Source organism: Cupressus sempervirens, chromosome 9 (assembly GCF_028749045.1).
Source record: "Cupressus sempervirens isolate cs-2001-9-10 chromosome 9, ASM2874904v1, whole genome shotgun sequence".
Taxonomy (NCBI): Eukaryota; Viridiplantae; Streptophyta; class Pinopsida; order Cupressales; family Cupressaceae; genus Cupressus; species Cupressus sempervirens.
Window position 1 is genome coordinate 483,350,668 of NC_143126.1, and position 72,089 is coordinate 483,422,756.

General features: G+C 34.2%; 1 protein-coding gene across 3 annotated transcripts; it reads right to left on the reverse strand.

Moving 5' to 3' along the window:
* Positions 1–17,860: 17,860 nt before the first annotated feature.
* NDHN (NADH dehydrogenase-like complex N) lies at positions 17,861–50,554 on the reverse strand. 3 transcript variants are annotated; one of them, XM_089800672.1, is made up of 4 exons: positions 49,598–50,480; positions 38,078–38,194; positions 18,378–18,463; positions 17,861–18,258 (listed from the first exon to the last, which is right to left on the reverse strand). In XM_089800672.1, the coding sequence occupies exons 1-4, from the start codon at positions 50,174–50,176 to the stop codon at positions 18,180–18,182; spliced, it is 861 nt and encodes a 286-aa protein (XP_089656798.1). In that variant the 5' UTR covers positions 50,177–50,480; the 3' UTR covers positions 17,861–18,179. The 3 variants fall into 3 exon arrangements, with proteins under 3 accessions (XP_089656798.1, XP_089656799.1, XP_089656800.1); XM_089800673.1 differs by lacking the exons at positions 17,861–18,258; positions 18,378–18,463 and adding an exon at positions 35,940–36,359 and having other exon boundaries at positions 49,598–50,554; XM_089800674.1 differs by lacking the exons at positions 17,861–18,258; positions 18,378–18,463 and adding an exon at positions 35,940–36,383 and having other exon boundaries at positions 49,598–50,374.
* Between the last annotated feature and the right edge of the window lie 21,535 nt (positions 50,555–72,089).

Consider the following 72,089-nt stretch of genomic DNA (forward strand, 5'->3'; position numbering starts at 1 on the left):
CCCTGAATATTTATACATCTAGCCTTCTTTATTGTTGCATGAGTGGTCCCTTTCTCACAATGAGAAAGTCACTTTCAATGTATGGATCCAACTCAACCACTTTACCCTTCTTATTTCTTTCTTCCACTGCTACTCATTATGTCAAGGTAACCTTTTTATTAGACTTCTTGGCATCTATCTCAGGAAACTTGTAGAAAGGATCTCCTTCTTCCCAATAGTTATAACATTTTCCTATGAAGGAACTTTCTACCCTACCTACACCAAATATTCCACCACATGTTTTTCCATACCTTTCCTTATACATAGGCTTCTTTCCCTTTTTAGTGTTGCTTTAACCTTGGCTTTCATTATTTTTTACCTCTACCTCTATTTGTCTAGCCTCTTTCATTTCCTTGTCTTTCTTGCCTTCTTTTCAGCTTATCCTCAACTCTAATGGTCAATTTATAACACTCTTCCATGGTACTATGTTCATCAAGACTAATTTCATACTAGATATTGGATCTTAGTCCGCCCATGTATCTTGACACTTTCTCCTCACCCTCTTCATCATGTACAACTATGATATCTAACTCGTGAAAATCCTCTATGTACCTTTGGACATCCATGTCTTTTTTCCTCAAACTCTACAACTTCTTATTCAATTGAACATTGTAATTTAGGAGGGAATTCCTCCCTCATATTGTTCATCATTCTTGGCCATGAATTTATTCTAGGAATATTCTTCTTCCATCTATCTTCTTGAAATAAATCCCACCACATCAATGCATGCCCTTTCAATCTTGACTTTTTAACCTTGACTTTTTGACACTCTTCCACATCTTCACAATCAAATAAATTTTTAACTACACTAAAATAGTAAATTAAACCTTCCTCATTCATTTTTCCATCATACATAGGCATGTCAAACTTGCCCTTGTAAGCATTTTATTTAATGTCCTTAACCAACTTTACCATTCTTGCATCATCAGGATCCAACTCTTCCCTTGGTGCTCTTTCTTCTTCTTCTTCCTTAGCCTCTTCTCCCTCCTAGTCTAATTGATTATTGTTTCCTTTCTTCTTATTCATCTTTCTACTTATCTTTTCTAACTCTACTTTCATCTTCTTATTGTCTTCTTCCTGTTGTGTAACAATCTTGGCAAGTTCAACATTTTCCATCCTTAGAGGTATCTCTTTAGCCTCTTCTGCAAATGTCGCAAACTCTTCTTCCTCAAACACATACTATATCCTTCTCTCAAAGGATGCTACTATGATTTGATGCCACTATGATGCAAATAAATAAGGGGATTTAAGATTCTCAAACCAAACTTGACCAAATGCTTCAATAACGTGAGTTATTTGACAATGTTCCAAATGCATTAATGGCTCTAATCAGCCAAATCATGAACTCAAAATTATCAATGACCCCCAAGGGTGCTAAGTAATTCTAATAGTCCAAAGTCATCAAAGGGATCCACTTTGAAAATTTTCAAATTCATATCCTCTAAGAAAACACAAAATGTTGTCCTATTAGGCTTAGTGGCCAATTAGGCCTAGTAGCCAATTAGGCCTTGTCAACATAAAATTTTGCACCCTTGCTTGAGGTATGACCCTCAAGAGACCTCATGTAACATGGAAATGACCTCCAAGTGTGGGACATGCGCTCTAAGGTCAAATCTCCAGAGAAGGCCAGCTTCCTTACAATCAGGATGCACCTAACTACACTTCAAAGGAAAAGGGAAAAGGAGATGCAAGAAATCAAACTACCTAGTCTAATTTAAAGGGTTTGATGCACCTAGATTGAATGGTCACAACTTTGTCTACAGCTACACAACACATCAATGAAAAGCCCAAATACACTAGTCTTGACTCTATTCTACTTTCTAAGAAACCATAAGTAGGTTTAGAACTAGTTAAAGTGTTGAAAGGAAAGGTGTTTCACTATACAAAAACCACTATCAAACTTGATAGAACACATAGATCTAAGAAGATGAAAAGAAACATTCAAAACAAGGCAATAAGATGCACAGATTAATGAATGCCAAGAAGAAGTAAGAAAAGAAGATTTCATTAATGAAAAGAAAAGTTGTAGAGCATAATGTTGCTGCAACATATGAGCAGGGAAGAACCTCTATAACATATTTACAACTACCTTTTATAGAGTTTAGGAGTACCTCTGCTATTACATTGAGTTCAAACTCTAACCAGGTAGAGTTGAAATTGCAGAGTAGCAATAACTGTTGATTAGAAGAGATCGTGATCAAAGGCACATCCCCATACAAGAAATCTAACCTTTTACATGCAAATCTGGCTTTGAGCAGACAAAAATGGTAGCTATTATCATTTGATTGAGTAGAGGGACAAGCATAGTGGTGATTGGAAGAAACTTGCATTAAACAGGCATGGAGAACACTCAAAAGTGGTCACAGATGATCAAATGGATCTGATTGCCATTAAAGAACTATATCTACTAGTGTTTTCGATGCCAAATTAGCTATGTAAAATGGTCAAATGAAATCAATCCATCTACCCTTGCCATATTGCCCAATGTCTTCTAAGTATTCTACTACCCTACCCAGCGTTCTATCCTTCATTTTTAGCCACTAACCGTGCGACTGAGCACCCACGGGATTTGACCTCTTATATGACTTCAATCGCGTGATCGCCACATCTTCCCAACATTTGAACTTAACATTTACAACTGCGTGAATTCCCTTTATTCATGAAGTCATGGCTTCACACACCTTTATGCCTTTTAGGCCTTTTCCTTTGTGCATGTGACCATTTCTTTGCTTATAATCTATTCAAGACTTCGCAGGGTCACGACTTGTCTTAAATGATAACAAATTTGCTTTGCAACCACGCGAGTGAAGGGTCCCTCATATTTTTTTAACTTGTTCATTGGTTCACAACTTATCCTTACTAACTTTCCTTTAATATTGTAACTGAGCGATCACCATATTCTCCTTTCATTCTCACTACATCACATGGTTGCGGTCCGATTACATCTTATAATTATTAACTATACAACCATGTGATCAAGTATCTTTTAATTGCTCTCACCAAGCCGCAATGTTGTTTGATTTTCTTCTTCTTAACATCGCGACTGAGTGATCATCATATTCTTCATTTATGCTAACTATTTCATTGGGTCATTGACCTCATAGCTCTCATCCTTTTTGACATTGCGACTGGGAAAACAAAAATTTATACACTTTATGGCAATGATCACTGGGTTGCAACTTATTCCTCTTACTACTTAGCTAACATTATGACTACGCGATTTAACACTTTCTTAACCTTTTCATCTAGTCGCAGTCTGAGAACTAGATACTTAACTTAACCACATGACCAAGTGAGAAAAGAACTTTTAGCTTCATAAATTCTTTTGTGAGGTCGCACTTCATTCTTCATAAAATGATTGAACTAGCTTGACCATGTGACTGAAGACTCTTTATGGGCTTCTAAACATTTTCACGCAGTCACGATTAACCTTCAAGCTTTATCTTCTGAGGCCCCAACCATGCGACATGACCATTCGCCCAATTGTTGTCAAAACTTAACATATCTTCTTATTGAGGTGATCACGCGACTAAGGCCTTCAATGGTTGCTTTGCTCAGTTGTGGTATAAGAAGAGCTTAAGTGCATAACCCTTACGACTCAGCAACTAAATAAAAAATACCATTTGGTATCACTGTCATAGCTTGAATCTTTTGAATCTTGAAGTTGCCTACGAACACATGATTGACTATGGAAATGACCACGTTGCACCTTCTTGTCTTCCTTTGACAGTTAGGCCATAATTGTAGCTACCATGCAAAAAAAGGCAGTCGCATGGTCGCAACTTTAGATAGCATAAGATCATACCATGCAATATGAAGAAAATGGTTAAGACCTAGGGATATAAGAAAAGGTCAAAGTTTTATGTATCCCATTAGACTTGGATGGCAATAAATGAATAAGATAATGGACCTGAGCATGGCTAGCACCCTGATTTTCATGAAATTGGTCAATGTTTGTATAACAAGGGAGGGCAAAAATGGTCAAGAGGCCTCCAATGACTGAATTTAATAGTTTTCTTCAAATTTCCTAAAAGACTATTTTTTTTTTCATATTCTAATACCTAATTTTCCTCTTAAAAATATATCAAAGGCTCATTATGAGTTGTTTTGGACCAATTTGTCAAATTGACCAACAATAATTATTTTCAAGGTTAATTTACCCCACTTTTACAAAGGAATCATACCCAATACCTATCCCCTAACCATGGTTTCTCTGAAAGAGTTATGATTTGACTTCAATTAGAGGAAAATGCAATCAATTGTACTATATGGTTACTCCAACCATAAAATCCCCAAATTTCCCTTTAAAACCCTCAAAAACCCCAAGGTTTGATCAATGTCACCCTTCCAAATTCAATCCTAACAAAATAAGAGTTGATTCACTTTTAACATGATATTTAACAACTATTTCAAGAATAAAACCGCACCCATCCTTGGGGAGATCTCCTGCTGCAATACCGTTGCATCAATTTTAGTGTTCCTTTAATCAACTACTCATGGTGATCACCAAATTTCATCAACACTACTATACAAATATGGGTTAACATCATATCTTATAGGCCACCTAATCATCATTTTAATGAGAAAAAAGACCCTACATCATGCAATAATCATTAGCCTTTGAAAAGATTGAAAACAAGTTAATGAGAATGTGAATTCCTCATATCCTATCAACAACAACTTCAAAGAAAATGATATCAAAGTGATCTTCGATAATGCACATGGTTCGCAAAGTGCCTAATATTTTTATCCTAAGAATCTTTAAGTGCCAAATCCAATCAAGGAGATCTCTCATCCATGTAAATACACAAAGGAATTGTAAAAATTGTTGTTTATTCAATAACAGTTAGTACAATGTTGTGGCAATTCTACATCCTAAGATCCCCACGCCTTGACCGAGAAATATAAGGTTCCTTTCCAATATCCTAACCAATCCAAATCAGTTTCACATGATTACAAATTCATTAAGACTATTAAACAAGTTTTCCCTCCAAAATGGAACTAGTTGTTGGAGTTTAAAAATTCCAATTTAAAATCCTTATCTAATTGTTTCCCTATGTAAATTAACATACCAAACCTTGGATTATGATTGATCTTGAGTTCCTCTATTATATTAAATTCTTTATTAGCCTACCCTAACCCCTTGGGCACTATTGGCCCCAATATCATCAGTTATGCCTTAAGGTTCTTATTAGGACCTTTAGCAATTTTAGTTACATTGAATTGATCATCATAAATGGTCATTATTGGCTTCAAGATGACCCAATTTACTTCTTTTGGTGTCTTGAGGTCCTTCTTGATCTCTTGAATTGAAATGTGCTCTCCTTGGTGCCCCTACACCACTAGAATATTGAGTTACCCTCTTATCTCAAGTTTCTTCAATCCTAACATATTTGATGCATCACCCATTTAGATATTTGTTTCAATTATAACATATATTTATATCTATTTTCTAGGCAAATGATAGTTTTAGGTGATCATAAGGTGGGGGGAAGCCCATAATATGAAGATTGATTTTCATGATAGGCATAACCATATACATGGAAATCATTCATGTTTCAAGAGATTACAGAGTTTCATACGTAGCTTTTCAAGTGCAATTCTTCATGACAACAAATATCATACTATTTTATATATTTATGGATGGAAACATAATAGAAGATAAATTAAAATGTCTAAGATTAGATGGTCAATCAATCAAATAGGTAAACTCAATACAATATCTAAAATAGCCCAAAGTTTGATAATCAATGAAGATTAAAGTGAGTTGGATTGATGTAAGTCACACATCTAGTGAAATGGATCTAAAGATCAAGGAGTTATTAATATTTGGATTAAAATTTGAATCTATCAAGGAATATATTTATCACTCATCAAAATCAATGGGATAATGAATATGATAGATACAGGTTTAAGGACCCAAATAAATATGTTATTTGTAAACTTTGGAGTATGAATGGAAAGGAATAATATAGTTGTAGTAGATATAATATATTCATATAATCTGATTCAAAGATAAGATGCTATATTTCCAATTCAAAAAAAATAGTTAATATTGAAGTTAAGGACATAAAAATTCATTATGGAATAATGCTAGATTGACCAAAATTAGAAATGGACAGAGATAAGTAGTGATTTAAATAAAGTTGAATATATAAATGGTAAATAAAATCACATTCGTAGATACATTCATATATAAATTAAAACAATATACTGAATGATACGACATATTTGAGGAGATTGATGTCCAGGCAAGATCTTGAAAGTTTAAGATTTGATTTGGATCGGGACTAGATGTCAAGTTAGTAGTCATAAAGGTCTTCACAATGTTTTTGATTATGGATTGAAATGTTAAATTTATCCACATTTCAATAAAGATGGGGTAGTCCAAAATCAAAGCTAGAGATTATCTTATCAAAGTGAAGGACAATTAGATGGTAATGTTTTGTCTCCTCCAAATAGAGAACCATTTTTTTAAGGAACGTGAATCATTATTTAAGTTGGATAGTAGTGCATGAAGCATAAATAATCATCATGGCTAGATAGTCAACAAGTTTTTGGATTGCAACTTAACTTATCAAGGTAGTTAGCAGCGATGATTGGAAATACAACTAAGTTTAGCTAAGTCAACTTATTAAGATCAATTTGATCTTTCAAAGTTTAAACTTTAGGAGAAGAAATGGAGAGAAAAAGTTTTTTTTTTGGTCAAGGAAAGTGATTGCTAGAGGATATGAAAGATGTGCCAATTACTTCGCTTTTTCCTAGAGTGGAGAATGTTTTTAATTTCCATCTACATATTTTCTCTCCATCCTCTCATTTCATCTTGCTCAAGGGAAGAGCTCTATATGGAAAAAAAATTGTATCATTTGTGAAAGTAAGAACTAAAACATGGAGATTAATTAAGTTTTCTTCTTACTGTTTTTTTTTCGTTCATCTTTTTACTTCGTATTGTCTAAGGCACAAAATAACAATGATGTGTTGAGAAAATTTTTGGTTGTCAATTGAAGCTTGGTTCATAAATAATGGAATATCCCATTTTACTCAAGGTGAAGGTGGCATTTCCTAGGAGACATCATAGAGAAATGAATGCAAGAAATCTTGGAAAATTCACACATAAAGCTAGATTACACAGTTCTAAGGATTTTAGGAATATATTTCATAATAGATGATCACAAATACATAGCCAATGTCAAGATTGTGGTGGTCTTTCTAGCCATTTATTTTCATGTTGGATGATTAAAAAAGCTGTAGAGAATCTTTGTAGGAAGTTATTCAAGGAGTTTCTTGTAGACATGATTGTGATCATGAGGAATATTGATGATAATTTATTAATTTCAAGGCAAAAAAATTACAATATGGACAACCCACCATGGGATATTCTATACTCCATATTGAAAATGAATTTTTTTAGGAGTAGGAGATTTGGAATTAGGACAAGGATTATTTTTCTCATGAAATTATACAAATTGTGGTAGAACGAAGGTCTATCATGGATTCAAGAACTTCTTAGAGAAGAAATTTCTTCATGTGGGGATGAAGGGGAGGATAGGTTTCTCAATATGGAAAACAGACTGAAAATCTTTGAAAGGTAGAGCCCCCTCGATCTCACAGTGAGGAATGGGACCTATTTTGGGTTGCTAAAGAAGTTGTCTTACATAGGCTGCACAAATAGAGGAGACTCTCTAGACAAAGTATTCAAACTATAGGCCAAGCTCCCCAAGTTGTGTGTGGAAGTATACGAGTTGAACCTCAGATAAGGTGTATCTTACTAGTGATGGGGACACAACCCAAGCACAGAATGGACACAACAAGAAAGGGAAATTTTATTAACTTTGTAAATAAGCTATTACATTCAGTACAGAGAAAATAGACTTCAAAACATGCCCTATGGGCTTACAATAGCATAAATCTGGAGATAATTTCTCCTTTCGGTACCTCCTCTCAAACTCCACTCCGAACTACCTTTTACAATGCCAGAAATGTCCTTAAATAGACCCCGGAGGGTTAAGGATTAGGAATACATTCTGGAAAGTGCTAGTAGGCATCCACCGACCAAGTAGAAGGCTCCATAAGCCGCGTTAGAAGTTGGTGCAAATCTAGAAGAATCCAAAAATAGTAACCGAACTTCTGGGAGGTATAACTTTTGAACCGTAGCTCCGATTGACAAACTGTTTACATTTTCGAAAAGCCCTCAAAGCGCTCTATAGCTCTATGGACCAACTTCACTTGTCCCCCATTTTTCAGCCCTGTTTGAGGTCATTTAATGCCCCTAACCTAACTTTGAAGCAGTCTTAGGAGGTCTCCAAAAATCGAAAAACTGCAATAACTTTCAAACCGTGGGGCCTTTTGACTTGATTCTTTTTGTGGAATGCTCTAAATTTCAATTACATTCATCTGACCAATTTACACCTTCTAGTTCACCAAAATGATGGCTCAATTACATACTCCTGTTTTTTTTTGCATTTACACATATCCCAAGGTGTTCAAATACTCTATCCTAGAACATTGATAGTGGAACTGTGAGAGTTGGAACCTTTATTTGACCCAAATGGGTATCTAGAAATGAAAACACATGAAACAGAAACTAAGTCTAAGTACTTTTTTTTTTTGTTGACACAGGATTGCCCTTACACCTATGGATGCTCCTGCATCAACTAGACTCACATGATCCCCTCCTTAGTTTTTAGTTATTGAAGTTTGATTTCAATGAATTTTATGAGATGGATAAGCAAAATGATGTGTTAAAATCTTTATCTTGTTTGATAGAAATTGGTTTATACTTCGGTGGTTGTATTATTACAATCTCAGTGTAGTATTGGGTAGTGCTTGGTCATACTAGCTAGATGTTTGAGATGGTTAACAAATTTGTTTATGTTTTGGTGATTTTGTGGTTTTGATGTTCCTTTTGAGTCGCATATAATAGTGGACTATTATTATTAAAATCTTGTATATTTTTATCTTTATGAATATTAATATAAATGATATCAACCTCAACTTTATCGATAATAAATAAATAAATGATATTGCATGTCATAATTAATGAATGACTAACTAGTTATGTTTAAATTGTTTAGTTCAGTAAAGTGATTTTGTATACCAAAGCTCTTAGATTTCCACATCCATATCAATATGATATGTAATTTTCTTGGTTTCGATTGTGTAAATGCTCTTAACACCAACGTTTCTCCTTATTCTCTTGCATCATGATGGACCAAATGTTGGTATTGCATAGACAATTAATAAGTGAATTGAATTTGATATTTTAATTGATGATCCAAATGTAAATTATCAATTTTTTTAGAGGGTCAATTAGGCTAGTTTTGAATTTAAAGGGACTACTTAAGCTACTTGGATTTAGAAGGATCAACTAGTAATATCTAAATCATTTCAATTTGAATTAAATGGTACTTATTGAAAGTATTCATTATAATTAATATATGATATTAATCAATGATTAAAAAATATAATTTGAAATAAAATAAAATATTATAATAATATTGAGTCAATGCACAAGGATTAATGTGGATATAATGATGATAAGGCAATGCATATAACTTAATATGAAAGATATCATTATATATATATATAATTATAATTATAATTTAAAAACATTTAGAGAATACTCTATTGAAACACATATATAACTTAGATATAATATTTTTTACACTTTTATAGTTTTAAATCTTTTTTCAGCAAATACTCAAAATAACAATTACCATGCATTTTCAAAAGTCATTTTTGTTTAACAATCTATTATTTTTGAAGTACATAACATTTTTTAAGTTAATTATCAGTAATATATAATTCTTGTGTGCCTAAAAGATAATAAATATGAGTTCATTTCAAACAAATCTCCCAGATTCATTATTAATGCTCATGTCTTAAAATATAATGCTTTTACTAGTGTTGTTAAAATTGAGGAAAAAAATAGATTTATATTGCTTTAGTCTTATATCCAGACTTAAAAGCCAATAATTGCTTTGAATTTAGAAAAAACTTGTATTGTAAATGGTTTTGTAGAAGTGTGTGTAACTTGATTCAACATGATACTATATAGATGATTATCCACATTTAAATATGTTCTGGAAGGTAATTTAGCCAAATGGTTTCTTTAGCTACTTTGGTGGCTCTTTATATTTTGCTTCTATAGATAATAATAATAGTCATATGCAGTTGCTCCTGAATTGAATTCAAACTTGTCTTGAAAATGGATCATTACTCTAGAATTCCCTACCAAGTCTACATCAAAATATCCTATATGTGCATTTTTAGTACATGGATAGTAAATACCAAACTTCATATTATCTTAAACTATGTTTGCCATCTTTCAATGTTGAACATAAGGCTCCTGTGCACTTGGGTCTAACAATACATAGGAAATGTTAGTGGGAGATATAGTGACATAGATTCAACTTCAAATTTATTAACACAAAAAAAATTAAAATTAAAAAATCAGTTTTTGAGCATATTATATCGAGTCTTAAAATTATTTTTTAGACATATTTTTCTCGAGTTATAGTAAAATTTTGGCCATCTTGAAATTTTGACATTCTTAAGAAATGTCTAGATAGCCTTATTCAATTATTTGAGATGTAAGATTAAGTTTATGCTTTTATTGACATGCTTGATAATGAGAGTAATATGATTATTTTCAGATTTAGGTTTTGGAAAAAAAGTCATGTAATGTGGGATATAATTTTTTTTTTCTGTTTGTTAAAAATCTTGAAATTGATTAATATGTCTCTTTTTTAATAAATCGGTAACTATATATTGTAAACATCTATTTGGTAAAGTCTCCATTTACTTCGGACAAATAAAGTAATGAGTGAATGTATAACTTTTTCATTTTTTCTACATGCAAATGGTTCATCAAAGGTTATGCGATGTTGTTGAGAAAAGCATTTAACTACTTATTTGGCTTTATATATTTCCATTTCAAAATTTCAATGGTTTCATATTCAATTTCATACAATTATTGAGGTAACTTTTATTATATTTTCTTGTCATTTTGCAAAGATAGGTAGGTTTTGTTAGCAGTGGTCAAGCATTCTTTGTTAGATTCACGACATGATTTAACAACCTCTTGTGTCTTCCATAAGTCTAGTTGTTGTATTATATCTTGAAACATCGATCGTCTGGTGCAAAGACAACCCTAATTGTTAACAAGTGGTATCAAAGCTTGGTCACAATTTTTAATCCTTGCAAGTCGTAACAAGTAACATTGAGAGGGATATTGTTGGTAGTGGGTCAATGTCCCTCACTAGATTCACGACATGGGTGAATGACCTACAACCTTAGCAATAGATATTTTGAAATTAGAATTATGAATAATTGTAAAGTACAACTAATTATCATTTTGTTTAGAAGTAGAAGATTTAGTGATGTTAATAAGATAATAAATGGATGCGAGAGATTCTAGGGTGTGAATATTTCAACTTAAAATTTAATCTCTTTTGAAGGGATCATAAGATCAAGATTTTATTGAAATATGGGGAATCAAGTGTTTTATTTTTGGTTTGGGGTGGAAATAAGTGTAAGACTCCAAGATTCTAAGATGAAACATATTAAGTATTTAGATCTAACCTACTTTTGGAGGGAGTTGAAAGATGTAAACATTTGAATATGAAATATATGTTGGATTTTTTCTTTTGATTACACTATTTTGTTGATGAAATAAAGATTAGTTAATTCTTTTAGTATTCCACAAAATATCCAATAATTGTCCAATTTTTTATTCATGTACTAGTTCTATTATCAATTTTGAATTTTTATCTTATTTTATAATTGAACCAATATTTAATCAAGATTTTGAGTTCTTTACATTTAAAATACATCAATTTTAAACCTCAGATAATACTCTCAAATCATTCTCAAACAATCATTACCAATTGTAGGAGCATAGAGAAACGTTTTAAGGGTTCGTTTAGTAGTGGGAATATGAGTGGAATAGGCATATGTAGATTCTTAAACTTTCAAATTCTTTGTTTGGGTGCACCAAATTGAAATTATGAACAAGAATACGTATTCCAATTTTGGCCCAAAAATGAGCATTTACAATTCTACCTAAATAGGTGGAATTGGAATACATATTCCTATTCTAGAGTTATTTATTTTAGAAAACATAAATTTTTGGGTCCGTCAATTCCCCATCAAATTCTAACTGAACCAAACAAGAATAGGAATACATATTATGATGTGTGTTGAATGATAATCAAGCAACTTGAACAAGGGTGCTTACCCTTACAATAACAAGATTGAAAGGCCATCAACAACACATAGTTAACACAATCAATTCTAAATAGAAAAACTAACTAAAAGCCCAAAGGCTAGAGCCCATTGAAAGAAAGGTCAAACTCACACCACAATAGAAGATGTGCAAGCATTTGAAGACTAGTTCTTCCTACACTATCTAACCGATCTCTAGGAAATTCTATCCTTAGGCTCCCCAACAAAAGAAACTTAGCTAAGGAAGCTTCCAACACAACGATTAGAGTGCTAATGAGATAAGCAATGTCAACAAAAATATGGTGCAGAGAATAGACATAAGCAATAGGAGCAGAGTGGTCAAAGGGGTTTGCTCCTAAAACAAAGGCAACATCCAAAGTTGTAGTAAAAGTAGAACTCTAAATAGTAAGAGAAGCTTGACCCAAATAGAAGTAGGGGCATCATCCATGTTTTAGTAGGAGTTTCAACTACATCATCAACTTGAGAATCTTTAGAGGAAGAATCAAAGTTAGAGAAACAAACCATCAAATAGTCCTCCCTAGTATTTTTCCACCAAGTAGCAACATGCTTGCAATGCAAAAGAGCACAGTTATAATCCAAATGACCAATGGAGAAGCAAAATCAATAGCGAAAGGGAAGGCCTTTATAATCTAATGCTTGGGTCCATGGTCATACCTTGACCATGAGCACCACATTCCCCAGAAGTGGTGTAGAGACATCCATATTAAGTAGAATACAGGTGAAAGTAGAATGGTCCAAATTGGTAGCATCATCCATCTTTAGAAAACAACCAAGAGAAATGATCTCAAAGAAAGACATACCAAAAATGGAGTGGGAGATTAGGAAGGTGGATCCACATTGAACCCACATCAAGTCATTTAATAAGCATATTGAAGGAAATTGTCCAAGGTCTAGCAAAAAATGAGTGATTCCTCCAAACCCACATTTTCTCAAAATCAAATCACGACCTTCAAAAGATAAAAATGAAGCAATAAGAAAACCCCTTCCATAATGGTAGAGTTCAACATTATAGGAAACTAGTAGCCACCAATAATTAGTTACCCAATAATGCAAATCTAGAAGAGATGACCAGAGACTACACTAGTAAAAATCCACTTTGCCCACCACATTTGAGTCACAAACCACCAAATGGAAGGTTTTTGCATAGGTAATAGGTCATGCTTCCCCCCAAGGAGGGATAGTAGCAATAGATTTGATAGCAGAAATATAGTTTATTCCACTAGAAGTAATAGGTTTTGGAGGGGAGCCCCAACCTTGATAGCTCTAGGGCCCAAACCACTAGTGCCAAGAGTAGAGATTATATCCAACACAAGTTGTTGTCTGGCAACAAGTGAAATGGGGGTTCCACAGGTACTCAAGGAAGATACCCCAAGAATGACGAACCCACATATTGCAAACCAAAAGATCCCAAGGAAGAGACTCCTAGACACAATAGATCACCAGGGAGAGGTGTTAAAGTAAGAGTCAACTAGGAATGTGCCCCATCTACTTAGGAAAAGTGTGGCAGAGAGGGTGGGAGTAGAGACAATGCCTAAAGGAGAGATCTGTTGACACCAGGCAACGCACCAAGACCCCCTAATGCCACACTAGAAGAAGAAATATCATCACTCAACACCGAGGAAAATACAAAAACACCATCACCATTGTTTGAAATGGTCAAGCAAAAGAGTCATTGGGACCCATCACTCCCAAATAGATTAACCTTGGGAGATTGTTATTTGGTCTAAAGTAATAATAAAGTATGTTATTTACCTAAGACACATCATATATATATATATATATATAATCAAATTGTTTTCATGTCACAATTTTGTTCTAATCTTTATTAGTACATGTAAACAATATTTTCATTAATACAAATTTTAAAACTTCAAGACTCTTGAGTAATTAAAAAAAGCATACATATTGATCATATGTTTAGGTGTTCCTATTCAAATCCAATTATTATCTAATGATGAAAAGTGAGGTTTATTTACATTCAATTTAGAGCTTTTGTTTTCATATAAGTTTTCCCCATTTAAAAAACTTGTAGTTTTAACTTTGTTTTCATATAAGTTTTTCCTATTCCTATTTATTTGTGTTCAATTCTCTCTCTCCCTCCCTCCTTTCTTGGAACTTCTACTCTCTTTGAAACTGACATTATCCATTTTTCCTTACTTAAGAACAATGCACATTGTATAAATTAGGAGTTCATCTTCATTCTATTATATAAAGTTGACAAATTCTTGAACTATTAATGGATGTTCAGTTGAAATTGATATTTTTATGCTACTAAGATAACATTGACATCCAAGTACGATTAAATATGTTTGTAAATCATTTATAATTCCATATGTGTTGCAAAAAGTCCCATACCATTTGAAATTCAAAATTTAAAGTTTTAGTCATTCTCTTTCAGATCGTTGACATTGGATAGTTGAAATTGATGTGAATATACAAACATTTCCCTACATGTGTTTTAATGTATTGATTGAGTGTGTTATTAATTCTCAAAAACCTTAAACATGATCATGACTCTTAGCTAATGACAAAACCATGTTTAAACTTTGAAAGAACAATAGAATAATCAAAGAAAGTGGATAGAACCCGTGCAAGTAAAAAGACATTGGAATGTGATACTGAGGGGAGTGATTCTGAAGAGGCCCCATGAAGAGGAAACTAAGGAGGAGGAAGTTGCGCCGGTGGAGAAGAAGAGAAAGAATCTAACCCCTATGGGCTTGTCATCTAAGAGAAGGAGAAGCAATGAGGTGGAGTATTACGAGACAGACACTGGCACCGAGGAAGGAGACTATAGAGGAAAAAGGGAAGAAGAGTAAAGGAAAAAATATTATCATGGGAACAATTGGTAGAAGAATGAAAACCAAAAATAAAACGAAGAAAACTAAGAGATGTATGAACATCCTCTTGAATGATGATCCCCTGAAGGAGAAGGATTTGAGAGGTAAGAAGAATATGCCTCAAGGGGAGGCTAAGGAAAAAGATAATTATGATGTTGATGCTGAGAAAGGCAATCTGGACATGGATGAGGATAATCTAAATTAGAGTTTTGTCTCGAAAGATCATGGGTTTATGAACAATGTTTTCAAAACCCTAGTGCACTAAGGAGGGACATTAACAGTATAAAGGAGCAAATGCAGGATCTCAGAAGGGAGTTCAAGTAACTAAGAAAAACTAATAGGGGTGGGAAGACTTTAGGTCAGCATCTGAATGGGCTTTCGGATGTGATTGGGAATGCTGAAGAAGTCACTAATATGATGAAGAGAGTCCCACCTCTTGAAGTTAAAACTAGAGTTGTTGATCAATTAAGGAAGGATATGTAAAAGAAGAATGATATTTTGGATAGCAGAGTTGAGGGCATTGAGAATGTTTTGAAAAAGATTGTTGATCAAAGTTGTTCCATTTTGAAAGCTATTGCTGATAATATTGAGATTTTGCTAGATAAGCTGGAGCAGGAGAGAAAGAACCAGGGTACAAAGAAGATGAAGGATGATAATGGCCCCAGTAAACGCACAAGGGAAAATTCAAAGAAGATAGAGATCAAGGATGATAAAGAGATCGATAAGCTCAAGGTTTCTGTTGCGAACATGAACATTTTGGCTGATCAGGTTGCTGACATGCTAAAGACCTTATAGTTGTCCCGTTGTTGTCTTTTTGTTGTCTTTTCATTTGCCTATTATTTTAGGGCTTTCTATACTGGCTTGTTTATCTTTTTTGGTGTTGTTGCATAGTTCCTCTTGGACTTTTATTGATACTATGCTTTGCTGTGTAAACGGTTCCGAGTCCTTTCAAAACATGTTTTTACTTAATCAAAACAATACAACAATCAAATATCAAAATGTAATTAATCTTCTAATTAGATATATTCAAATCCAAAGAAATAACTATTTCTTGTTGAAGGTAAAAGATGCCACACAATTGTTGAATATAAATTGTTTGGTGTGAATCATTGATGAGGAAATCTTCAGAGACGAATGGAAAATAAAAATAAAAATTGTGGTTGACTTACAACATCAAATTAAAAAAACCCAAACAAAAAAGTCCTACTATAAAAAAACACAACCAATCTATATATTAACTTGTAACAACAAATGAATTTCATGTTAGGATTAATGAGACAGAAATAACAATTACATGCAAATATAACCAATATCAAAAAAATAATAAACCAAATAACAGAGAACACAAAACACAAAGATTTAACGTGATTCACCCAATCCTTGGACTACGTCCACCAACAACTAGTCCAATATTTTTATTATTTAGTGATTACACCCTGATTACAATCTATAATCCCTTATAGTTCAATACCGCAACAAGAAGCTACTATCTCATCATGCATTATGAGATCCCTAACCCTAAGCCATTTTATACAAGTTTTTTGCCTCTTGCAAAATTAGGGCTAGAATACGTCATTCAATAGAAACATAGCAACAAATACCTTTTACAATGCAAAAGTTAGTTGAGCTTTCGGGGGCGCTGCTCGTGAAAACCCTTGCGCGGGCGTTGCTACTCGATCCCACCTTGTACTATGAAAGGGAGTGCATCTAAGGCTCTGCCCCTTGACAATGTCTTGGGGGCACTGCCCCCAAACCCCTATAAAATATTCTGAGGGGAAACCATGTCGAATAAAGAAGGGATAAATTAACCTCCGAGTCTGATTAGGCTCAACATAACAACATTTCAACTAATTTCTAAGTTCTATTCTTAAGGAATGCTTGTAAAATTAAGTTAGTTGTTATATTTCATTCACACTAATCTTTTCAACTTGACATTCAAACTTCAAGATGTGTTACCTTTTGGACTCATCGTCAACATTCTCCTTTGGGATTTGTGACATGACTTAACCATCTCGTGTTCTAGAAGTCTAGTGATTGTATTGGGCATTGACAGGTCAATCTTTTGGTGCGACGACAACCTTAGCTTGTAACAAGTGGTATCAGAGCTTGGTCATAGGTTTGACTCTCCACGGATAATGCCAAGGTGGGGATTGTTGGACTAAATGCCATCATTCCCCTTTGAGATTTGTGACATGGCTTAACCATCTCCTGTATTCTATAAGTCTAGCGGTTGTATCGAGCATTGACATGTTGATATTTTGGTGCAATGGCAACCCTAGCTTGTAGCATTACCATGCTACATATCAGGCTGTAGAAAGATTTGTGTCTACTCCCATACCTCAAATTGTGTTTCTTCTAAGTGTCAAACACATGCTTCTGTACCTAGCCTTTTCGATAACGTAGTTGTCTTATTTGTTGAATTCAATTTTAAAGTTGTATTACTATCTGGAAGGGCAAAGCTTAGAAGCATGCTTTATCATATTTAAAAATACAAAAATATTAGGTAATTAAGAACATGTATAAATCTATTTACGTCTCGAAATGTAGCATAGTTACACATCTTGAATGATAAATTTGTGTGAGGAAGAAATGGTGCAGCTTGATCATGGATGAATGTTTTGTTGTACAGAACCCTGTAATCAGACTAGCCAACAAAAAAAAATTGAAATATATCAACGAAACAATATAACTATGGTGGACCATAATTATCATTCGTGAACTGAATTAAAGACGAAATATTATGAATGCAACTTGATGTTTTGAAGATGATGATAGAGCAATGAAAAATATCAATCACATGCTTGCCCGCAAATAATAAGTACATTTAACTTATACACGGGTACTTGGTATATGAACCAAATTACAATATTCCTTAAATGGTCATAAATGACTGTTTTATCATATGAAATACTATAATTAGAACAGCCAGCACAAACAGACACATCAAGGAGGCAATGCAAGTGCAGTGGACAATGATTACCCATAAACCTGCATCACTTCCCTATCAGGGAAGAATATTTGTTGATTGTGGGCAAAAATGAGTCTTTAGTCACACTTCTAGCTATCAACTTTAAGCAACTTTTCCTCAGAAGGAAGGTCTATGATCTCTTGTAATGGTTTCCACTTAAATTTACGCCTGCTCAGTCATAATAGGTTAACATCGCATCAAATTGAACAATCACACTCTTTCAAGCACAAGCTACCTATCTTTCAATAACAAAGAGCAAAGGAAATTTATAATAAATTCAACCATACCAGTTTCCACATTGTGCAATCACTTTAACATTGGGCCGTAAAGTTGGTAGCAATGCCAGAAATTGTAGTTCTGTTTTTGAGAGGACCTGTGGTTGTTTGAGTAATCAGATAAAATTTCATTCTAGATATATTATTTAGAGATTTCTTATAAGGAATTATGTTTTCAAACCACCAATTTAGTTCGATATGCATGCTTTGCCAAAGGAATGCTGAAATTGTATTTTAGTCCTTATTTTTCACAACTGTTTGAATGACATAGACCCCACATCATTCAACTGACACCATGCAATAGGTATCTTAAAGTTGATGGCAAGGCAGGAATACCTCTTGATAAACTTTACTAAACAACCTGCAATTACATGAGAATTTATGCATAGCATGTAACATCCTAGATGAGAATCATGATATATCCATGACATTGGCTCATCATTATCCTGCCAATGTCAAGGCAAGTGAAAATATTGCACAGTTCAGATTCCAATAATTTTATATAATGAAAATTCTTGCTGCGACCAAGAATAACATCTGACTGAAAACTATTCAAAACATACACAATGTAAATTAACAATTTGCAGTCTTAGTATTGACTCTAGCAAAGTGACTTATTACCAGCCTTACCTCTTTACCTTTAAACTGCATGTTGGAGACATTTAGAGACATTTTACAAGATATTATTTTGAATTGTTTTCCATTTTATGTATAAATACTTGTTGATGTCTTGATCAAAATGGCTGTAACATTTTTCTTTTGAATGTATAAAATTTCTGTTCATATTTTGAAATACAGGAGGCAAATGCTCAAGCAATGCTGAATGCAGAGATACCTTTTCCTCATTATAACTATGTCTTAAACCCAGGATTGTAAGAGGATTTTAGTCTAAATCTTTATGAAACTTACCTTTTCATTATAAACTAAATATAATAAATAAGTATAAAGTACACCTAAATGGTTTGTAAACCTGTACTTGAGATCATCACTAATTGTTATGGATGAAGATGTGAAGTAGGCCATTTTAAAACTAAAAAAATCATTGTCATGAGCATATTCAGAAATTCAATGAAATTTCCATTTCCTTTGCCAATGCCACTGTTATTGAAGATTGGAAAACAGATGGTTGCCATTTGAATGAAGGAAATATTCTGACTGTTATTGACCTATACATGTTACTTCCCATGAGGGTCAAATTTGATTTACATTTATTTGATGTGTTAAGAAGAAAACATTGTTTCGGGAAGTTTCAGAATGGCAGGAAAGGGGGCCCAAAGCCCTTGATTTGGGTATGATGGGGTGATGATGGCTAGTGTTTGATGGCGTTGACAGTCAGAGACCCCAGTGAAATCAATGGATAGTGCCCCTTGCAGTGTTTAAGGGCAATGCCATTTTTCCTGATTCTATCACTATTTTTACTCACATTAAGTACTAAATATTTTTCACCAGATCTTCAATCTTTAGCGGATGAATAGTGAAATCAGAGAATTTGTTTAGCCTAAATGATGAGGGCTACACATGTGAAGACATAAATATTACCGTTTTCGAATATTTTTACTTATTTCCTGCTCTATTTTCTTAGTTCTAGTAAACTATTTAAAACAGACAGAAAAACTCATGAACACTTATGCAAATTTGATAACAATGAACATCTACCACCACCCAACCACCCTCATTGCTTCCTCTACTCTCTACTAAGCTCAATGTGTCATCAACATATGAATTAATATATCAAATATTTGAACACTGACTTCCAAAGTTAAGAAAGTGTACATCTGAGTAAACAAAAGTATTAATCAATTATTTTTAACAGTCTATTTTGCTTCTAATATCATTTAGGAATTCCATTCTCCCAAGGTTAACCATTTCTACATGATATTATGTTGTCTGTCTATTCAAAGTTTGACAAAAAGAAAAGAAAATATCATGAAGTTTTTAGATGTTTTACATGTGGGAGATGACCAATGTTTTTGCAGATGTTCGGGGGACTTAAGGAAACTCCCATTAATGGATGTATCATGTAAGTATTTCCTTCATCCAGGGTCAACCATTCTTACATGCCAGTGTGTTGTTTGTTTGTTTATTTTAAGCTTTGACGCAAAGTGATCATCATGATGATTAGCTTTGACATTTTAGATGTGGGAGATGAGTAATACTTTTAGGTATGTATGAGGGACCTAAGGAACTTCCTACTAGGAGGGACATCTTGAAAATGTCCCATCTTTGAGCGAAATGTGTCAATATCATGACTGATAGACTTTAGGAGGGATTGCATCCCCATGGAACACTAGAAAAAAATTGTGGGATGCAAATTAATAGGTACAAGGCTACATACCAACACAATGACGTATTTGTAAATGTTTCAAGGATCTCTGATAGAGATTTGTAAATAGATCTTCTATTTACTTTTGTTGTTTCAATCTAATTGATTAAGTCTGAATATCTTTCAGACTGAATGTCTGATACAATTGCTAATGTATATATTCAGACTCAATACAATCTAATAATATTAGATATTAACTACAGTATAATACTGTTTCCTTGACTAGCATATTGTTCAGAGTATTGATCTGCTGAAGAGAAAATAGGACATTGCCAATGTGATTGATATCCTTTTCTCTCAGCAGAAAGCACTATAAATATGGAGAAAAGTGCATGCCCCCGTAGGGGCATGACTCTAAGTGGCCAATGGCCACGTAGGGTCATGTCCCTGCATGGGCACGTATCGGCAGTTTGAAACAAGACCTGAGTAGTATTATTATACTAATTGATTTGCCAAACACATATTAGCAAGAGTATCGGGTAATGGATAATGAACATCTGATTATATTATATTACATTACACATTATCTATGTGTGTGTGTAGACAACTTTGATTTGCCAAAAGCTTGATACAACTTTGATTATCACTGTGAATGATAGTTGGCTTCAAAGGTTTCTTGAACAATCCAACTAGCAACTTTTGCAACCATATTGCTTCTCTAGCTCCCATGGACGAGGCTATATATTCTACTTCAGTGGAACTTAAGACAACTGAAGATTGTTTTCTGCTGAACCAAGAAATTATTGCTGACCCAAGACTGAAACAACATCCTGTGGTACTCTTACAATCAGTAGAGTTGCCTATCCAATTAGAATAGGAAAAACCATGAAGATTGATTTCAACTTGATCATATTCGAGTCCCATACCAACTGAACCTTTTAAGTATTGTAAGATGTGCTTAGCTTCCATAAGGTGTATCTTCTTTGGTTCACACAAGAATTGGCTTAATGAATTATTTACATAACAGATATCAAGATGAGTGTTAACCAAGTACATCAGTGACCCGATGATCTTCCCGTAATAAGTAGGATTAGTAGATTCAGATTCAAATCCGTCATTCTTTAGTTTATGTAAATTAGCTTCCATAGGAGAACTTACTAGTTTACAATCCATCATTCCAAACTTAGTTAAAATAGTCCTAGGTTTTTCATGTTAAATTCTGCCATTAGTTCCTATTTGCTTTTAGCTATAAGATTTTCTTCACCTATTATTAGTAAGTCATCAACATACAATACAAGAATAATCATATCATCTCCATTTATTTAGAAGTATATGTTAGGATCAACTTCATTCTTGGAATACCCTAATTTTGTGAGATAGTTGTCTATTCTTTCATACCATGCCCTGGGTGTTTGTTTAAGGCCATACAATGTTCTCTTTATTTTACATGTGAGAATTTTTTTCATGAGTGATGAATCCTTATGGTTGCTCAATATATACTTCTTTAATTTCACTGTTTAAGAATGTTGTTTTGACATCCATTTGATGAATTGCCCACCCTTTGGACATTGCAATTGCTATGATAGTCCTAACAGATGTGTATCGAACGGAGATGTCAAAAACTCCTTTGTCCTTCCTTGGGCGCACGTATCCCTATATCCAAAGTGGAAACATATTCAATACTGCCCGAATACATGTTGAATATTGTACCCATGTCTACCTAAAAAAAGTTAATTTTCAAAGCGTGCCAAATACTACGTAATTTGATTTTTTAAGATGTGGCATAAATCTTCCCAAATTTAATTTAAAAAAACTTTATCAATACAATTGTTTTAAAAAAAATGATATAAACAAAACCCACACCAAAAGACATAATTTTTTTCTATTCAGCAACCCATTTTGTTGGGTTATCTTCTAATGCAGCTCTACAATTAAGTTATAGATATTTATGTAGCATTTATGTGTCAATATTGTTTTCAAAGTAATGAAAAACTCCTCTAGTAACCTAGAAAATTGTCTTAAATATATTTGTATGTGATACTTATTAATGTCGTATCTAGATGTATCCATATTGGGATCTTAAAAAATGGTCTTATCCATACGCAATACCGTATTTGTATTTATATCTGTATCTGTATCCATGCAACTTTTGTACTAGGTGACTAGAGAAAATGTTTCTTCATAATCAATTCCTTCCTTTTGCGAGAATCTATGAGCTACAAATTTGGCTTTGTATTTTTCAATGTTATTGTCTAGTGCATGCTTGATTTTGTATAGCCATTTAGAAGAGATGACTGATTTATTCTTCGATCTGGGTACAACATCCCACACATCATTTTTAGTATGGATTGATATTCTTCAATCATTATGTCTTTCCAAGATTTTCTTGATAAATCTTCTTCAACATTTGTAGGCTCTATTTTGATGAGCTCGGAGAGTAGTGCTACATAGCATGAATGATTCTTTGTTCTCTTGTTTTCTCTAACCGCTACATCACATTCTATATGATTTCTTCTATCATTTTTCTAGCCCAAAGTGGTCTCTTTTTATTATTAGGATTTCCAGTATTCTCAGAATTTGAGGTAGGAGGTGTAATATGTTCAGTATCATTCTCCCTCTGATTCTCTATTGAAGGATTCTCATCTAGTTCAATAGTAGGTTTTGAGTATGATTCATCAATGTTTTTGGAAAGATTAAAGGCAATGTCTTCTTCAAATTTTACAGGTTCTTTGTCCAGGGACATAGATCTTGTAACCTTTGGTTGATTCACTGTATCCAATGAGTATACCCTTCTTTCTAGATGGTTCTAATTTTGTTCTCTTTTCTTTAGGAATATGAATATAAACTAGACACCCAAATATTCTGAGGTGGCTTAAGTCTGGTTTGTTGCCTGTAAATATTGCTTTAGGAGTTGTATTTTCCAATATTGAGTGAGGACATCTATTTTGAATATAAACCACAGTATTAGAAGCTTCAGCCCAAAAAGAGGTATGAAGATTTTTATCATGCATCATAGCTCTAGCTGATTTGATAATGGATCTATTTTTCCGTTCTGTGACTCCATTCTGTTGAGGATTATATGGTATAGAAAACTCCCTCTTAATCCCAACAAAAACACAAGTGTTTAAAGATTTCTAAGATGTATTCACCTCCATTATATGATCTTAGGGTTTTGATTTTTTGTCCAAACTGGTTTTGAACTAGGGCTTTGAATTCTTTGAATTTGGATAACACTTCGAGTGATTTCTTTTGTTTACAAAAGTAATCCAAGTTTTCCTAGAATAGTCATCTATAAAGATCACATAGTAGAGACATCAATTTAGTGAAGGTACAGACATAGGACCACATAGATCAATATGAATAAGTTCAAGTACAGAATTAGATTTGAGTTCACTTTTGGGAAAGGACCCTTTTGTGCTTTTACCCAGGGCACATCTTTTGCAAATGCCTAAATGATCAGGTTTAAGACTAGGTAACCCAGTTACAATTTTTCCTATGGATGATAAGGCACGAAAATGAAGGTGGCTTGGTCTTCTATGCCATATTTCATTTGTGTTTGATGCATCATGATTTAGGGCTAGATTTTGCTAGTTACAAAGTTTATATAAACTTCCATCTCTAAATCCAACAGATATAGCTTTCTTGATATTGGAATTCTTTGGCCAAGATAGTACTTTATCTTCTTGGAAGGTGATTCGATACCCTTGATCAGCAAGACTGAAGATAGAGACCAAATTTCTTTTTATGCCAGGTACAAAAAAAATGTTCTTAAGTTGAAGAGTAATGCCTGAATTTAGTTAAATTGAACATGATCCAATACCTTTTACCAAGTGTGTAGAGTTGTCTCTAATGGTTACTTCTTCAAAGGAGTATCCTTCAAAGCTTTCAAATTTATCTCTAAAGCCTATGATATGACGTGATGCTCCACTGTCTATAATCCAAGTGTTTTTGTTGGAATTTAATTCACTTAAGAGTGCTAGATAGAATGCAAAGTTTTAATCTTTTTCATCTTTTATTTCTATTAGAGCTGCTTGAATTTTCTTTTGTTCTGGGCAAAAGTTTGAGTGTGACCAAATTTGTCACATTTGAAGCATTGTATTTTTGACCAATCTCATTTCTTGTATGATTTTTTGAATTCCTTTCTATTTTGTTTGAATTTACCCTTCTTTACTTTATTGTTGGTATTGGCTTGAAGAGCTTGAATGTTTCCCTCTTGATTTAAACTGATTCCTCTAGAAACTAATATTGACTCTTCTTGAGTATATTCGTTTTTTAGTAGTTCAAACTTAGGAAGATCAGGTCGAGAACTTAGACCATGAATAAATGTTTCCCAAGATAGTGGTAATCATTTTAGAGCTATAATGCTAAGTTCTTTGTCATCTACTTGAGTTCCAATAGTCGCAAGTTGATTTTTCAACTTTGAAATTCTTAAAAAATAAGACGTAATTGATTCTCCATTGTTCATTTTGATGTATAGTAGAGTAGATCTTGATTCAATGTTAGCAATCTACTAGTGTTATTAATTTTGAAAGTATTCTTAATTGTGGAAAACATCTCAAAAGCTGTCTTAAGACTTGATATAGAGGGGAGAATGTGATCCTTCACAAAATCTATGATAATCTCCATGGCTTTATTGTTGTCTCTTTTCCATGTTGTCTTGTCTGGATCATTTTCTAGTATCGGTTTATTTGACTCTATATATTCTTCTAATTCCATCTATTGTAAAATAATCATTACTCCTATCTTCCATGAGGCAAAGTTTGAAGCCCCTTCAACTCTATCTTCTAAACTTATGTGATTCACCATTTTGAATTTAAGATATTTAAAATTTGATATTTAACAATTCTACGATTGAATTTTTCTATCAGGATGGCTCTAATACCATGTAAATGTTTCAAGGATATCTGATAGAGATTTGTAAATAGATCTTCTATTTACTTTTTTTGTTTCAATCTAATTGATTAAGTCTGAATATCTTTCAGACTGAATGTCTGACACAATTGCTAATGTATATATTCAGACTGAAAACAATCTAATAATATTAGATATTAACTACAGTATAATGCTGTTTCCTTGACTAGTGTATTGTTCAGAGTATTGATCTGCCGAAGAGGAAATAGGACATTGCCGATGTGATTAATATGCTTTTCTCTTGGCAGAAAGCAGTATACATATGGAGAGAAGTACATGCCCCCGTAGGGGCATTACTACGTGGGCATGTATCAACAGTTTGAAACAAGACCTAAGTAGTATTATTATTACCGATACTAATTAATTTGCCAAACACATATTAGCAAGAGTATCGGGTAATGGATAATGAACATCTGATTATATTATATTACATTACACATTATGTGTGTGTGTGTGTGTGTGTGTGTGTGTGAGAGAGAGAGAGAGAGAGAGAGAGAGAGAGAGTTAGTAGATATATGTATGAAGAGAATCATGTACAAAACACTTCTACTGAAGCTATATTTTAATAGTATTGACATTAGTACAACATATATTTACCCTTAAAATCATGTTATAAGCATGTCTTATTAATGTAAGTAATCTCTAACAGTAGAAAACACACAAAAATTATAATGGACATATAAGTAGATGAATGCAAAAATGATACTTTATTAATATTGGAAAATTCATTACCACTTGGCAGACATGCCAAATTCTTTGTGCTAGGCTAAATTATAAAATTTCAAGATCTTTCTATGATACTAAAGATAGATCGTTTTTAGAATGAGCAAAAATCCCTCATAAGTTTGGGAAATCCTCATTTTTACACATTGAGGGGCTCAACAAAAACCTATTAAAATGTTCTTGTTTGAACTTTGAAGTTCTCGACAGAAAATGAAGGAAAAGCATGCTTACACCATTACCACATACTCTAGAATGTCAATTCTAAGGACAAAATTGAATGTCCCTCGAGATGGAAGTGTTGCAAGAAGGCTACAATTAAATTTTATTTCATTAGACCAAACCATAATGGAACCTTTACAACCATCTAGGAGGAAGAACACACTCTAAAGTTGCAGTAAAGAAATAGGAACTTGTAAATAAATACAAGGAAATGACAATGAAACAAAATATCTTGGTTGATGCAAGTTTGTTGATGAACTAAGGATGCTCTTGCATTAGACACCTTTGTTAGGAAATTTGTGAGCTTCGTGATAAAGAATAACGGTTGAGTAATATGATCATTCTTGTAGTTGATGACCGATACTTATCACACCCTTCAAACATGTTGGGATAGTCACCAACATCACTCTTTGTATTTGGGACATGGACGAGCCACCTCCTGTGGATCCATTTATCTTTGGCATTTGTATTGGGTGTCAACGTGTCAATCTTTTTTCACAATGAAAACCGTGTTCTAAAAACTAGTATTCACATAGTGTCACAAGTTCAAATCTCCTTGAGTGACATTGGAGGGGTTTTTTATCTAATAGTCACTAACATCATCCTTTGGGTTCAAGACATGGACTAACCACTTCTTGTGGATCTTCTTATCTTTGGAATTTGTATCTTTAACAGGTAATCTTTTGGCACAACAGAAATACATATTCTAACAAAACATAGATAAGAAAAATGGAAAAGGCTCATACATTTTCTATGACCTCTTAATGAGTTGATCTGCTCCACAATGTATTAACTCCTCTTCAGTTTCTCCCATTCCTTGAAATTGAAAAGCTTCTCAATGGATCCAACTTATCTATTTTCAATTTTGCACCTTATTCCTCTATTGAGTGTCCTTGCACACCTCTTCCAAGTGTCAATATTTCTAAAAGTCGAATTCCTTCCAATGCCATCTTTAGCGCACCTCTTCAATTTTTCAAAGTTAAAACATAGATTACCTTACTGCAAGTTCTCAATTAAAATGTATTCTAACACCTTAAGGTAGATTCTATCATTTATTCCACCTCAACCTCTATTGCTATGTGTTATTGTTCAAATTCCACTGCAAAAACCTCAAAATTTTTAAGTTTCATTCTTGTTTAAAAGAGTATTGCCAATCCCCTTTCATCTTGTCTTTTCCCATGTGTTAGTATGTCACTTTAGCATTACTATTTTACACACTTCTCACTTTGGAGCAACTTAACATTGAATTATATGTGTTTTCCTCAAAACCATAATCATTGGCCAAGACTAAATGCCCCAACAACTAAGATTGCTTCAACACCTTCTATAATCGCATTGTAGCATTATTCTCCACAAGTGCCTCTACTAATCATTTTATTGTTGCTTAACTCTTGTAGTGGACTTTATTTGTGGCCACAACTCGTAACAATTGTGATAACTTATTTGTACAAGGATTTCAATATGTAATAACCCCTTTTCCCAAGCCTTATCTAACAACTAGCTTATCATCAAAATATAGTGACTACTTCACATTCATGAGAAAGCAATTATAACAATTATTTTACATGCTCATGTGAAAGAGATTAACGGTTGCAATCAGTTTAACTGAAATATCATAACCAACAAATTGAAATGCATAATCAATTAAAACTAAATTGAGGATTTTAAGTTTGTAATACCCTAAATTCCTAAACCGGAATCTGCCTAGGGCAAGATCTGCAAAACCATGGGTTAGTCCACATATACCACTTAGGGCACAGTGGTTATACCATTGTATCATAATAATCGATACCATTTAGGGAAGCAAAATCACTGTAACATCCCTTTTTCCCATTGCTAAATTATGACAATTAGAAATAAATACAAGATACATTTATATTCATATTCACATGAATGAAGGGCAATTATAACAACCATCAAATAAGCCTATCTCATATAGGTAGTCACATTTCATGATTAATTTCAAAATCAACTGATTTCCTAATACATTAAAAAGAAACTGATTTCTAAGCATTGAAGGGGATAACTAATTAAACGATATTAATCATCTAACGTTTTTTCAACTTGAGATTACAAATATAAAGCAAAATACTCATTACCAGAACATATTTGAATGCAGATCATATCTCTGTCTTGTGCAAGCCATGGCATCTAGTGGAGAAGAGAAGCATTGTCAAGGGCTTAACCTCCCAACCGCAAACCCTTAAATGCCCCCACACAATCTCATCTCAGAAAGGCCCTCTCTACCTAGAAAAATAGCTAGGGGACACCCTATCCAACCACTAAGCATTCTAGTATTTCGAGTATCAACCCATAGCTCAACTTGACAACATGTGTTACTTACCAAACAACCATGAGTTGACTCAATTTTACTTATATAGTTTTATGATTTAATCTCCTTCATTTCTGACTTTCCTTTTTCCTTATAGGGATGTTTCTCGTCACACCCATTATTGCTTGACCCTTCTGGTCTTGAGGTGTATCCTAGGAGATCCCGAGATCATGTACAAATCAAGTAGCAGATTAAGCATTTAGTATTCTTTAACACCGTATTCTTTAACACCTCGAACTGATCTTATCTCAAAGGCATATTAACGACACCTTTATATAAGTCAGGTCGATTATCATGCACAACAATAATTCAGTGCTTGCTTATAAATATTTCTTGCACAAGATATGCCATGGGAAAATAGTTGCAATAATATTTATAGAGATTTCAAAGTCAATTTATGCTATTCACAAGACTGTATTACCAGCTACACTCTATGAATATGGCATCATATGATGTTTTGGAGATTACATATTAGTTCTTTTGGCAACTTAAATGATCCTTCGTTTGCAACATTCAGTATCATCAATGAACAATATATATATATATATATAAATGGCAACTTATAAAGAATGATGATTGCATAACCTATAGTTGTTTGTCTCGTTGCCTAGCACGGCTTGAGAGCACGAGCTATGATGTGGTGAAATTCCCACTCGAATCATTTGCAAATAAGGATGACAAGGCCGAAGCCTCTGCTAGCTTCATTATAGTTGCAGAGCTTCTTGATGAACCCTAACATAACTATAGACTCGACTCTTGAGGTGTAAGGTAGAATGCTTGCTGAGTATAAGGAAGTGGAAACAATAAAAGAAAGAAAGATCACAAGGTTGTGTAGAGAGCAATAAATAAAGCATCTTGCAACGCCTCTCAGTTGCAAGAAAGAGATTGAGGTGGCAATGTATGGCCAGCTATTGGTCAATAAAGAAAGTAACACCATCGTTTTTAAATGTTAAGAATTATGAGCTCATATGAAGTTGTCAATCGCTCAAACAATACGGAGCCAAAATTAAAGATATAAATATAAATATATATATATATATATATATATATATATATATATATATATATATATATATATATATGTGCATGTATTTAATGAAGTAATTCTTTTGTATCATTATATTGGTTTACCCACGTGTGTGTATGTATATATATATACATGTAGGTGCAAGTACAGATGTTAAGATAACATGGTGTCAATATATTATATTCAAGTGACTAAAAAATAATCTCAATTATAAAAAGGTAACAATTTTTTATGTAATTTTAAATTTTTAACATTTTTCTTGAATTATGAATTGATTGGGTAGCTCATGGTCATCCAATGTACACTCTTGTTTGCCTAGACGTTTACCCTTAGCCATGGTGGTTCAAGACTCATACCTATTTGCCCAGTGATAGGTGGTGCCCTTGTGCCCAAGTCCTTACTGGCAATGGTTTCCCCCCCTTCAATGTGCTTATGTAAGGGAAGAAATTTTTCATGATAATATCATACTCCTCAAATCATAATTTCTATAACAAGTTATTGTTCATGAAGCATCATTACGACTAACTACCATTTCACTTCCTAGGAATGAGCAACCAATTTTCCAAGATTTCAAGATAATAATATAATAACATCATAACAATTAACTAACATGTCATCTTCATATGAAATCATAACGATTAACCATCTTACCATGTCACATGATCATAACAAATTTTACTTGTCAACCGACTTCTCAATGGCTATATGGACATTTTTAAATTGAGCTAAATATTGGGATGTAACACAATATTTTCCTTCTCTCTCTCTTCCTAGTATTTACTTCTTTGATCTAAAATTCACATTTAGATTCAAGCACACTTCAAGGACCAGTTGGTGTTACAATGTGAGAGTTTTATCTTATTTCTACGATCTCCTTTCGCTTTCTTCTCCCTTTTTCCATTATGAGCATGCTCTCCACTACCCAACAATCTTCTACTTTTGGAATTAGTAGATGGTGAAAATGAACATAATTGGGTTGCATGAGCAATCACAAAAAATTTTCTCTCCTCTGACAAAGTATTCTTGTCTTTTCCTTTGTTGGGCACTTCATTGGACACATTGTCCCATAGCATCCTTTGCAATTCCTAAACATGTTGAACTACCTTTCCACAATGACTCATTGATTTTTTTTATCATACTTTCCCATCTTTGTGGTATGTTTAGCTCACATTGCCTGTTCTAGTTTGACCCTTCTAGTTTCCACCTTTCTTGCTAACTCAAGAAATCCTTCGAGATCAATAATATTTGCGTTTCAATCCTATATTCTTCCTTTGGATTCTTAAAAGGATTTTGAATTTAATATTTAAAATATTTATTTTGTAGTAGGTATTGTTTAACAAGCATGCACAACCTTCTTGATAAATTGTCATGGCCTTTCTAAGAGGCCATGATAGTGATCTATAGGTACGATGTTAAAAATTTCTCTTAAAGGTCACAATGTTGAAGCTCACCTTGCATTGCTCTTGCACCATGATGTGATGTCCTTTTTCCATACAAGACAACTTTATAATGGTTGAGGTGGATCATCCTTTTCAACTCGAGTTTGTTCATTTATCATTTTTGATAGTAAGCTGTTGGTGTTGTTATCTACCATCACATTGCAACATTTTCCTTTGACCTTACAAACCATGCAAAACTCTACTATGTTGTTTCTTGGTCCTCCATAATTTATTTCAAGAATAGCCTTCTCATCATGAATGCCTCCCTTTCTCTAATGCTTCAATCACTGTCAGTTGGTCCTATTGATTTTTTTAATGTGCCATAGCAACATGTGATTATCTTCTTTTTTCCTACTCCTAATAGTCATTGTCTATTGATACTCACCAACTTGGTGGCCTTTATCCTTGCACTAAAAATAGGTGCTATGTAACCCTCTCCTATGTGATTTAGATCTTTCTCAATTCTTAAATAGATTCAAAATATTGTGCTTGTTAATGGTTGAATTAAGAGGGATTTATCCCTATCCTGCTTGACCTTGATTAGGCTTTTCAACACTTGAGCAACCTCTTCCTCCACTTGTTTTTCCTTTTTCTTTGACATTCATATGTTGTCTCCTAATCAACTTCTCTACCTTCGAGGTATATTATTGTGCCACTTTGATAGCATAGAAGCACAAAATTCTCATTTTTGGATGCCAAGCCACAAGCAATTAACTTATTGTGTTACCTTCTCTTGATCTATATCATGATGTGAAAACTTAATGGCCCATTTGTAAAATTCCTTGCGGACTCCTTCACACTAACCTCATCTTGTTGTAGATTCTAAATTTTCTTAAGCACATCCAATTGTCAATCCATATGAAGGAACTTATCCTTCAATTTGGCAGCCATCTAATCTCAATGTATGATCATCTCTTTATTGTTCTTACAATCTTTGACACATTGTTTCCTTTCACCAAAATCCAACATACCCCTTCAACTTGGCCCAGGTGACTCCAACCCTCTTTCCAGTTTAACATGTTTCCAAATTTGAGTACCCGTTCCATCTCTATGATTCTTTAGGGTTCAATGACCTATAAAACTTGGCACTTGCATTTGCATGCTTTGGTTAAAGCTTGATAGGTCCTAAACCAATCATTCTTTTCTTGTGTTGGTGTTATTTTCTTTTGCATGTTCATTTTCTTCTTCTAAGCCTATAACCTCTTGTTACATCCCAACTTTTGACCTAACTTGAAATATAGCCGTTGAGGTTCGCATGAAGTTAGTTGGCAGTTTAATTTGTTATAATCTGGCGAAATGGTAAGATAGTTAGTCGTTATGATTTCAAGTGAAGATGACATACTCGTTGATCGTTAATCACAAATTCATGGAATTAAGAAGATGGTTAAGTGTTGTGATTATTTAAATAATTTACTATGATAATATAATTTAACAGTGGAAAATTTCCTTGTAAGGAGCATGTTAGTGGGGTGGAAGCGTTGTCAGAAAAGAATTAGGTAGGAGCATCACCGTCACTGAGCAGATGGGTAGAGGACCTAGCAACTTGGAACAGAATACATTTGCAGGACCCGCATGAGTTATTTAATAAATAATTTAAATAAAATAATTGAGTTAAAATATAAAACATATCTTAAAGGATTTTAATTTATCTTTCATCATATTATATTAATATTTAATAAGTATTTATATACGTGCTTATTAATACAATATAAAAATAATTTGGCACCATTATCATTTAATAATTTAATAGAGTGATGTTTAGTTGTACATTATAATAATGTTCGAATTATAATAATTGAATTATTATAAATTTCAAATTATAATCTTCCAATTCTTCTTTCCAAGTTCTTATTTTTCTTTTATTCTTTTCTCTCTTCATAATCAATTTAATAATTGGAATCCGAATGGTCATCTTGGGAATTCGAATGGATTTCTTTTAAACTGAAGGTAGCCGATTAGACATGGCCGACTATTATTTAGAACACCATTGATTTATTGGAGACAACTCTCTTCTTCGTAGTGCAATTTATCTCTACCTTACATTTGCTGGAAGCTTTGCAAGCCAAGTTAATCTCAGAATAACTTCAGAATTCATATCTAGCCATTTTCGAATTGAATCCTTTTTCCTTCTTCATCGTCAACAAGAACTTAGCAAAGGAGGCCATGGGAGTTCTTTTGTTCAGGCCGCAGGAGGAAGAAACACCCTGCTACGAGTCACACTTTTTGCACCCAAATCCCTACGGTATAGCAAATACAATTACTTTGCTATTTATGATAGCTGTTGGATAGAAGCCCGATTTAAGCCTCAGATTTGCAGGAGGGCAAGATACAAATGAAACCCAGGTCATGAGTTCTGATAATGATATATTCTTGTTTTATTTTCCCACGATGAGTCGACTAAAAAAAAAGAGGATCTTCCTAATTTCAAAAATGAATACCACAGAGGCAATATAAATCACGAACCGATTTTATTGAGTTTAATGGCTATCTTCAGCTGATTCATATTGACAGGGTTGAGAATGAATTAAATATGTTCTGTTTTTTTCAAATCATTTTCTTTCTATTTGAGTATCCATCCATAGCCAGCTAGGCATGTTAAATAGAGATCAAATTATAATACCAGCTGTTTGTATTTTGAAATGTATATGAGATCATTCACCCAGTATCTCTGAGTATATATATACATCATTTGTGAATTCATTTGGAAATTGTATTAAACTTGATTGATTACGTAAATCCACATCAATGTACATGTTTTTATAAATCTTCCAAACATATTTAGAGTATTTGTAACACCGAGGAATTCACCAGCAGATAAGCCATGAAAAAGGTGAAGAGGTCGAGTTATTCTGCAAGAACATGGTAGAGAAATCAGTTATGATTAAATTAATTAAACATTCAATTTTGAAATCTTTAAAGAACATAATTATGTAATCACGAAGTGTGAAATACTGCATGTATGTAATCTTCTTGAATAATTGACAGAGTTGTCTGCTCTGAGAATTCCGAATACTTAGGATTCACCCGGCTGTGTAGCCAAGGAGATGGGTGATGAGGTGAAAGAAAAGAATCATCAATAATATGAATCAGTATCAAATATGACCGAACAACATTTATCATTTTTAAAATGAATTAATTAATAGCTCATGCATATTCCTGTTACTGTGATCTCTTGCTGCCAAGTCGTGTGGTGAGTTAATTACTAGGAAGCCAATGGATGGCAAGATGTCCCCTGTCTATTCCAAGTAGGGAGGGCCTTTCTCTTAGAGATCATGTGGGGATAAGTTGTGGTCCAAGGTTGGGTGGTTAAGCCCCTGGCAATGTTTCACCTCTTCCTAAGATGTCAATCGTACGTCAAACAGAGAAGCTATGCAGTCAATTGTTTAGCAGAAACAGGTATTATCACTTTTATTTACATTGTTACCGTTATTTTACACCTAGATGCAAGAGATAGATTCGTGGATTGTTTTCATTTATATGAATATCAAATATAAGCATATTTCTAATCTTCAGTTACTAACACAGTTAAGTGATCGGAAGGAAAGGAATTTGAGGCCCTAATTGATTGAGTGATAGCTGGAACCTTAAATGATACAGTGGTATCAAGAGCCCTAATTGAATCCCTGGTATCGGAAGCCCTAAGTGATACAATGGTATCAGTGGCCCTAACTAAACCAATGCTAAACGATGCCCTAACTGATACAGTGGTATTTGATGCCCTAATTTTAAATATAGTGGTATTTAATTGTAATCATCATTTGATTTTGAAATAACGGTTTTTAGATGATAGTCGTCATGTTATATTGTTTTAATGGTATCTGTGGACTAACCCAAATGGTTGCAGAAGCATCCCTAGTTTGATTTCAATCTCAGTTTCCGAGGTATGTGGTTTTCAATTTCGGTAGTAATTTCATTTGATGGTATTTCAAGTTTTTAGTTAAGAAAATTTTGTCTAACTGATTTTTAAGGGTAAATCTTATTCACATGAACATGAATGATATAACTATCTTCCTATGAAATGAAGTAATAACTGCATTCTTTGAGTTGTTAGATGTTAATTTAGACCCTAGAAAACCAGATGTTACACCTCTAAACCAATAGAGCCATCCTATTGGATGAATACTCTCCTTTGAATTACTTTCATTGCATCCATTCTCCAATCCATCCTCCTCAAAATTTTAGTGACCTCGTCTAATTTCCTTGCTTGATGATCCAAATTTAGCCCACACTAACAATTCTTTGGTGATGTCAACTACAGGGTAACAATCTCTATGGGGGTGGGTACACGTGACACTCTGTACACATAGAATTCTCTTGGATCTTAGGAGATCAAAATTTTGCATATGGAGCACACCTCAATCTAATACCATTAAGGCCAAACCCACGCAATTCAATAAATTATAAAACACACACAAAGATAATGTAGTATTAACACATAAATACTAAATAGATAAAAAAATAAATTATGAGCTGCTAATATGTGAAAATCCAGTACATAAGCTTGATTCTTGGTGTCAAAATTTTGAAATCTTGTTAGAATACCAAAAGATAGAGATTTTCTGGAGAAAGCGATGATCCTTCATAAGTTCAGGAGATCCTCATTCATACAAAACAAAAAAATTGTTATCATGTTCAAGAGTTTAGCAATGACCTCCCAAAATAAACTCATTATTCAGATTATATTTTATTTGTTCAATAAGGATCTAAAGGAGTGGATTGTTTGAGATATGCTAGAAGCTCCAAGAGTAAACCAAGATCCCAGTGTTGTAGCAGTCTCATGTCTTAGTACAAAATAAATTTTGAATTCAAAATTGCACAGGAAAAGTCGTCATCTTCAAGAAGGAAACTAAATGGAAGGAACTTGAAGGAAATGATCTTGAGAGATAAATGGATGAATCAATGTTGTCTAAAGTTCTAGGCTGATAACAAAAATGAAACATGATCACATCATTGCCACAAAATCTAGACTATCAATTTTGAGGCGAAAACTGAACACTCCTTATTGTACAAGTGTGGCAAGAAGACCACAACCAAACTCCCCTGCATCAAGGCCAAACCAAAGTGAAACCTTCCAGATTACCTAGAAGGAAGCACACATTATAACCTGTAATGCAGAATGAAAAACCTGTAAACAAATAGAAAGACATAACAAAGAAACAATATCTGTTTGTTTGTTGAAGATTACTTATGAGCTAGGGATGCTCGTGCATCACTTTAACTTATTCTTTGTCATCTCCTATTAAGTGTTTTACTTTACAATTCCATGACTAACAAAACAGTAGAAAAAATTGCTTTCGTATAAAAATATTTAGGAAGAGAAAGAATGGATTCTTTTAATTGATGGATCTGTGTTACAAACGAAGAAATACATTAAACTTATAGATCATTAAACTATACACAAAGAGTAATACATGAGAACAATCTCATATATTTTATTCTATGTGTAATGTGATATGATAAGTAGATGTTGGACCGTAGAGATGGATTGATGATGGAACTATAAAGGAGCTTCTTGACAAGTTAAGACATAGCTCCTTTATCTCACTATGGTTGAAGTTTGAACAAAAGGCCAAGGATCCACAACTCTACAAAAAAACTATGGTACTGGTGTGACTAGAAAACTCAACATGCAAATAGAGGGTAATGTCATGTATTCAAGGCAAGAATGGATAAATTGAGAATCAAAGGTTCTATTCGAGTTTCCTGCCAAAATATAGAAATTGTATTTCACACCACCTACCAATGAAACATACCTACAAGATTAAAATTAGATTACATTATAATCCCTTTAAAATGGAAAGGATATATCAGGATACACTTATAAGGGGTCATGTCATTGTGGCAATAAGATCTAGAAACTACTAAGGTTTGAAAATATTTCTTACATTGGAAAAAACATAAAAATATCCTTCCCAAGAGATTGGCCCAAGTCCTTTGAGTTGAAAATTAGTAGAGCATAGTATGCATAAAGCATAGTAACATGGGGACACGTCCCCCCCATTTTTGCCCCACACATCGGAGACTTGGGGACTCCGTTCCCCCGTCCCCAGCAGTGCCACCAAATTCCACCGACTCTGCCGAGGATGGGGGGGAGTCCCGGTGTTAACTATTTGCTGATTTGACTATTTATGTTCAATGTTTGATGCTCCAATTCGATTCAATGTTCAAGTATTACTCTTTTACATCTTTATATCTTATATTGCAATAAATCTTTACATAACTAGCGTTTTAAGTACCATATGTATAATATATACAACCCCCTTGGTCCCCCCATTACCGTCCCCCCTTTGTCCCCCCACTGTCTTCAAATTAAGGCCCCTCTGTCCCCCTACCCCGAAAACTTGTCCCTCTGTTCCCCAATCCCCCCATCCCCCAATGTGGTGGAACTATAGCATAAAGTAATGTCTTTAGAAAAAAGATGACTTTTACAAGTAGGTGCAAAAGCAGTAATAGTATCTTTCCTTGTGCTTGATGAGAAAGCTACACGAAAAAGATAATATCTCCATGTTGCTCTTGCTTTTTATGATTTGATATAAAATAGATGCTTTTAGAAAGAAAATGGGTTTCTTACAATGTCATCAAGTACACATGAATTCTGATGCATTTACAATGTGGTGAAATCAAAATGTGAACAGTTAATTAAAATTACTGATGAGAGAATAGATTGGAGCTAATGAAATTGGAGATAAAAAAACATTTCTTTTGGAAAAAAAGCTGAGAAATAACTACTTGTAAAGTTAATAATAATAAATATGCAAAGAAGATACAGTTTAAAAATTGAGTATCTATAGTATATACCTTAGCTTCAATTAACCATAGCACCAGACCCTTGCTTTTTGGTGGAAGTAAAGAGAGTCTGTAATCAATCTCTGGCGGCATGTAGAAACGTGCAATTGGTTGCTTCCCTAAATGGGCCTGCAAACGTATCGCTAAAATTAACAGAGTCAAAGTTTCATGAGAAAGTTACCCAGATAACCTAGCCAAAATATACATCACAAACAGAGAATAAAGAACTTCTAATATTAGTTGAAAATATTTCCGAGCAGAACTAATAAGAATAATATGATAAATAATTTGCAGTGTTTACGTCTTTAGGGCTATATTTTGATAATGCAAACAATTTGGAATAAGTGGCATCAGAGTATGTACTTCAAATTGGCATTCTGGAATTAAACATTCTTTTCATGCAGTAACCAATTAGTGAGCATATGCATCAGATAGTTCTAAGAATAAGGGAAGAACTAAAGTTAAAAGTATCCAATTTTGAGAATGTGTTACAATAACTCTTTCAGTGTCTTGTCATGGAGAAAACTATTTATCCTCATTGCATATATAGAAATTAAGCAAATTGCATGGCATCCTGATTATAAGTATTTAACATTTAAACAAATATTTCAAAAAAGTTGCATTATTGATGATGCCATAGGATGATGTTACTAAAAATATTTGAAGGGTTTTCTTTACAGAGGAAATTTGTATGGTGAAATCATTTAATCTGTCATGTCATCCCTCTCTTTGAAATTCATCCCACTTTGGAATTATCCGTGTGTTTATTGTATATAATTCTATGCTTTCATGGCAAGAGCATCAATAATTAGTAAATATTTAGTACAGTTAGTTTTAGACATTGACAGAATATTTAAGTATGGTGGAACCTTTTTCCTCTGAATGGTGTCCTAAGAATAACAGCCTTTGCTACAGAGGTTCTGTAGAATTCAGTGAAGAACCATAATTTTATTTGCTTGCATTTATATCTGAAATCCATAGCCGTGTGATGTGATTAGATATTGAAATCACATACCCATCTGATGTCAATGTGCCATTATTAACCACTCTTCCAACTCTCTTTGGTCTGCATATTCCCTTCATAGTTCTGATATTCTGTATCCATGGCCTGAACTTTCTGTTTACGTCATAGAATAACACCTCAAGTCAACCTTTTATAGACATCCATTTAGTATGTCTTTATTTATCACAGCAGCAGGATACATCTCTGCCCCATCCTAAGCACACATATCCCTGCATCCAATATGGATACAAATACAATACAATGTGAAATACACAATGGATACCATTCCCACGAATGTCCAAACAACCTTGATTTTCCAACTGTGTTGAATGCTGTGTGATTTTATTTTTTTAGAATTTGGTATATATCTTCCAAAACTTAGTTTTATAAAACTTCGAACATGCAAATCTTTATTTTATATAAATAAAACCTACACCAAATGAGGAAGACAAATGAAATAATTTTCTGTTTCAGACCCAGTTTTTTGGGTTATCTTCCAGTGCTGCTCTATTCTATTTTGATTTTTGAATATTGTAAATAGTTAAATCGATTTCTAATTATTTATGTAGTTATTATGCATCTATATTGCTTTTAATGTAATGAAAATCCCATCTAATAACTTTGAGAATTGCCTCAAATATATGTTTATGTGTTTCTATGAAAGTTGTATCCAGCCATAAATATATGGCAGGTCTTCAAAAATGGTCATATTTGTAATTGATACCGTATTCGTATCTGTATCCATGACCATGCAACTTTTTTATTTATCTGTTTCACCTCTGCATATTAAACTAAAAGAGGGGTGAAAATTTAACACAGAAAAAGTACAGCAAGAGCTTCAGAGAGCTCTGGTGAACCCTATCACAATCAACAAGTTGATAAAAAACAAGAGATAAATCAGGGGGCAGTTTCCTGTTATTAACAATACTCCAATCCTGCATATGCTCGGAAGCCCATTCAGCCAAACATTCAGCAACACCATTCCACTCTTGAGGGATGTGTGTAAAAATGATAACAGTCAAGAGACCTGCATAACTGGAGAATTTGATTAAACCCAAGCCAAGTTCCAGCTAACACCCATAAGCTCCTGTCTATTTAGCAAACTCACAACCACCTGGGAATCAATCTCACAAATAATCTCGTAATATCACACACAACACACAGTTCCACAACAACTAAGATGACAAGTGCCTCCATAAGATTATTAGTATGAAAGCCCTTACAAACAGAGAAAAGAAACTGGACTTCACCAGAATTTATTCATCCAACTCCACTTATGCCTGCGTAACCTGGATTTCCTCGAGAAGAACCATCAATGTTGATTTGTAAATCTCCAAACAGAGAAGTCCAATGGCCCTCATGATTAACTCACTGTGAATGATGTCTGGTTCTACTCCCATACTGATTGCCAACAAACAAAGGAACCCCTCCTAGAAGAGGAAAAGTAAGGCGATTGCAAATAAAATCTCTAAGGTTCATACTTCCATTCAACTCACAGTTTACCAGAACTATTTCATTGAGAGAATGGATAATTTTACCCCATAGGTGCATGACCTCAAATCCTAACACCTTGAAAAATCCTCCTATTCCTTTCCAACCAAACATGCCAAAGAATAAAGGAAGGATCAATAGCCCATGCAACCTAAAGAAAAAATGTCTTAGAAGGGGACTACCCCAACTGGTCCCAAAACTCAGACAAAGAAGAAATCTACCAGCAGGGGCAACCCCACACAGTCCACCAGAATTGCCAAATCTGCTTGACAAGAGACCACTGAAAATATGGGAAACAAGCTCCTCACCATTACTACATAAAACACATATTGAGGGGCCCTGAAAGCATCACATGCAAAGATTATCCTAGGTAAGACAACAATTGTGAAACACTAAACAAAGGAAAGTACTTGGGCCAAGAGAATGTATTCCAAACTTGCTTCCACCAAGGCACCTTAGCATCTCCAAACAATTGTCTAGTAAGCTCCAGGTACATTGCGAAAATAGAGTATTTCCCAAACGAAGCAATACCCCAATCCAAAACATCAAGTTCCATCAAAGAGCTACATTCCTTAAAAGCCTATAATTGAGAAAGCACATTCCGGTCCTTCTTTGAGCCCCCTGCAATCAATCAAACGAGTTCTTCCATCTATAACCAACAACAAGGCCTAGATTATAAACTCTGCTGCACCAAAAGACCGATATGTCAATGCTTGATACAATCACTCAATTCATAGTACACAGGAGGCAGTTAAGCCCTTGTCACGAATCCTGAAGGGAACGCTAAACATTTTTTCAACAATCTCCCCCTTAGCATCACCCGAGGGTCTAAGGATTCAAACCTGTGACCAAGCTTTAATACCACTTGTTAGAGTGGGGTTGTTGTTGCACCAAAAGACCAATCAGTCAATGCTTGATACAACCACTCAACTTATAGTATGTAGGAGGTGGTCAAGTCCTTGCCACAAATCCCAAGGGGAGCATTGAACATTTTCTCAACAATCCCAATCAATGGCAAGGAAGGAATTCACAGGATCTTGCAAGTGCAAGTGTGTGGACAAAAGAGGAGGATTGTCGTCCCAAGAATCACTTCAAAATAGAGCCTCAAAACCTTTATAACATACCCAAAAAAAGCCTCTCTATACTGATTGAGCACCATCCTTAAGAGTATACCAAACCAAAGAACCCCTTCCCTCCAAAGGAAACAAAGATGCATCTAATGGATGAACTTCCTATCAATACTTATGTGTGAGGACATAGGCCTCGAGATGAGACTAACAGGAACACCAACGCCAATAGAGCTTGGATGTAAGAGCTTGGCCACTCAAGATAGAAGAGCTTGGCCAAGGCCCCCTCCTTAAGCCTACAAACTGTATCCCACCTAATTAGGCTCCATTTATAGTTTTACAAATCACCACCCCAAAGAAACTGTCAAGAGTGTTAAATTCCTTAAGAATATACAAAGGAGTTACTTGAGACATGTTTTTATAGATAGGAAGAGCTTGAGTCATAGATTGCACGAGTCGCCCAGCCAGCCGTAAAAAGCCATTTATGAGTCCAGTGATTAACCTTTCATTGCAAAATATCAAGTAGGTTTTGCCAAAAGAGCCTAGGTTACATATCCACAACAACAACAATGCCCAAGTAAGTCTCAGGGAGATACTCAATCTGAAATCTTGGGATATTAGTAATTCTTTATTGAATGGGTTCTAGAGTATTGGAAAAATAAATAGAGGATTTATGCTCATTGATTTTTTGACCAAAGGCAGCCAAATAAATATCTAAAGTTTTTCTAAAGGCTTTAGCTTCTTGAATCGGAGTTCTTCTAGTAAGAGCGGTATCATCAAAAATTAAAGATGAGAAAGCGTAGGCATCCCATTACCCCACCACCAACCATGAATCAAATACTAAGAGACTCGAAACTGGCTCTCGGCCATAGAGAGAGAGGATCTCTTTGGCGAAGATCCCTAATGGCTCCAAATAACTTAGAAGGTTCACCATTGAGAAGAACAGAAGATGAAGTAACACAACTCATAGTCCAACTCACCCACTCCAATCTAAAGCCAAAAGCAAGAAGAATTTTCTGAAAAAAGCTCCATTTAACTCTATCATATGCCTTAAACATATCAAGTTTGATGAACATAGATCCCTCTTTTGAAACAGCCATAGAATGGATGGCCTTAGAAACAATAACCACTCCATCTAGAATTTGTTTTCAAGCAACAAAACCTCCTTGTTCATCCAAGATAATTGTGGGGAGCCACACTTTAAGCCTTTTTGCAATCAACTTATTAATAACTTCTAGACTAAATTACAATGTAAATCATAAGTTTATTTGAATGTTTCTTCGATACTATCAAGACAAGATCATGAGTTTGTTGGAGTTAGTTGTGGGTTTGGGAGTCAAGATCCTTTGGTGATGTTCTACACTACATTTGACATAGAAGGGGCTTTCTTGATAATTTTGGTCATGGGTAAATATGTACTTTAATTAAGAGGATCTGCATTAAACATCATTTGTTTGACATTTGATACTTAGGATGTATTTAGTGATGGTGTGTAGGGGTTAAGATGTATATCATTTTCCTCTATTTTAAGCTTACGAATATTTCACTTCTTTGATGTATATTGTACTGGTGAGGATTTAGTGTTTTCTCAAATTCTTTTTCTAATGAGCCTTTCAATCCAATTTATTTTAATATTAATTTATATAGTGGTTTGTCCATTTTTGCCTTTGAAAAACAAATTCTAGACTAAACTACACAGAGCAATATGTCGAAAGAAGTCCGACTAATTAGCCCCTTCCTTTTTTTGGATAAGAACCAAGAATGTACAAAGCCCAAAGCATCTATTTGTTAGCATGCATTCTTGAACTGCAACTGGAAAATCCTGATTAATAATGTCCCAGAATTCCTGAAAAAAATCTACTACAAAACCATTAGGACCAGGAGCTTTTCCCTTATGCATGCCAAAGACCACCTCCTCCAATTCAAACATAGAAATCAACTTCATGAGAGAATCATTCATCTTACTGGTAAAAAGAGAGAAAGAATACAAGAAAAGACAATAGTCTCCTCATTATCAGCAGGAGGTGAATCATTTCAATAAAGAGAATAATAGTACCGGATAGCTTTATGACACAAAGCTAAGAAAGAAGTCAACTAAAGACCATCTAAATTAACCAAACAGGAGATATAACTCTTGTTTCAACAAGCCTACACAAGTTTACAAAAAAGGGTGGTCTTCCTATCCCCTTCCTGAAACCAATCAATCTAAGCCTTTTGTTTCCAATTAATTTCCTCTCTAAGTTCTCATTCATATAGATCTTTAGAAGACTAAGACTCCTCACAACCAAAGCATCAAAAAAACCCAGATCCCCAATCTACCTCATAATGACTAAGTCTTGAGCCCTCCTCTTCATGTTATGGAGATTACCAAAGCATATGTTGTTCCATTTCTTGAGATTCCATTTACATAATGCAATTTCTTTGTAAAGGAATACATAGAAGTACCATAAGCTAGGCCACCATCTTTCCACTAGTGAACCATTAAGTCATTGACAATGATTAGAATCTCTCTAGTCCAAAACTTTAGAACAGGGAGTCAGATTGCTGCTAATCAAAAAACAAGAGACCGAAATATTATCCAAGCACTTAGATATAGCATCTTCCCCAACCCTTTTATTATTCAGAGTAAAGATCCCATCAACTGGCTCGACATGATTAAGATGCAAAAGATCCATATTTTCACGAAGAAGTTCAGGAGAAGGCCCCAAGTGGGCTAGCCCACCTCTTTTTTCCTCCAAACTTAAAACTAAAATTATATTCCCATGCTACAATCCAAGGAATGAAAGGAGTACACTTCTAACATACCTTATATGTGACCAAAGCCCTATCTTGCCAAAGAAATCAACAGGAGCATACACATTAGTGACCAAAATTGTCTCACCAATTTCCAAACTAGAGGCAACCATAGAGAGAGAAGACTAAGTAGACATCCACCAGAGGGGTAAATTTCCTTGGGTTCCAACAGGTAGCCAAACCTCTAGAGCTCCCCATAGACCCAATACATTGACATTGTCTATAATACCAAATATTAGAAGCACATCGGAACACATAATGCACTGAAAGCTTAGTCTTCTGAATACAAAAGATAGTTGGAAAATGATTAGCTACCAACTCATGAATAGCTTTTTGTATGGGGATGTTATTCAACCCCCTAAAATTCCATGAGAGAATAATCATTAAGTAAAGTGTGGTAAATGAGCTTTCATGGGCTTGTCAGCCCTAGACTCTACTAACAAATCCCTTATAGTTCTGATTTTCTCCTGGTCCTTTTTGTGACCAGTTCTTGAAAGAGTGGCAAAAGAAACTCTCTTAAAAGGTCTTTGCATCAAACCCAATGCTAAAGGAGACCCCTTTCCCTTACTAGATGTAAACACCTCTTTAACAAAGTCTTCCAAGAGAACATCATTGTCCTGTGGCACAGCGGGAGCCAAAAGGGCTCTAGACTCAGGGTGCACAGGGGCCTCACTCTTCTCTTAAACAACTATATCCTAGTTTACAACATGGGAATCATGGATAGGAATCCCCCAGTTGAGCCTACTGCACTAGCAAAAACATCTAGAGGAATACCTTCCTTTTAAGCCATATTATCCAACACTTTAGAACGATTAAAACCTGCATCCCATTGTCAATCTATAAAGGATACCTTTTGTCCTCTCCCCCTAGCTCAAGTTCTAAAAGGAAGAAATCCATCCTTATCAAGGTCAGCCTCATTCACCGGGGCTTTTCTCTTACTTGTAGTATCCATCTAGGCTTCCCCCTTGCATTATCTATTTTGGATTTCCCGTTATCTGCATTATCCATCTCTGGGCTTGTAGACAAAGAAGACCCACTAGGGCCCTGAACAGAGCCACTATTCCCCTTAGAAACCTGAGGACACTATTGCTGTTAATGCCCATACTCATGGCATATCCAGCATCTAAAAGAAAGGGATTCATAGTCTAACCAGTGTACCCATGAAGAAAAGCCAAGACAAATTTCCAAAGAGTCTGCCAATGGGTTATTCAAATCAATTTCAACACAAATTAAGGCATAAGAACTAGCTTTTTGTTCAAGAATTCATGAGCAATCATGTTTGGCTTCCCAAGAAAAGCAACTATTTGGCACATAATGTCTTCTCACTAACTCTAAAAGAAGTCTCAACAAGTGAACCCAAATAGGAACCCTCGATGGGAGATCCTCTAGAAAATTGAACTCTGTATACCAAGGTTTAACAAACAACCCCACATGATTATAAAAATATGGGCCTGCCTCAAAAACACGATCCTAGTGAGCCATACAAGAAAACAGCACCAAGAAATAGCTATTCCCAACCATTATAATGTTTATATCACCTTCCACTTGCTACGAGCAAAGAATCCAATCTTTGGGAGCCGACAAAGAAATCTGAATTCCAAGAAACTTATAGATCAAAGCATGTTTGGTCCAAAACTCCACGTCTTCCATAACTGCCTCCAAAGAAAAGATCTGAACAAAGAACCCCTTCTGAAAAAAATCCACCAGCAATTAACAAAACCTTAGTTACCGATTCGGGCAAGTGAATCAGATTCATGGATTCATGATTTTTTATTTTTCCAATTAGGATTCGTGAGTACATATTATATATATATATATATTTACTCCAAGTTTGGCCTATGGGTCCTTGGGGATTCATGATGGATTCATGTGGATTTGTGACGGATTTGTGTTAAGTTCATGCAGATCCACATGGATTTGTGACAGATTCATGCACGATCTTTGTTTTGGGCCGTGGATTCATCCGGATTCGCAGTCCGCAGATCCAGACCATAGTTCCAAGAATCACGGCGATTCATGCGATTCACGCGATTTGGCGATTCGATTCAAGCCAAACGATTTTTTGTGAATCGGTGAATCGAATCAGCGATAAAGGGTTTATGAAATAAGTTACTCACTAAATTTCAAGGGTTTTTTAAATTTTTCGATTCATGGCCGATTCGATTCCGATTCATGGCCGATTCACAATTTGATTCGGCCTTGCCGATTCCGATCCGATTCCGATTCTTGTTACTTTGATCCAGACACATACACAGTCCAAAACAAGGATCCTGCCGGAATCCAAATGAATCCTGGCACAAATCTGGATCCAGATTGGATCCGAATTCGACTCCGGCCTCCCAGGCATGAATCCAGTAACTAGGAACAAAACCCCACATACACCTCACAAGACAACCGCCGCACCATTGCCTATTGAGCACCCACACACAGAAAAGAAGATCATGAAAATCACCACAACCATTCTGCAAACACCTCCGACACCACTCTTCTCACCCATAGACAAGGAAAACATCCCTGTCACCTCTCTTCTCAGCCCACGAAGCACAAAAAAGACCCCGTCCAAGCACTGAATGGACACAGAGAAGGCCACAATGCAAGGGGCTCGGGCACGCAAGTACTAGCATTCGCACACCATCGCAGAAACATCTTCCCTACTATTGATATTGGTTGCATCATGTTCTGTTCACCTCTGCATATTATTCTAAGGAACTTTGTTACCAAGCTTTTCCTCTGTAACAGATTAATTTTTAGTTTATTTAAATATATGGGTTACAGGATGGCCCTCTCCATCATATTATTTTTGAGATTAATAGGCTTGCCACTCAATACAAACCATACATAAGAGCCTGTACTTTACTTGCAACTTGTACATTTCCAGTTCATCATAAAAACCAAATGGCCCAATCACTTAACCATGCTCCATAGACCCATCATAGATTATTGGGCTATATATAACCTACTCATTCCTGTATAAAACTGTACAATGGACAATCAGTTAAAAGAATTCTCCATAATACTCTGTATTCATCTATTTTATGAATCATTGACCTTAAACTCATCTGGAGGTAAATATCTTTCAAAACCAAATGTTTTGCTATCTTCCTATATAACTTGGGCACACAATGGAGTTTCATAATGCTGGGCATACCGATATTCATGCTATAAATATCAATCCACAGATTGAAACAATATTTTTCATAAATGTTAAATATTCAAATGATTGGACAAACCCGTGCAGTATTCAATGCTGGACATACCGATATTCATGCTATAAATATCAATCCACAGATTGAAACCATATTTTTCATAAATGTTAAATATTCAAATGATTGGACAAACCCGTGCAGTATTCAGGTTGCTTAAACAGTAAATTACAAAAGAGTCACCTGGAAATAATTAGCCATGAAAATCAACAACAAAAGCATTTAACAAGTCTGATCAAATAATGGTATTATAACTAACAATTATTCAGAATAAATATCAAGTAACTTTATAAAAATGTTTTAATTATTAATTTGGCTTGCTCTTAAGTGGCATTCAGTCCACTTCGTTGATGCTCATCTGTAAACTTACAATATGCTTTGCGATGCATATAGAGAAGATAACTTTTATAAATCTATTTAGAATAAGCAGTACATATAGAATTTGATCTAAATTATAGAATAACAGAAAGTAAAATTTATTATGTGATGTTCCCTCTGGGAAATAATTTTCAAGTAAAAAAACCAGCCAAGTATGATTCTTCAATATTGCATAAAACTCGACTGTCCACAAATATAATAATGAATATCTTACTCAACCCTTTCACATGCGTGGGGATTAATGGGTACATTAAAAGCAATTCTACACATTGCGCAAATGGCACAAAAGATAAACATGAGTGCTTTGAAACAGGAACAAGACTAGACCAAAATCAAAATAACATTTTTTTTTCAACTAGATAGCCCCATCGTGATTATTAACATAGAATATATACGTTACTTATCCAAGAATATAGATGATAGATATAATTTCAGGTCATTATGAGCCTCTCATTGGGTCAGGTACATGGTATCTTGACAGTTTTTAGTGTGCTCTCTGTGATGGTAGTTTCCCCCCCTTGTTTTGGAGAAATCTAACGGGGTCATAGTTTCTGGTTCTTGTGTCTGCTATTTCCGATTTGCTTTTGCTAGGTAAATTGTAGCACGCAACCGCCATCCTTTGATGCACATTGAATTCACCAACAAGTTTAGGTGAGCATTCGTCTTAAATGCCACATATATTCAATTTTGGTTGAGCCTCTCATGTTTTATTTTACCTTTTAGTGTTTTGACATTAGGTGACTAATTCCCAGTTTCCTTGACTTGCTATGGTAATCTGTGGACATTAATACACTTTCTCTCTTTCCTTTTCCCGATTTCTTGTGGGAATTTTGTCCAACCTCATCTGGATGTAACCCATATCAAAAGAGACACCTAAACAGAGGAAGATAAGGCCATTATCATTGCAATAGCTCCTTCCCACTAGACCACGCTCCGATGGAATTAGCTGTAAGCTCTTTTTTTCGAGAAAAAAAGTGCTTTATCTGATTTTCTTCGGTACGAAAAATCCTCTACTCTATCTGGACTATAGTGGATTGCTAGCCAACTGATACTACTGAAAACAACAAAAAAGCCGTTTCTATTAATTAAAACTATCTAATTATTCTAGACCACATCATAAATTTAAATTCTCTATTGTACAGTTATACTGCTAAAATGTCACGACAACAGTTACAGGCATGGTTTTCAAGGTGTTTTAATGCAAAATTAACTCATATAGCCAAATACTGTTGATAATTTTGAGTCCAGCAGAGTTTACCAATGTTTTTTTATCACGATAATTTGTATGGACTTCATTCCGCACTCCTCATTTGGCCAATTCTAGGTAATTTTTTTGAATTTAGAGTCATAATTGACATCTATCATCAAGTTTTAAAGAAACAAGAAAAAAATGCCAAGTTTTTGTACAAAATGTATATTATAAGCACCAGAATACAGTAGTAAGATCTATGTTTTATGCTTGCAATTAGTCTAACTTTAAGACATTTATCGTTATATTTCAAACTTGAATTGTTCATTAACCATTCTATACTTGGAAGGAACAGTTTTCTACCCTTAATCAAAGTTATCAAAATTTAAAATGCCGAAAAATACGTACAGGCCTAACTGCATGGACTTTGGTGAGATAGGTTTCTAAATCTCCAAGGCCTCTTGCAGTGAGATTGAGAAAATGGTAACCTTCATATCTCAACTTGGTTGCATATCTCCCTGAATAACCACCCTCATGAGGAGGATAAATTGCAATTGCCTTATATTTCTCCACATCCTCATACCACTTACCCAAATCAAACCCCAAAAGGTCTCCTCCAACAAAGTCTTCGAATCCACATCTCACCAGACGAAATTGTCTTGAGGGTGCCGTTGCCAGCCTATCGAATTTGAAAGTGTATTTCCTTGCGGGCGCTTCTCTTATACTTCTACCACAAATAGCATTGAATTGCCATGTGGGTGTTCTCGTAGTTTTATTGAATTTAGCAGTGAATTGGCCTTTGGGTGTTGCAGCGCTCCTACGAAACTTTGCAGTACTAATTCTAGCATAGATTTGGACTTTTGGCTCAATTGCTACTGCGTAAATGTGACGCTTGCCGGTTTTAAGTGAATCTTGATAATTAAAATTGGCTGCCAAAAACGTACCGCTTTTCACTGCGCTGCAAGCCATCCGTTTTTTCAACTGCATACAAATCTTCCAAGACGATTACCAAGAAACAAGAATGTGATTAAAATTCAGACCATTGTTATTTGTTAGAACACAGAATGTACAATACAGCTAACGAAGATGAATGGCATAATTCAAGGACTGCTGTAACGAAGAATTGACGAAGATCTGTTTTGTTGTTATTTGAAAATTTTTTTAGTTTTGAGTTTGCGTGAATGGGAATGGCAGATAAGGAGATATGAAGGGTGATAAACAATAAAGTTTTGGAAGAGCGTGCTAGCGACTTTATCACGAAATCACAAACGAAAAACATAAAACTACGAGCACCAACCATATGCCTCTCGTCTTTGACCACATAATCTGTTAATGAAGTGCGGTTAATTAGCATCACTTTGCAATGATATTTGTCAAACTAATTGTGCGGGGAAGATTTATGCGGGATTTGTTTATTCATTAATGAAACTGATTTGAAATTATGTATTTTTTTAATGAATGGTTAATTATGTACAATATTCGTTGAAGGTTTTGTGAATGGGTGGTAATTAGAGCGGGCTTAAGCACACTTGACCGTAGCACTGAGATGAGTGATCTCCAAAGCAGTTCATGTGCTTCACCTATGTGAACATCATCTAAATGTAATAAGTGCTTAGTGTTTCATTCATTCTCATGAGAGATGAGTTCTTATGAACCAGTACTCATGAAACATGGGTCAATGAGTCCAATTCAAATTACTACACAATTAAATCCTTATAGAACTATCACAATGATTTGAAATTTTGCAAAAGTTATTCTATTGATTGTTGTCTTTGGTATATGCGTAGGTATAAGAAGATGTAGTAGTAGTAGTAGAGATACCTTGGAAAAAATTGCCTCATTGTGAAGTTTTATCAGCATTACAATTTTTAACAAATGTTGATAGATGACAATTAAGCTTGTACGTATCTTGGGTAATAATGTTTTAGAATAGATTCTTGTTAGTGCTAATGGAATTTTCTCGTAATTAATTTTCTCTTTAACATAAGATTTTATATAATTTTTTAATGATCAATAAATGTTCAAAAGACACATTTTAAATTCCAAGACATAACAAATTATTTTGCATCCCCCATGAAGGAGCTTGCAGGCTAGACATAACAAGGAGGTTGAAATGGATAAATCAACATACATCTTTAAATTTTGAAAAAGGTTGAATGAAATGAAATAAAAAAAATTTAATGACGTCCACGAGACCAACAGTCTAAGGGACCAAAAGAAGACCCATTAATCAGTCTATTGAGATTTCTCTAGGTTGTTCCTTTTGTTGTGTAGTTGTATTAGCAAGATGGCCTCCTTGTGTAGTCTTGACCCCTCAAATTTTTATTTTATGTTGTTCACCCATAAAGTGTCATTGTACCGGTTGCAGATATCCTCATATGCTGTACAATTTTTTTACATAATATCATTCTATTTCCACCACCCCCTTGTTGCAAAACATACAAATTATTTCCTCCCAACAACCTTTAGGGACCTTCTATCTACCAGCTTCACATCTCAAATGATGTGATCCGAACCTCAGTTGACCAATTAAATTGTTTGTCTTTCCTTTGATATCAGCTTCGAAATATCCTTTATCATCATGTTTGCATGTGGGGTTGAATTGTTTGGCATAATAAGCTTTGTTTCTACCTATCTGACGTGTCCACATGGCAATCCTAACTTTTTCTAACACCCATTTATTTAAATCTTTAAGTTGGTTCCCTAGCACTTTTGGTAGTTAATGTTTCATTTGTTGAACCATTTGCTATTGTGTTTCTTCCACATCTTCTTTCGATGGTCAAGCTCCTCATTAGCCACCATCATAGGCCAACTATGTTTATCCATCTTTCCCACTTTTTTTAAGTAGCTTAACAAGTGAATAATTGTTGAGGCCTCCACCGAGAACATGCCTGCCTCTACCAAAAGAATCTCATAGGGAACCATTGACTTGACTTTTAGGTTAGTAGTAATGAAATGTTTTTGTATTCTTTCTATTTGTCACTATTTGTGGTTTGATACGTTGCTCCCCCATACCTCACACCTATAAAGGACAAACAAAATCACCAACAACCCAAAGAGAATTTTCCTAGTCTTCCAATCCCATAACTTTGCTTTCCTTGACCTATTCTAAAGAAGGTAAGAGGCCTTCCAACACCTCACCCGCTCCCCCCCACCCATATTCTTTTTTATCTGCATGTCTCCCAACCTAACCTATATTGGAAGTCAATCCCTAGATACTTGTATTCTTCCATAATTTCTAATGCAGTGTCCTCAAACATGAAAGTATGTTGTTGCTTTCTCTTCTTCAAGGAAAAGACCATGATCTTGGTCTTAGAGGTGTTGAAGGTAAAGACACAAATTAATTATGAAAGCATGGGCATCAAAGAAGGAAGTTAGGTTGTTCAACAAAGGGAGAAATTGCCCATAATGCATTTAAAGAGGGAACGATATTCTTTGCAGCCAGTAAGGTGGATAGGACACAAGTTTGACTAGTGTTGAATTTGATTGGTTGAAGGGTGCTCAATGAGAAGAAGGTGGAGATAGCTTTAAAATTTTGAAGGTCTCCAAGTGTACATGAGTAGGCATAATTGGATCCATTTTGGTAGTCATTATATGTGTTCAATACTTCCTTTCCAAGGCATTGTTATTGGGAGGAATTTCTTACATGGCAACTACACCGCACAAAACCTCCTCCTTAGCTTGGAAAAATATAATGTTATAATTATGATATGATGACGTGAAAATATTATTTTTGTTGTGCACTATGTTCAATCCATGATTTTTTAGTTCTATTCCTTTGAGATGGAAGTGGTGTACACAAACATTTGGGTGGAATGTTAGTATCTTACAATAATATGATTTAATAAACAGTTAGAGTGTTACTCTTCTTGGATTTCGCTAGTGTAACACTCCTATTTACTAGGTTTGGTCTTTCAAACATGCTCAATCCTTCTATATTTATCAAGATCTTCCTATTTTGAAAAAGAAAAAAAAAAGTTTCATCTTGAAGCTTTGAGAAGAATATCATTATTCCACAGTAGTCTCTTGATCTCTTACATGCATTCTATTTGCACTTATTGGCAAAGTATGATCCATTGGCATTCAAAGGACCATTCTTGGGAGATTGTGGTAGCTTCTAAGACAAATTTTCTTGCTGGGAAAATTATATCTTCTCTATTGTGGTAATATATGTTTATGGTTTTAATCTTTCCATAGCATCTTTGATTATCTTTTTTATCAAAATTATTATATATTTCATTATCATTTTATTTATCTATATATCTAGTTGTTAATGGAAGTCAAAATACCAATATAGGAGTCTAATCGAGGCAAGTCCCTAAATAGCCACCTCAACATTTCTCTTTGTCTCTTGTATTTAGGTCATTTGGAGTTCTTTGCAACCTTAGACTTGTTAAGAAGTAAAGTCTACACACCACAACTAAGAGTTGGGAGTGAGTTAGTTATGAGAAAATATAATTGATTTCAAACTTATAAAATTGATCACCAACTATCAAAACAATGATGCACAATATTAAGAAATTGTACACCATAACACATTGATTTTTGTTCTCGAGGAAAACTCTTGATCTCAAAGGGAAAAATCTTGGCGAGGATGACACCCATGAAATAGTGTACTAATATATAAGTTTCTTGTGAAAGGATGTAGCCCTATTAGGATTCAAATACAATCCATTTAGTACAATAGTCTTTTTTAAAGGAAAAATCCCTATTAGGAAACCTTGAGCTCTTGTTAGAAGGTTCTAACTCCATTAGGAGTTGATGAGAACAAAAGGCACTCTATCTAGGCACATTGCTCAAAGCATGAAAGGTTAAACTACCTTTACAAATGGATAACAAATCCAAAATATGAACTAGTTGGTTTGCAACTTACTTGCCAAAATAGTTCCTTTGAAGTCCACCAAGAATGATATATTCCACTCATACCTCTTCACAAGAATCCAAACAATATCTTTTCTCTTCTCTGATAATCCAACATTAAGACTCACATCTATAAATCCCAAATAAGGAAAATAACTTTCTTTTTATACCCATTACAAATAATTAATTATGTTGATCTACTAGGGATTCCCCAATGTATAATTAATTACATAGGATCATGCTATGACATACACACCTTCACAAACATTTATACAAACACTACATGAATTTTTCTACATCCTATAATATGAAATTAACTCTTCTTAATAATATTTTACATGCTATAATGATTTAGTGGACTACTAGCAAAATGCATCACACATTACACAACAACAACCTTTCCTAAGTAAGCCAAATGACATACAAGTTTAAACATATGTGCATGAAGAAGTCTCCAATAATCTTTCATACTCACCAACACTAATTCCTACTCACCATCAAGGTAAAGAAAAAAATTGTAACCCTAGGGGGTCCTAGAAAAAGGGTTCCTAAGGTCTTGAAGAAAGAGAAGAAATATTCAAAAAATTATAAAAACCATTAGAAGATATGACTAAAAAGGTGATAATATAGCACCTAAAGATCCATGCTAAAAAAAGAGATAACCTATAAGTTTGAGCCAAATTGGAAGGGGGGGGGGGGGGGGGGAGAGAGAGAGAGAGAGAGAGAGAGAGAGAAAAACTAAACTAAGGAGGTATAAATGGTATCAAAATGAAGTGCCTTCATTTTAAGATGGTACATTTAGCCCCCACTTTAGCGAGAGTATAAGACAAGTCATACTCTTGGTAAAGGAAGAAGAGATGAAGAGACAATGTCACAACAAGATAGAACATCACCAAGTTCAAGGACATAAGCCCCTAAACCTAGGATCCTAACTCCATTCCCATGCATAACAATACAAAAAGAAGGAAAAGAAAGAAAAACAAAAACTAAATCAAAAGACTCAAAAGGGGTTAGTACTAAAACCCAAATCAAGTAGTGAAAGAGACATTGGCTAAGGAAATATCTCACTCACTAATATCATATTTGGAAGGCTATTACAAAGAATAAGAGATTACATAGTAAAGACAAGAGAACTACAAAGGATGATATACCTCATGATTATGTCTTACTAGAATTAAATCAAAAGAGAGAGGGGAGAGGGGAGTGTAATTATCTTTCCCAATAAGGTTTGTGTTCCTTACTATTAATCATAAAAGGAAAACAAAAATGCAATATCAAATGGTCTAGCAGGTTTGTATGCTTGGTAGATAGTCCTATGTACCCATTGGTGACTTTTGCATGAATGTGTATGTATGTGTGTACACATGTGGATCAATTCCTTGGTATCATCATTGAGTGTAAATATGTATGTGCTCTATCTAGATGGACAAGGATCCATTATCCATAGAGATATGTATGTCTATGTGTAAATGTATTTCTCTAGGATAGAGAAGTATCATTAATACCCTTTAGGAAGTAACATATTGCGGTGTAAAATAAAAATATGCATAAAAAGTAAACTATAGTACAAGGAGGGCATATATTTGGCCCCTTTCTTATAATAAATATGTAGCTATAGGTGTAATTCCCTACCCAAAGATCCTTGGAAACAAGGATAAACAAGATGAACATTTTTTTTTGTATAAAGCATAGGACCATGCAATAACAAACATAAAAGAGATTGAAACAAAAGACTTAACTAACTAGCCAACCAAAGATCCCCAAGTGTTCATCACTATTAAACATGTTCATATCCATCTACATGAGTTAAACATACATGGTTCATTCTATTAACATACTAACAAGGTTATGATGTTCATTTTAAATCCCAAGCACAAATTCCTAAATGATTAAATCATAAAGGTCATTTACCAAATGCATAGAGCATCAAGAAATTCATGAATATCCATCTTGAAATTAGGCTAAGTCTAAATCCTAAACTCCTAAAATAAGACTAAGTTTGAAATCTTGCAAACTTTAAAATTCTGGAATTTTTATCTCAACTCCTATAGAGCTAAAAACTATCTCAAATGAATCATCGTACATGTAGAAAATAAAACTTAAGTATAAGGAAGCAGAAGAAGAAGAGTAAAGGAAGAAGAGAATGTTACTTAAATGATATATTTTATATATGATCCAAGCTCTTGAAGAAGCAATATGATACTTCTTACTATAGTAGTGTCATACTTTTTACTATAGTAGTGCAATACTTCTCCCTACTATGGTGTGATACTTTTCCAATACCATACAATAGTTCATATAGTCTTGATGTGATACTTCACTGGTATCATATGATAATTCTTCCAACTAAGGGGGATACTTTACTAGTATCGTACGAGATGTTTTCCTAATGTCATTTAGGAACAACAACAAGGTTAAAAGGCAAACCTAGGATGCAAATAAGGTTAGAATCTCCACACTAGAGAGTACCAGAACCACCAAACTCAAGGAATAAACTCTAAAGAGCATCAAATACATAGAGAGGATCTAGTTAACTCACATAAATGACATGCTACTCTAAACCATGATAAATAACATTGCAATGAAGTTAAACAAGATCCATACAAATACATTAACATAAGAAACATCTCAAGAAGGAAAGCATAAGCATACAATGAAACCAAATCCAATCAACCATGCTTGTTTCCTCCCTACAATAATGACATCATGAGACCTCAAGTGCCCTAACCATACCCCTGAGCATGAATCTCAAATATTGGACAAGATAATTGGAGTTTTCTTAAATGAGATCATTCTTACCAATAAACAATCCATTAACATCACATGAAGTAATAAGCATCTAGCATGCTAATCTACCAATAGCATTACTAATCTCAAAGCAAAGGTAAGAAGTCTCAACTAAGCAAAATGATACAACATAATGATAAAAGAATTCATCAAATAACATACTAAACATCATCTAAACATGATATCAAAGGCATCCAAAGTAAATCATAAATCACAAGAGAGCATACTCCAAATACACTGAGGTACCAAGAGAATATCTAGCACCAACCTCAAAGTGGAAGTAGACCATCTATGTATACTAGTCCCCAGCAATGGTATAGGTAGCTACAGCTCCCAACCACACGGTGCCCGTAGTCCCACACCTATCGTGCTCATGGAGATAATGACTCGACCATAATCACATAAGATGACCACCCATGGCTAACACACATGTCAATCAAGAATATGGTACCAACATCTATATGATCATGAAGACAATGCAATACATTAGGTAAATGGTCAGAACTGCTAAGGATAACTACGTAGGGACTCAAGTGGAGTGTAAGTCACTTGGCATTAGAAAGCCCAAGCTAAACCAATATGGTAAATCAACTCCCTTGAGAGGCCACATACCTAGTGTGGTAACATCAACTCCAATAGGAGGCCACACACCCTTTCCCTTGTATAATATGGTAAATAAACTCCCTCGGGAGGCCACATACAATACAAGTATTCTCTTATCTTATCATTTAATTTTATTGCCCATTTATTAATTTTGGTTATCACTTGTTAGAACCTTTTCACATTACCCTATCGCCACTTCTAGGCTGGGGTACACGAGAGAAGCCACTTCGCCACCTACACTACATATTCATGCTCATCACACAATGAGTGCCCATAGGCAATGTAAGTTCCCAACACAACCTATCTCACAAGATCCTATCATATGCATGTGCATGTGCTCATGTGTGGGATCAACTATATTCACAAATTAAATAACATAATACTAATCTAAGGGTTTGATATGAGAAATGCAGAAAATGATGCAATTATAATCTCACTTAACTGACCCATATCTAGGAGTACATATTCAACATGAATCTCAAAGAGGCAAAAAAACATCAAACATCATGAACTCACTCAATCGTCCTCAATATGGGAGTATGGGTTATACATGAATCCCAATGATGTGAAGGGAAACTATGGTCAGATTGGAAACCTAATAAACATTCCAACTCCACAATAAAGAAAAATGCCAAGAAATACCCAAGAAAGCTAGGTGGCACACAAAATGAAGTGATGTAAAAATCACTCAAAAATCAAAGAAAATTAAAACCCATTATCCAAATGGTTTCTAAACACCCATAAATCAAATAAAATTCAAGTTCCAAGTTTATATACAAAATCAACCAGCATAATAGCATAAAACTTCAAACTAAAACCTCTGAAAACACTAAAATATGCATACATGCCCAACAAGGTAGAACTAGCATACCAAAATGTAGGGGAACACTAGTTCTCAACCTCCAATCAATTTACTATCAAAAATAGAAAATAAATGAAGCAAAAACAATTAAATGAAAAATCCCTACCTCACAACCAAGTGGAAAAAATGGAAAAATCCATGGTAGAATAAATGGGCTGCCAAATTGGATGAAAACATTGAGAAAGTGGAGTAATTTTGACATGAATCAAATAGCCACTCCATGCACAAATCTACCATATAGATTGATCACAACAAGAAAATGAGGAAATTTCTTCAAGAGGGTTTTGGAGGAAATTCCTCATTTCTCAAAATATGGAATAAAAAGTGATATAGAAATTCCCTTTTGGCATAATATAAGCACTTTATCAAATGACTTAAAAAATAGATTATTAAGTAACTTAGTAATCTATTTTCCCCCTTTTCGCAAATTAAATTAGGCAATTCCAATTGAATTAGAATTCATCTATGACAAAATAGCTAGGAAAATAAACTAAATTAAAGTAAATAAATAAAATCCCTCTAAGTCATTAAAAGAATTTAATTTAATATTTTCCATGACAACTGTAGAACCCTAAATGCACAACCGCACTTACAGGCTAAATCACATAATGCATTATGAATCCAAATTTACCAATTAAACGAAGGGTTTATTATAACACAATAAAAATACATCACCCATACAAGGACGATATTGGCTCAACATGAAAGGTCTGGTCACTAACTCCATTTGTCACTACTAGAGATATAAATCCTACACAATAAACAACCCGATCAAGAGTAGATGCACAATAATAAGATAGTCAAAGCAACAATGCACAAAATTGTGGAAATAATCATTTAATCAATTTTATTAAAATAATCTATTCAAATCATTTATTTGCACCATAATAAAAGCTTACTGCAAGAATGATACAAATATATCATAATAAATCCAACAATATCCATCGATAATCTTGAATCATAATCCTCTCAGTCTACTATAAGCATAAACAACCAATTAAAGAAACAACGTAATCAAATTGCCCCAAGGGTACTGTAGACCACTCATAGGTCCCAATCATGATCACTCAAAAATTAGAGCATCAAGGTTGCATCCGTTAGGATGAATTACATAAATTGAATGAGAAAGGAGCTATAATAGCCATCGCAAGGAAGAGAGTCAAGGATAAATACTTCTATAAGCAAGGAGATATCCTTTAACAATGATGTATGTAACAACTTAGAGAAGAGTGTTGGCTCTTGTAAGAAAAGAAAATAGATAATTACGAAAGGATACATCACTTATGAGAATAGATCATTGAAAGGAAGAGATATTGTTGACAAGACATCTACCTTGAAGAGGAGTATCTAAAAAGGATAACAAATTCAAGATAAAAGAGGGGAAGAAGAACCAGAATGCACCTATTCAACCCCCTATGTCTAGGTGAATATAGGGATCCTTGGATGAAGGATGAAAAACTTTGAAACAAAAAGTAAGGGAATGTGTTGATAATGAACATATTTCTGCAAATAAAGATGGTGATGATCAAGGACATGTACCTCTTTTATATAAGAGAAAGTCATGATTAAGCTACAATTTGTGATAGGAAAAGAATATCATGTGATAAAAAAATGCCATTGTACTAAGGAAATTCAATCCTGAGACAAAGAGATAAACCACTATACAAACAATCTTGCCCCCCAAGCATGGGAAAGAATGAGAAGTATGTGGTGGATTACAATTTGGTAAACAAAAGCTTGTAAGATATAAAGAATAATTGTAAGTAACGATCATATCTAGCGTTGCACAAAACAAAATACCCTATATCAAACAAGATGTATCATAGAATAATGCAACACCATAGAGAAAATGAAGGCAATAAACATCATAGGATATGTAATTCCAAAGAACATAATATTCTTAAAAATATATCACATATGAAATAAATTATATATGATTAATAAATGACAAACATTAAAATCCAATGCATGGAAAGACATTTTTAGTCAACGATAATCGTGTCTTACATGAAACAAATTATTACATGCCCATAGATAATAATGCATCACAAATCATGCAAATATATAGAGAAATAAATGAATGAGATGAAATGATGCCATGTTATGCCTACTTTATTAAAGAAAAGGGGAACAACAAAGAGATGATAGATCCTTAAGAAGAAAGAGAGAATCTCTCGAGGATTGATTCCTTATAACACATTGATATAAAGATAAAGTTTCACATAGAAATATAACACAAAAATCAATGCAAACACATTCTAAAGAATATACATCCATAAGGAAGAGAAAGGAAAAAGAGAGATAACATATTAAGCATTCTAAAACATGTCTCTGAGATATCAAATATACACTTCCTACAAAGAATATTTAAGTGTATAGAAACATGCAACAAAGAGAGAAAAATAGATCCCAGTGAAAGATGATCCTGACTCCCTAGTTGAGGAATGAGGAGAAAGACCTATTGTGCCACTCTTAAATATATTATGTAGATAAATAGAGAGTAGAACCAATAGGGAGTATAAATGCTAATTAATTTTATGAAGAAAGAATAAAATATATTGCGTATAAGAAATCTTATCATTTTCAAATTTTCACAAACATATAAAGCCAATTCAATACAATCACAAAGTAAATGTTCATTGTTGTATAAAAAAATACATGAAAACATAGCAATAGTATTCCTTTCAGCAAGATTTAACTGTGTATTTTTTGAGTCAAACACAATGAATCACATTTCATTAGTAGTGATTAACAAAAACCAATCCGTCATGAGAATAAATGGAACACTTGGAACTCATTGGATCTAGGTGATGCTAAGTGTTCTATTTATTCTCATGAGATATGGATTCGTGTGAATCACTACTCGTGAAATATGAGTCAATGAGTTTGACTGAAAAATTACACAGTTAAAACCTAGTATCAATATCATAATTTGAATTTATGCATAAAATATCTCCTACTTTTCAGGTTGATATCTTAGCTTAGGTTCAGTAAAAAGGTAGTGGTAGGCTCTTAATGCTAAGGCTTCCCAAGTTTCATTATGAGATAAAGATGGTTGGAAGGAGAAGGTGAAGAGGAGGTCATGGTAGAAGAAAGGGAGGAGCAATATTAGAAGGGGAAACATAACTAAGGCCCATCTTATGTCGGTGCCAAGGAAGGTGAATGAGAATCTTAATACCTTGTTCATTGATACCAAGACCTAAAACCATATGACCTTTTCTAGTAATAGTATTATATCCTATGGTATAAGTAGTGTGGAGGGATAATAGAGAAAATGGTGTATCTTGAGGGTGATGACTATATGTAGTATAAGGAGGGATAGAATGAGGAATTATATGTATGGGATAGTGAGGGGTTATGTAGTTGTGGGAAATGTCTCATCTAAGAGGTCTAATATTATGCATGAACCATACTTTCAAGGTGTTGTAAAGTGGGAGAGGTATGAGGAGATTGAGCATGGATAGGATTAGGAGCATCACTAACAAAATCTCTAATGCCATATAAAAATAATAAGGAATCTACATGAAAGCCTAATGATGGTCTTGAAATATGCTTTATTAGGAAACATTTTATTAGTTAATATCGCATGCAATTAAAAATATGTAAAGATATGATCGTCATGAATTAAAGTTAATATGCATAGACATAATAAGCACGATAAAGAGATGGAAGGAAAATATGACCAAAGAAATGATTATGCACCATACTAACATAGAGAATTCTATTTTTCAAAAATAATATCTAACTTTAGAAGATGGTCAAATCTAATTCCAAAAATCACACAAAGAATGTAGACAACCAATGCAAAGAAACAATCTAACTCCAAAAAGAAAAGGGGCACAAGTTAGGTTCACCAAAATGTTTAGGTGAAAAATGGAAGCCAATGAATTTAACAATGCAAACTATGTGAGATGAATTCATTAACTAACCACTTTCACACTAATCCATCCAATACAAGAGAAATAGGGGCTTCTACTAAACATAAATCTTAATATAATCCAAGTTAGATTAGTACAAACCAAGTAGGATGAAGGGATGTCAATAAGTTAAACCCAAATTGTATCAAAGAAGTATCCAAACAAGTCTTATTTCATGCAATGTTAATTAACTTTAAGATGTGCAATGTGAATGTAAATTGAACCAATTGATTTAAAGACAAGAGTAAAATGGATCTAGGCACTACATGTATGCCAATAGCCCAATTAAGATATGGAGATAGGTATATGGTAATAGATAAAAGATATGATGAAAATTTTACCTTGAGATAAGCAAGAGAAGATGGCTTTTTCCTCCAAAAATTGTGTATCTAAAATTGTGACTATAATTTTGACTGTGGATTTGTGATCATGACAAAAAACCTAGAAAACATTAAATTTTCTAGATCTCTAAGAATAGTTCAACCTAAAGAAAGGTTTTCAAATGAATTACATAAAGATGGACATGTTCTTAGTGTTACTACATGCCTAATTACTAGGGGATGAATAAAGTAATCACCAAATCATAGAACAATTTGACCAGGTTCACTAATTAAAACTTTGAGCTCTTAAACATTCAATCATCACATAAAGTGAATAAGCCTTTTCAACAACATGCAACCATAATAAAATCAAACAGACAATGTAGACACTATATTTATCTCATGGAAACCCTATTTGAGTGAAAACCATAGTGTGAGATAATGATCACAAACTGTGTACTCCTCTAGAATATACCTTGTGAGAATCTTGCTCAATTAAGGGTTAAAAAAGGAATTGTTAGATGCTACTCGATTAAGGGAATTACCTATATATATGTTAAAGTCTTGTTCCTATTGTGAGAAACCTAGTTAGATAATTTTGAAGACTCTTTCAAATGTCTAAAGTATTTTACAATAGGGACATGTTAAAATCCATCTTGTTAAGGGATTTTTCTATTATAACATAGTTAGAGAGCAATAAAAAGAAAATGATATGTGATTTTCACTACCTCTGCATGATCATATCCTATTAATTATTATAACTCTTTATCATACTCAACACTCTTCTCTAGATTGATTATAGTTGATTCTTGTACTTACTCGATCATAGTAACCTTCTCCAACTCTGCAATCAACAACTTTATCTTTAATTATATTGCCCTTAAGTAGAACTTCCTTCCACCTTCTTAATAAACTCTAAATCCAATTATCCAAATCAAGTTTGATAAGACAAAACACATCTAACTATCTATAAATCATCCTCCTCTAACCTCATTAGCTCTCAATTAAAATTCACTGTGGAATTTGTTCCATCTCATAAGCTATTTTAACCAAAAAGAAACTTATATAACAATCCTCCTAAAATGTATTACCTTGATCAATGTGTTGTCAAATATTTTCCACAAATCATACAAATACCTTCCTACTCCTTGAAAATCATCTCGTATCCCAATAAAAATTTGAGCCTCATGACCACTCCATAAAAATTTATGACTTGGTCAAGTTCACCTGTTCATCCTTTACCTATATGTACATTTTACATGTTTTTCTAGTTTACCTATTTGTCCAATTTATCCATTTGCCTATTCCTATTAGTGGCAGTTATAAATCACCAATCTACATTTTCTTGTGAACATTATAATTTTTTTTCTTAACCACACCATCTTGACATCATCGGCAATCATATCCTCTAATCAATCTGTGTAATATTTCATCAATCTGAAGTAAAATCCAAATCTATTGACTGCATGGCACTGAGTGTTTTAATAATTACCTAATTTGGGCTTAGTAATCATAACTTACTAAATTATTCATGTTAATAGGTTCTTTCATAAATATGGCACCATGACTCATAGGTTAACCTTTCAATAGGATAAAAATAGTTAATTCATATTGTAACTCTTTTACTTAATCTTAATTTGGTAACATGCTAAATACACTTACTCAAATAGTTGACATCAATGTCAACCAATAAATGATTTACCTGTCATCAAATATGTATCAATTCCTTCATCAATTCATTACTGCAATAATCTCTTCATCATTTGTGCCAACAATCTTCCCCTTTGGCATTGCTAGAAGTACCTCGCATTGCCAAACATACACTGATGAAAACATTTCTCTTTTTTAATGTAACATTTCTTAGCTTCTATGTTTCCTAATGGAAACACTTATCTTCAATAAATAGAGAAATGTTTCCACTTCTTTCAATGTTTTCATTGTTCTTTGTTCATGACCCCCTTAATAAGTACCCAATTTGGGCTTAGTAATCATAACTTACTAAATTATTCATATTAATAGGTTTTATCACAAATATGGCACCATGACTCATAGATTAACCTTTTCGCAGGATAAAAAAACTTAATTCATATTGTAACTCTTTTACTTAATCTTTATTTGGTAACATGCTAAATGCACTTACTCAAATAGTTGACATCAATGTCAACCAATAAATGATTTACCTATCATCAAATATGTATCAATTCCTTCATCAATTCATCATTGCAATAATCTCTTCATCATTTGTGCCAACAATCTTCCCCTTTGGCATTGCTAGAACTACCTCGCATTGCCAAACATACATTAATGAAAATATTTCTCTTTTTTAATGTAACATTTCTTAGCTTCTGTGTTTCCTAATGGAAACACTTATCTTCAATAAATAGAGCAATTTTTCTATTTCTTTCAATGTTTTCCTTGTTCTTTGTTCATGGTCCCCCAATTGCATATATTCCTACTTGTTGACAATAGAGAATAATATTCTACCCCATTGACATCAATGTCAAAGGAAAAAAATCATTAATTCATGTAGATCTCTCTTTCTTATATACATCTCTCCCTTTGACTCTTTTTTGTCTATTACAATCTCTTGTCTTTGCTTAATCTCTTATTGTGCTTTGTTGTAGATTGCATGTCCTTTCTTCATTTACTTAAGAATTTAAACTTACTAAGACTTCTCCCATAGTCAAGTAGTTCACTTATAGGTAAATTCATACATATGATGTTCTCATATGAATTGATGTAATCAATGTCTTCTTTCAATTAGTTATAGATAGGGGAATGAACCCTAGTCTACCTTTGAGGTATTTAAAAATATCTTTTGGTAGTGGCTTGGTGAATATATCAACAACCTATTATTTGTTAGACACATAATCAAGCCTTACATCTTTCTCTTGTACTTGTTCCCTTAGAAAATGATAATTTATTGCTATACACTTTGTATTTGAATGCATAATTAGATTTTTGAAAATATTTATTACAATAGTATTATTACAATTGATAAAAATTGGTTATTTAACCTATTCATGAATTCCTTCAAGAATTTTCTTTATCCATATTACCTATTGACAATTAAAAACAACAACATACCCTAACTTTGCAATAGATTGTGAAATCTATTTTGTCTTCTTTCCCATTAATGACACTAATCTTTCACCAAGAAAGAATGATCCTCTACTTGTGTTTTTTCTATCATCAACATTACTAGCCAAGAAACATTAGTAAATACATTCCAACTAAAATCCCCTTCTTTAGCATACCATGGGCCATAGTCTTTCATTCCTTTGAGATATCTAAAGATCCTCTTCACAACAACCATATGTGATTCTTTAGGACTTGAAGAAAATCTTACAACTATGACAACTAAATGTGTAATATTTGGTCTACTATGAATAACATATTGTACTTTACCAATCATTAATTTGTATAGAGTTTCATTTACCTCTTTAGATTCATCCTCTTTAGATAATTTGCAGCCTATTGCTCTAGAATATTCCATTCCAAAATTTCTTGGAATCTCATTATAATATTTAGATTGATTGATATAGATACCTTTCTTCATTTTTTGTACTTGAGGTCCAATGAATAATTTGATCTCTCCAATCGTCAACATTTTAAAATATTTTCTCATCTCTTCTATAAATGACTTGCCCAATGCCTCATTTACACAAAATATCATGTCATCAACAAATATTTCAGCAATCAATATCATATCTTCACTTTTAGATTTAAGATAAAAATTGGTATTATCCTTATTTCTTTGAATCCACTTATCATAAGATAGGCATGAAGTCTTTCATATGATTCTCTTGGTGCTTGTTTCAATCCATAAAAAGCCTTTTGCAATTTACATACCATGTCTTTACCTCTTTCAATAAAAAAACCTTCAGGTTGCTCAACATAAATTTTATCTTCCAATACTCCATTAAAAAATGTAGATAGCACATCCATTTGATAAACCTTAAATACTTTATAAGTGACATATGCTAGAAGTATTCTAACACCTTCAAGTCTATTAACATGAGAAAAAGTTTCACCATAATCAATTCCTTCTTCTATTGCATATCCTTTGCAAACCAATCTCACCATATTCCTAATCATTACTTCACCATTTTCATTCAACTTGTCCCTAAAAATCCACTTAGTACCTAAAACAAATTTTTCACTAAGTATGGGTACCAAGTTCCAAGTTTTTTCTTCTCAAATTGATCAAATTCCTCTTTCATTTCATTAATCCAATCAACATCCTTTAATGCATCCTTTACAATCTTAGGTCCAAATTATGATAACAAACATGTAGTTTCTTTTTTCATGCTTCTTGTTAGTACACCATTATTTTTATCTCCAATACTTTAATTTTGAGAATGATTATGTTTCAAATACCTTGGAAGTACCAACTATATTGTTTGGTTACCATCTTCAATGTTCATCAGTAGTACATCATTTACTTATCCATTCAAATGTGATGTTGTAGCTGGTTTCACCTATTCAATGTACACAAATTTACTGTAGTCTTCTAGTTCCTTCTTATTGTCTTCCTCATTCTTATCATAAAATTCATTAATCTTGACATTTCAGTTTCAACGATCTTGTTAGTCCAATTTTTCAAACATTTATAAGATTTAATTCTAGTGGACTAACAAAGAAATATTCCCTCACCACTTTTAGAATCAAACTTTCCTTTTAATTTAGGCAAGAGCCTACAACACAATGGTAACTTGTGAGCCTCCCATGTCAGAGGTCTTAGGTTCAAATTCGCTTAACACATAAAAATAATTAATTATAACGAATAACAATAACTAATCTAGCCTTCAGTGGTTTACCAATCCAAAAAAAACTTGCCTTTTAATTCATCTTTCTTTATGTAGAATTTACTCCCAAAGATTTTGAAATAACTTACACTAGGAGTATGACCATACCAAAGATCATAAGGGGTTTTGTTCATACATTTCTTTAGTTATACCATGTTTAATGTATAAACAATAATACTCATTTTTGCACTCCAAAATATATGTACCACTCCTTTTTTCTTCAATAGTGTTGTTGCACATTCAATTATGGATTTTTTTCTTCTCTCTATAATTCTATTTTCTTGGGTTGTTCTTGGTGCTATAAATTGCCTCTTGATTCCTTTCTCATTACAAAATGTAGTGAACACATGTGAAGTGAATTCACCTCCTCTATTAGATTTAAGACACTTAAGTATTTTACCTATCTCCTTTTTAACTCTTGTTTTATACATCTTAAACATGTGAAATGAAGTAGACTTGACTTTCAAAAGCATGACTAACATCATCCTTGAATAATCATTAACATATAATATAAAATACTTATCACCATAATAGCTCTTAGGTCTAACCGGTCCATATAAATCAATATATATTAGATAAAGAATACTCTCTATTGAATAGGATTTACTAGTAAAAATAGAACTTGTCATGTTTCCATATTGACACTCATTAGACATAGTATTCCTAGGTTCAACAAAAGTAGGAAAACCTCTAACACTTTTCTTCTTGCTAACCTTTATTAGATTATCAAAATTGACATGCAAAAATATTTTATGCCATAAAAAATTTCCTCAACTTTAGCTATAAAAAAATGTTCATTAGTTGTGTTCATTTTCAATAGGTTACACTTTTATGTTGGAATACTTTAGAATAATCGAGAGGGGGGGGTGAATTAGTTATTCAAGGTCCAAATGTATAAATAAATGTTCTTTTTTTTCCAGCTTTAGTGAACCCATAAAACATTTATACTCATGCATGCATCATTAAGATTATGCAATCACTTAAAACTTGTAGGTTATTGTTAAATCAACTTGTAGAAATGTAAAGCATGAAACATCACAGATTCATCAAAAAACTTGACACAATGATTTATGTGGAAACCCAATTTGGAAAAAACCACCAATAACATGCTACTTTTTTCACGCTTCTGAAGTGATGCCCTATGAAAGGCCAACCCTATTAAAGGTTATAATAGACACTATTAAATGTGACCTTGTTAAAGGATTTCAATCACCCTATTAGGAGTGAGTCTTGTTAGAGGACTTTAGACCATTCACTTGGAATGTCACCTGGTTAAAGGATTTACAAATGACTATTAGGTCAACCTTAATAGAAAGGATTTACTCTAGACTGATACAATTTTTAGAGAGTAATAGTAAGGCTTTGATCTAATACAACTTACAACTTCTCTTGTAGATTACATATCTCTGTTCAGTCCTCAATTCTGCTTGGCCTTCATACTTTTTAGTTCTGATAGCTTGTTCACCCTTCAAGCACTCATCTTCTTAAGTCTTCTTACTTAGCATGCCATTGCAAACTCTTCTCTTAGGTCACTAGATGAAGAAAAACCCTTGACTCCTTGTCTCCCTTAGGTTCTCACACATAACAACCTTGCTTCATGACCACCCATCTGTTAGAATCTGAAAAGATTAATAACCCAAAAAACTAGTGCAAAGAATAAATATCTGAACTATGAATGCAAATGATACAAAATCAAAATAGCAACACAGAGTTAGTCTCCAAGAGAGTAATGCAAATGCGAGAAGAAAAATAGCATTAAGAGGATGCAAAAACAAGAGATGCAAATACAAGCCAGGTAGCATGCTTATATAGGCTAGGAAGAGGGAGGAGGTGGCAACACCAACCAATGAGGAGCAACCATCTATTGGACTAAAGATAGCAAAGTATCTTCCCAAGATAGCTAATGGATGTTCACATGTAATAAGGTGACACCTCACAACCATTCACCTAATAAAACATGCTTTAATAACCTAAGCGATATTATTAAAAGTGTAAGAAAAACCTACCAAAATAGGAAAAACAAAAAACTACACTAACACCCCCCCATAAGTGAAGCTTAGGTGGATGTAGAAATGGGTCCTAGCAAGTCAAGCCTGATGAAGAACCCATGTAAATAATATTTCCCAAAAGAGAGAGAAAAGAGACCCCCCAAAAAAAGTCAGGACTCCGAGTGAGAGGAAGAGGCCCCCCCAAAAAGATGAAGCATCTCGCACCCCCACAAAGCTCTCAAATGAAGGAACTTTCTCTCAGTGAAGGGTTTGGTGAAGATATTAGCAACTTGCTTGGAAGTCAAACAATAGTGAAGGTCAATGGCATGACCATGGATGAGCTCCCAGATGTAGTGCATGTGGACCTCTATGTGTTTGGTACACTGATGATGAACCAAATTCTGTGAGATCTGAATGGTACTCTGGTTGTCACAAAATATGGCTGATGGTTGTCTAATCTAGATACCAAACTCAGTGAGAAGATGTTGAAGCCAAATGGCCTCAGTGGCGACATTTATAGCCCCCTGATACTCAGCCTCAGTAGAAGATAGAGCAATAGCAGACTGCTTTTTTCTCAACCAACAAACAGGACCTGACCCAATTGAGAAGCTATACCCTGAAGTAGACTTGTGATCCTCAGAATCAGCTCCAATCTAAATCTATGTAGCCCACCAAATCAAGCTCAATACATGCTGTGTAGTGAATCCCACAACTATGAGAACCCTAAATGTAGTGAAGGATCCACCTAGCTGCTTTCCAGTGCAACTCATGGGGCTCCTGCATGAATTGAGAGACCATGCCTACAGCATAGGAGATATCAGGTCTCGTATAAGTCAGATAAATGAGACTCCCAACAAGTTGGCAGTACAAAGTGCCATCAACAAGTGGATAAGAACATTGACCATGAAGTTTGACTCCAAAAAGGAAGGGAGTTAGAGCAGGCTTATAGTCAACCATATGAAACCTCGAGAGTAAATCTAGAGCATACTTGGACTGTGTGATGGTGATCCTAGAAGGAGACTAAAGGATCTCAATCCTGAGAAAGTAATGCAACAAGCCCAAGTCAGTCATCAAAAAAATGTCCTGAAGGGCCACTTTGACAGCCTTAATGGTGGGTGAAGAACTTCCTATGATCAGCAAGTCATCAACATACAAAACTAAAAATAGAAGTGAATCACCCTGTTGCAAAATGTAGACATTAGGATCAGAATGAAACCAAGTGAACCCAACTGATAGAAGGAAGGATTCCATCTTGGCATACCAGGCCCGAGAAGCCTATTTGAGGCCATAGAGAGACTTTTGAAGATGACACACAAGTGAAGAATCTTGAAGGAAGCCCTATGGCTGCTCCATGTAGATCTCCTGGTGAAGGTCACCATGAAGAAAAGCACTCTTCACATCCATCTGATGTACTTTTCAATGATTAGCTACAACAATGGCAAGAACAATTTGAATGGAATTCATTTGGGAAATTAGCGCAAAAGTCTTAGAGTAGTCAATCCTAGGAACTTGGGAGAATCCTTTGGTGACCAAGCAAACCTTGTGATTATCAACTGACCCATCTGCTGCAAATTTTGTCCGATAGATCCGCTTACATTGAACAAGTTTTCTTCCTTTAGGAAGAGGGACAAGATCCCAAGTGTGGTTCCTCATCAAGGAACTATACTCTTCCTACATAGCTATATCCCACTCAGGAATACCAGAAGCCTCATTAAAGGATTGTGGATCTAAGGCAGTAGCAATGAAGACATGTGGAGCATCCTGGAATTGTGAACGAGTTTTCCTGGTGTCTGATGGATCCCCAACCCAATCAACTGCAAACTACAAGGTTTTTCTAGCCCAAAGTGGACAGGAAGATGGAGAATCTGGAGGGGAATCATTAACCTTTGAATGATGACTAGGAGAGGAAGGAGGTGAGTTCTCTGAATCACTTTCTGCATCAGAAGTAGAGGTAGAAGACTGTTGAGGTGAATCTGATTCATCAGAAGATCTATCATGTATTCCAAGTGACTCTAATGTCAAGGTAGAAGGAGTTGGAGAAGTGATAGAAAGTGAGCTTGAAGATCCCTCCTCAAACTGAACACTCCTCTCAATGAATAACTCATGTGTAGTAGGGTGGAGCAATCGATAACCCTTCACACCATTAGGATAACCTACAAATATGCAAGGTCTACTTTGTGGATCCAAGGCCTTACGTTTCTCTGTAGGAATGTGGGCCCATGCAGGGGAGCCAAAAACTCAAAAGTGCTTAACTAATGGTTTCTGACCGCTCCAAGCTTCAAAAGGAGTAACTTCCTTCAAGGCTTAGTGAGGAACACGGTTTTGGATATAACAAGCACAGTTAATGGCTTATGCCCAATACTGTGGTGCAAGAGATCTAGAGTGAATCATACAATTTTCCATTTCCTTCAAGGAACTATTCTTCCGTTCTGCAACACCATTTTGTTGAGGATTGTATGGAACTAAATGTTGTAAATCAATCCCCTCTGAAGTGCAAAATCTTTCAAACCAATGGTTGACATACTCACCACCATTGTCTTTGCGCAAAACCTTGATGGCTTTCCCAAATTGCTTTTCTTCAAAAATTTTGAAATCTTGAAAATGATCAAATACCTCTGACTTCTGTTTGAGAAAGTACACCCATGTATATCGAGAAAGGTCATCAATGAATGTGAGGACATATCGGGCTCTATTGAAAGAAGGATGTTGAAATGGACCAGCCAAATCACTGTGAACTAACTCTAGTATCTGTGAA

Excerpts from the sequence above, each read along its gene's own strand:
- NDHN (XM_089800672.1), bottom strand. The coding sequence starts at position 50,176 with ATGCAGTTGAAAAAACGGATGGCTTGCAGCGCAGTGAAAAGCGGTACG. Across the intron at positions 38,195-49,597 it reads AAGTCCATGCAGTTAGGCCT|GCCCATTTAGGGAAGCAACC; the intron begins GTACGTATTTTT and ends ATACGTTTGCAG. Across the intron at positions 18,259-18,377 it reads ATTGCACAATGTGGAAACTG|GCGTAAATTTAAGTGGAAAC; the intron begins GTATGGTTGAAT and ends ATGACTGAGCAG.